The sequence below is a fragment of the Scyliorhinus torazame genome, chromosome 22, assembly GCF_047496885.1.
Source record: "Scyliorhinus torazame isolate Kashiwa2021f chromosome 22, sScyTor2.1, whole genome shotgun sequence".
NCBI classification, from domain to species: Eukaryota; Metazoa; Chordata; class Chondrichthyes; order Carcharhiniformes; family Scyliorhinidae; genus Scyliorhinus; species Scyliorhinus torazame.
The window spans coordinates 74,519,218-74,591,306 of NC_092728.1; the positions used below are offsets into that span (position 1 = coordinate 74,519,218).

General features: G+C 50.4%; 1 protein-coding gene across 2 annotated transcripts; it reads left to right on the forward strand.

The window, feature by feature from the left end:
• The first annotated feature begins 19,494 nt into the window (after positions 1-19,494).
• Positions 19,495-38,166, forward strand: LOC140398829 (probable G-protein coupled receptor 82). 2 transcript variants are annotated; one of them, XM_072487786.1, is made up of 2 exons: positions 19,495-19,798; positions 36,489-38,166. In XM_072487786.1, the coding sequence occupies exon 2, from the start codon at positions 36,512-36,514 to the stop codon at positions 37,562-37,564; it is 1,053 nt and encodes a 350-aa protein (XP_072343887.1). In that variant the 5' UTR covers positions 19,495-19,798; positions 36,489-36,511; the 3' UTR covers positions 37,565-38,166. The 2 variants fall into 2 exon arrangements, with proteins under 2 accessions (XP_072343887.1, XP_072343888.1); XM_072487787.1 differs by lacking the exon at positions 19,495-19,798 and adding an exon at positions 29,027-29,095.
• The last annotated feature ends 33,923 nt before the right edge of the window (positions 38,167-72,089 follow it).

Below are 72,089 nucleotides of genomic sequence, written 5' to 3' on the forward strand. Positions count from 1 at the left end.
TTCCCCCCCCTTCACCCCACATATTCACCCCACCACTTTGTCCCAAACGTTCTTTTTCTAGCCCGCTTATTCCAGTTTCTCCTCGACAATAAATGTCTACGCCTCTTCTGCCGTTTCGAAGTAATGGTGTTTCCCTTGATGTGTGACTCACAGTCTTGCCGGCTGCAGCATTCCAAATTTAACCTTCCTTTTGTGCAGCACCGCCTTGGCCCGATTAAAGCTTACCCTCCTTCTCGCCACCTCCGCACTCCAGTCTTGATATACGCGGATCACCGCGTTCTCCCACCTACTGCTCCGAGTTTTCTTTGCCCATCTGAGGACCATCTCTCTGTCCTTATATCGGAGAAATCTCACCACTATGGCTCGAGGAATTTCTCCAGCCCTCGGTCTTCGCGCCATAACTCGATAGGCTCCCTCCACCTCCAGCGGACCCGTCGGGGCCTCCGATCCCATTAACGAGTGCAGCATCGTGCTCACATATGCCCCGACGTCCGCCCCTTCTGCACCTTCAGGAAGACCAAGAATCCTTAAATTCTTCCTCCTCGCATTATTCTCCAGCACCTCCAGCCTTTCCACACACCTTTTGTGTTGTGCCTCGTGCATCTCTGTTTTCACCACCAGGCCCTGTATGTCGTCCTCATTCTCAGCAGCCTTTGCTTTCACGACCCGAAGCTCCTGTTCCTGGGTCTTTTGCTCCTCCTTTAGCCCCTCAATCGCCTGTAATATCGGGACCAACAGCTCCTTCTTCATCTCCTTTTTAAGTTCTTCCACGCAACGCCGCAGGAACTCTTGTTGGTTAGGGCCCCATATTAAACTGCCACCTTCCAACGCCATCTTGCTTTGTGCTTGCCTTCCTTGCCGCTGCTCTAGAGGATCCACCGCAATCCGGCCACTTTCCTCTCCTTTTTCCATCCGTGTCCAGGGGGGATTCCCTTCTGGTTTACCGCACAGTGTTTTTAGCCGTTAAAATTGCCGTTGGGGCTCCTATTAAGAGCCCAAAAGTCCGTTCCACCGGGAGCTGCCGAAACGTGCGACTTAGCTGGTCATCGCCGCACCCGGAAGTCGGCTCCTGGATTACTAATCTAGTTATGGAATAATTACAGCACCATACCTGTTCAGCTGAGGTCTCCAAAGGACTACTTCAGGGCTCTATCGGACCATTTTTTGATAATCAGTACACATGGGAGTCTTATTTCAAAGTTCAGAGTTTCCAGTAATTACTTTTTTAAACCACTGTTTAAATTAAATATTGAAATGTTTAGATACATGCAGGTTCGAGATTTTGCCAGAAAGGAGACACAGAGCTTCCCGGTGGAGCCGGCCTCCACATTGCTGGAGGAGGTGTTGACGACAAGGGGACTGGAGAAGGGGGTAGTGTCGGCGGTTTACGGAGCTGTTTTGGAAGAGGAGAAGGCACCACTGGAAGGGATCAAAGCAAAGTGGGAGGAAGAGTTCGGAGAGGATATGGAGGAGGGGTTTTGGGGTGAGGTGCTCCGGAGAGTGAATGCCTCGTGAATGCGCGAGGTTGGGGCTGATACAGCTGAAGGTGGTATATAGAGCGCACCTCACAAGGGCGAGGATGAGCCGATTCTTTGAAGCAGTAGAAGATGTGTGTGAATGTTGCGGGGGGGGGCGCCCGCTAATCACGTTCATATGTTTTGGTCCTTTCCAAAGCTAGAGGATTACTGGAAGGAGGTTTTTAGGGTAATTTCTAAAGTGGTGCACGTAAAACTGGACCCGAGCCCCCGGGAGGCCATATTCGGGGTGTCGGACCAGCCAGGGTTGGAAACGGGTGCTGAGGCAGATGTTGTAGTCTTCGCCTCGTTGATCGCCCGAAGGCGGATCCTGATAGGTTGGAGAGCAACCTCTCCACGCTGTGCCCTGGCGTGGCAGAGGACCTGTTGGAATTCTTGACTCTTGAGAAGGTTAAGTTTGAACTGAGGGGAAGGGTGGAGGGGTTCTACAATTCATGGGCATGACTCATTATGCACTTTCAAGAACTGGATAACATTGAACATTAGTTGGGGCGTGTGGGTGGGAGGGTTGGGGGGACGGGGGCTGTGTGTGTTAATGGCGACTATGGATTGGATTAGATTGGATTGGATTTGTTTATTGTCACGTGTACCGAGGTACAGTGAAAAGTATTTTTCTACAAGCAGCTCAACAATCATTAAATACATGGGAAGAAAAGGGAAGAAAAGAATGGGTGATCCCAAATTCCTTTTTGTCATTTGTTTATGTGAACATGCGGGCTAATGTTTGGGGTTTGGTGGGAGGATGGGATCATTGTTATTGATATGGGGATTGACATATTTGTTACTGATTATTGTTTATTGTTGGTGGGTGTAAATTTGGGAGAAAATGTGAAAAAGGAGAATAAAAATATTTTTTAAAAAAATTAAATATTGAAAATTTCCCTTTTTGAGTAATGTGGTTTCTGTCAGTGGTTCTTGCTGTAAGAACCCTGCGATGAATTGAAGTTTTGACAGTCACATCTTTTGATCACATACATTAACCTATGATTTGTTATTTTATCTCTCTAACTTCACATCCCTATCTTAGAAACATTTCAATAACTCTACACATTCTGTGTGCACTTCTCACAATGTCAAAAGTGTGCAATCATTGATTCACCTTTCCTTGTTTAATATTCCTATCTACGGTGTCTCTGTCAAATATTCTCAATGAAGATTGTGGGGTGGAATCCCCTGTGTATTTACATATTTCCATCACATAAACATAGCACAAAGCATATATCCGGGGCACGATTCAGAAAGTAACGGTGTCGGGATGAGGCCGTTGAATCTTGCGTTGAGGCCTGCATTGAGATTCATGATGATCGTGAGCATCACAACCTGGATTTTGTTCTTGTTGGGAAAGATTCAAGTGTGCATATTTAACTGAGCCATTAAGCTCATTTAAATATCCACTTATCTGAGGCCTGGGATTCACCAGCCTCACCAGCGAGGCATAAGCTAGGTTCTGTTTGGTACTGGTTCACAAAGCTGTGAACCAGTTGTGATGGCACTGTCTCGCTGGGGAGTTCTGCCCTCGGGGGTCCGGGGACAGAGCAGGGTGGTACCTAGGCACTCCGTGGCACTGGGGCATTGCCAGCCGGGCACCCTGGCAGCGCTCCCCTTGCCCTGCCAGGGTGCCTTGGTGGCATTGCCAGGCTAGCAAGGGCACTGCAAAGGTGCCAGGCTGACTGTGCCATGGTGCCAAGGTGCCAGGGTCCACTTGCCAGGGGTCAGGACGACCTTGCCCATAAGAGGTGGGGCAAGGGGGGGGCTCGAGGACCCCGGAAGAGGTAAGTTGGGTTAAGTGGAGGGGAGGGGAGGTCTAAAGATCAGGCCTGCCTTTAAAAATGGCACCCTGATCCGCAAGTAATCTTCCTGCTCACCAGTGCGGGAAATGACTTAAAGAGCGGTCTCGATGGGGATTTCCTCAGCAAGGCCAAAAGAAACGGTGAAGTGCCGTTGAATAGCAGGGTCGTTCTCGGTGTCGCAGGTGCCGAGGAACACTCCACTAAACGTGCCGTTCAGCAGACTCTAACAGATTAAAACCCATCACATTCCTGCCTCTCTGCAGTTGTGAAGAACTGTCAGTCAGTAAAACAAGGCAACATCTGATTCACAGAAAGTAACGGCGGGTTTGGTATCGTGTGAAGAGGATGAACAAATTATCAGCAGTGGTGTGTGACAGATCATCTAGGGAGCTAGAGAAATCTCTCCCGCTCTTACCACCTGCCACAGGCATGCGTCAGAGGGAGTCACAAGTTGCTGATCAACCTGTTTGGCTGCATCATAAGCCTGGTGTTTGAGTCCTGTGGTGGGATATGAATCTGGAGTGCCTGACTCAGAGGCAGGGACACTACCCACTGCACCATGTAACCTCAGTGATATCACTACTGAAAGGTTAGACCGAGCAGGCAAGGTTAAACAGCTCAGAGCTCTTTAGAGATGGAGAGGTGATCTGATAAAGATCTTTAAGATTATGAAAGGGTTTGATCGAGTGGAGAAGATGTTTCCAGCTGTCAGTAAAACCAAAACTAAGGCCGAGATTTACTGACCACCCCGCCGCGTATTTTTTGACCTGAACAGGTGCCGGAATGTGGCAACTATGGGCTTTTCACAGCATCTTCATTGCAGTGTTAATGTAAGCCTACTTGTGAGAATAAAGATTATTATATGTCGCTGCCGGTGTTTCCTTTTCAATGTTTGTGTAATATTTTTCGTCTCTGTCAACAATCTAGGGGCATAGTAAACGTTTTTTTCCCCCCCGCCATCCTCCTGGATCTGCAGGCAGCACAGTGGTTAGCACTGCAGTCTCACAGCGTCGGGAGCCGGGTTCAATTCCGACCCTGGGTGACGGTGTGGAGTTTGCATGTTCTCCCCCTGTCTGCGTGTGTTTCTTCCGGGCATTCCCATTTTCCCCCACAAGTCCAAAGATGTGTCGGTTGAATGGATTGGCCATGCTAAATTGTCCCTTGGTGTCCAAAAAGGTTTAGGTGGGGTTGCAGAGATCAGGCGGGCTGTGGGCCTGGGTGGGCTGCTCCTTCGACAGGTCGGTACAGACTCGATGGGCCGAATGTCTTCCAGAATTCTGAACTGTACGAATTCTATGATTCTATTCTATGATTCTATTCTATGATTCTATTCTTAAAACAGCCCCGTCGATTAAAGAAAAATCTTTCCACTTTCACTTCTTTCTCTGCCATCCAATCTCATCCAGGAGACTGATGATGGACTTGGTACAAGCATTACGTTGCGAAGAAGACATATAGCCCACTTTACCTTCTTTTTTAGCCACAGAATGGAGGTTGGATTTGAAGGTTGCCGTAACTTACATTCAGAGGTGTAAAGTAACTTTCCCCATAACAGTGTTATATTGCTCTACACATCTGTTTCTACCTTCACCAATGTTGACTTTTACTCGGTGATATACTTTACCTGACTCAGATAGCTCTGCTCATGCTTTTTAACAGGAAGTAAAAGAAATCAAAGAAAAGCAGAGGGAGTATCAGTTTTCTTTCCCTTGGCAAAACATTAGGGGTTCGCTGGAAAGTAATTAAATGAGAAATGGACGAGATTATTGGCCCCGGTGTCGTCAGCCAGGACGGAGGCGAGACCCCGGAGGTGGATTTCCTGGGGAAAACAAATAGGCGGTCATGAGGGGTCTCGATCGTGGCTATTCATTAGTGACCTAATGGAGTGGAGCGTGTCGGGGAGGACCTCCTGCCAGCGGGAAACTGGGAGACTTCTAGACCGTAGGGCCAGAAGGACGGCCTTCCATACCGTCGCGTTCTCCCTCTCCACCTGTACGTTTCCCCGGGGGTTGTAGCTGGTAGTCCTGCTCGAAGCAATGCCTTTACCGAGCAGGTACTGACGCAGCTCGTCGCTCATAAACGAGGAGCCCCGGTCACTGTGCACGTAAGTGAGGAAACCGAACAGGGTGAAGACACTATGCAGGGCTTTAATGACAGTGACCGCGGTCATGTCGGGGCAGGGGATTGCAAAGGGCAAACGGGAGTACTCGTCAACGACGTTAAGAAAATACACGTTGCGGTCAGTGGAGGGAAGGGACCCTTTGAAATCGATGCTGAGGCGCTCAAAGGGGCGGGATGCCTTCACCAGTTGGCCTTATCTGGTCGATAGAAGTTCGGCTTACACTCCACGCAGATTTGGCAGTCCCTGGTCATGGTCCTGACATCCTCGGTGGAGTAGGGCAGGTTGCGGGCCTTGATGAAGTGGAGAAGCCGGGTGACCCCCGGGTGACAGAGGTAATTGTGGATGGCCCGGAGTCGGTCATCTTGCACGTTGGCGCATGTGCCGCGGGACAGGGCATCTGGGGGCTCATTGAGCTTCCCAGGACGATATACTATATCGTAGTTAGAGGTGGAGAGTTCGATCCTCCACCTTAAGATCTTATCATTCTTGATCTTGCCCCGCTGTGTATTGTTGAACATAAAGGCTACCGTTGGTCGGTGACGAGGGTGTACCTCCACCAGCCAGGTAGTGCCTCCAATGCTGCACAGCTTCCACAATGGCTTGAGCTTCTTTTTCGACTGAGGAGTGTCGAATCTCGGAGGCGTTGAGGGTACGGGAGAAAATTGCTACATGCCTGCCTGCCTGGTTAAGGGTAGCGGCGAGGGCGACCTCTGACGCGTCGCTTTCCACCTGGAAGGGGACGGACTCATCCACCGCGTACATCGCGGCTTTGGCGATATCAGCCTTGATGCGGCTGAAGGCCAGGCGGGCCTCAGTCATCAGGGGAAGATGGTGGCTTTGATAAGTGGGCAGGCTTTGTCCGCATAGTTGGGGACCCACTGGGCATAATATGAAAAGAACCCGAGGAATCTTTTCAGGGCCTTGGGGCAGTGGGGGAGGGGGCACATGCGGTCGGGGTCGGACCCTAGGACTCCGTTTTCCACGACATAGCCGGGAATGGCCAGTCGGGTTGTGCGGAAAACACATTTCTCCTTGTTATAGGTGAGATTGAGGGCTTGGGCGGTTTGGAGAAACTTCTGAAGGTTGGTGCCGTGGTCCTGCTGATCATGGCCGCAGATGGTGATGTTGTCCAAGTACGGAAATGTGGCCCGCAGCCCGTACTGGTCCACCATTCGGTCCGTCGTTCTTTGGAAGACCGAGACCCCGTTGGTGACACCAAAGGGGACCTGGAGGAAGTGGAAGAGGCAGCCGTCTGCCTCAAAGGCCGTGTAATGGCGGTCTTCCGGGCGGATTGGAAGCTGGTGGTATGCGGACTTCAGATCTATCGTGGAGAACACCCGGTAGTGTGCAATCTGATTCACCATGTCCGCTATCCGGGGAAGGGGGTACGCATTGAGTTGCGTGTACTGGTTTATGGTTTGGCTGTAGTCTACAACCATCCGGTTCTTTTCCCCGGCCGTGACGACCATCACTTGGGCTCTCCAGTGGCTATTACTGGCCTCGATGATTCCCTCCCTGGAGAGCCATTGGACCTCTGACTTGATAAAAGTCCTGTCCTGGCCACTGTACCGCCAGCTCCCGGTGGCGACGGGTTTACAGTCAGCGGTGAGGTTCACGAAGAGGGGGGGGGGGAGGGGGGGGGTGACCTTAAGGGTCGCGAGGCTACATACGGTGAGAGTGGGTAGGGGCCCACCAAACCTCAGGGTCAGGCTCCTGATGTTGCACTGGAAGTCCAGTCCCAACAGGAGAGGGGCGCAGAGATCAGGGGGGACATATAGTTTAAAATTGGCGTACTCGGCACCCTGTATCGCGAGGTTCGCGACACAGTATCCACGGATCTGCACTGAATTCAATCTGGAAGCAAGGGAGATTGTTTGGAATGCGGGGGAAATTTGGAGAGAACAGCGCCTTACCGTGTCTGGATGTACGAAGCTCTCCGTGCTCCCAGAGGCAAACAGGCAGGGCGTTTCGTGCCCATTGACCCAGACGGTCATCATCGAGTTCCTGAGGTGCTTGGGCCGTGACTGGTCGAGGGTGACAGCACCGAGCTGCGGGTAGCCGGCTTGGTCGGAGGTGGTGGGGTGGTCCCAAGATGGTATCCCCCATTGGTCGCACGTGTCGGGCGGCATTGCAGATGGCGGCCAAGCTGGCGGCCCCCGTCGGACGCATGTGTCAGGCGGCGTTGAAGATGGCGGCCAAGATGGCGGCCCCCATGAGTCGCAAGTGTCGGGTAGGGTTAAAGATGGCTGCCCCCATGGCCAGCACGAGGCAGATGACGCGTCCGAAGGGGGCGGCGCCGACAGGCACGCAGCCACGCTGCAGGGTCTGCGGGCCTGTGAGTCTGAAAGTCGGGCCTGTGATTTAGGAGCTTTGGATCTGGCCAGGCAGACTTTGGCAAAGTGTCCTTTCTTGCCGCAGTCGCTACAGGTCGTGTTCCGGGCCGGGCAAAGCTGCCTGAGGTGCTGGTTCTGGCCGCAGAAATTGCAGGGCAGCCCCCCGTGTTGGGCGGGCAGCCACGTGGCATAGGCCTGGGTCACCCTCTGGTCGGGTGTCCATGAGGGGATCGCGTAGTCGGAGGGGAAAGCATTGAGACTCTGAAAAGCTACTTCTAAGGAGGTGGATAGTTTTACCGCCTCTTCTAGGACGAGGGCGCCCTTTTCGAACAAGCGCTGTCTGACGTAGTTGGATCAGACTCCAGCTACATAGGTGTCCCGGATGGCGAGTTCCATATGCTGTGAGGCCGTGACGTCCTTGTCGTTGCAGTTTCGAGCGAGTACTTTCAGATCGCGTTGGTATTCCTCCAGCGATTCCCCGGGGCGTTGACGACGAGTGGTGAGGAGATGCTGCATGAACACTTTGTTCACCGGCCTCACGTACTGCCTTTTCAGGATCGCGACCGCGTCTGCATACGTGGTCACTTCCTCGATCTGCACGGAGATTCTGTGGCTCACCCGGGCGTGGAGGAGACTCAGTTTCTGTTCCTCGGTGACGGTGGGCGAGGAGGAGGTGGCGAGGTAGGTCTCAAAACAGTGGAGCCAGTGCAAAAAAATTCCTTTGGCTTCAGCTGCCTGTGGGTCGAGTTCCAGTTGATCAGGTTTGAGGGCTGCTTCCATCGCGATATTGTAGCTGATTAAATTGATGCGACCATTCACACGAGACGGAGAGTTGAAGAGAACAGTAGTTTTAATCAGCTAGAACTGTGCCTGCCTGCGACTGCTCTGTACTGAGTGCCGCCTACAGGCTGCAGATCTATATACCTCCCCTGAGGGTGCGGAGCCCACAAGGGCAGCAACATAATACAATGTAATGTAATGTAATGCAATGGTGAATGGTAGCAGTAATACATTCACCACATTGGCAACAACAGGGATTTGAGTTCAGCAACTTCATTCAGTGAGTTAGGGGTGGGATTGAAAGACACTTTGGTTTTAAAGATCTGGGGCGTCATTCTCCGACCCCCCGCCGGGTCAGAGAATGGCCGTTGGCCGCCGTGAATCCCGCCCCCGCCGAAGTCTCCGGTACCGGAGATTGGGCGGGGGCGGGAATCAGGCCGCGCCGGTTGGCGGGAGCCCCCACTCAATTCTCCGGCCCGGATGGGCCGAAGTCCCGCCCAGAAATTGCCTGTCCCGCCGGCGTAAATCAAAGCTGGTATTTACCGGCGGGACCAGGCGGCGTGGGCGGGCTCCGGGGTCCTGGGGGGGGCGCGGGGCGATCTGACCCCGGGGGTGCCCCCACGGTGGCCTGGCCCGCGATCAGGACCCACCGATCCGCGGGCGGGCCTGTGCCGTGGGGGCACTCTTTCCCTTCCGCCTCCACCACGGCCTCCACCATGGCGGAGGCGGAAGAGACTCTCCCCACTGCGCATGCGCGGGAAACTGTCGGCGGCCGCTGACGCTCCCGCGCATGCGCCGCATTTCCGCGCCAGCTGGCGGGGCAACAAACGCCATTTCCGCCAGCTGGCGGGGCAACAAACGCCATTTCCGCCAGCTGGCGGGGCGGAAATCCCTCCGGCGTCGGCCTAGCCCCTCAATGTTGGGGCTCGGCCCCCGAAGATGCGGCACCTTTGGGCCGGCGCGATGCCCGTCTGATTGGCGCCGTTTTTGGCGCCAGTCGGCGGATATCGCGCCGTTGGGGGAGAATTTCACCCCAGATATGAATAAAAGGTCAGCGCTTTCAGCCGCTTTCTCAGATTACAAAAGGTTGCGGTGATCGGGTTGGGTGAAATGGAGTGGGAGAAGGCTCATGATGAACGTATACTCTGGTGCAGACCGATTGGTCTGAACGACCTGTTTCTATGCCCTGTATCCTAATTCATTCTCGGTAACGATGGCCTCACGTGTTTTCAGACAAAAGATGTGAAATCAAAATAGATTTTCGAAAGAGCTTCTTTTACTGAAAGGGCGATAGAAGCTTGGAATAATCTGCCAGGTTGGATAAGGGAGTCAAAAAAGGTCACTCTAAACGCAATTGAACTCTATAAGGAATGAACTTCGTTGGGCAGAATAGCATTTTCTCAGGCTTAACTTTTCTTGTATGTTCATATAAATCAAAGCTAAAGAAGTTAGGAATTATACATTTGTTAGTCAAATAAGTATTTTTCTAAATGCCCCAAGTTGTTTCCTTCCCATCAAATATTTGGCAACAAGCATCTTTGCAATGTATTTATAAAATTACATTCTGCTTCCACTAATATGTCTCTCCGGTGTAAGAAGCAGCAAGAATCTTGAAACACATGAAATGTTGCTGCTACTCACTAAGATTAAACCCCTTATGCTTCTCCGCCCCGAGAACTCGCCTGATAAATGTATTTCTAACATTTATAAAGAAATCCAATGTTCACACTGACAAAGTTCAAAAACTCTTCACTCAAACACTCCACCAGCATTTAAGAATAAGACTTTGGCTCAGATCTTCCAATGGCCAGATTATCAGCGACCAGACGTACGACCACAGATGAGCACCGAGACCCTGCGGAAGTCCTGACGTGGTGACCTCCATGGCATTTGCCCAGGATGTTTAACCTTCCGATGGCAATTTCCTTGCTCCCCAGGACTCTCTGCGAATATTAGAATCAGAGACTTTGAACAGTTCCGCTGTACTTATCTCAATAGTCACCCACATGTTAGACAAAGAAAACTAATCTAACCCCTGGGTATCTGAATCATTCAACCATTGTCACTGACCCCTCCCGACCAGATTTTCCCCATGATCCTGTTCCCCCTGATTCCTGATGCGACACAACTAGCCCATCAATCCGACTACCCCTCCCAACCATACTACCCCCACCTCCCAACCATACCTGACAACCCCCCCGCGACTATCCTCCCCTCCCACCGATTACCCCTTGATACGAACCCTCCCCTCGCAACCCGACCGGGCTAGATCCTGATCTGATTACCCCTCCAAATGCAATCCACCTTCTCCCCGACACACTAGCCACCCAACCCACTAACCCACCCCACCCGTTCACCAACTTTCAGACTCGGCCTTTCAACATACCATATGGCAGCTAGTTCCATAACAAGAATACTTGGCACGATCGAATGGCCACGTTGCGCCTGAAAAGCAGCTCACCGCGATGGGCGATAAAAGCCTGGAGAACCCGCTCTCAGGATCCACATGGCTCGCAATGCCTCGCAAGATCTAACGTGATCTCGCAAGACGACAATGTAAATCAGTGATGTGGGCAACATCACTTTTTGGCAAATCTGCAAATTAGACCAAGATAGCCAGCCTCACTTTAATATGTAGTTTCCTGAGGTATTGGGGGAGGGGTGGGGCACTGCCAGCTGGCAGGAGCACTGCAAGTGTGCCAGGTAGGCACTGCCAAGGTGCCAAGCTGGCAGTCTTTGCCTGATGATGATCAGGCCATGGGTGCCCTGCGTGGATGTTGGGGAGGGTGCAGGGGACCCATGGACCCTGCTGTAGTGCTTTGGGGCTTGCGGCAGTGCCGGGGACGGCTTCGGGGGCTCCAGAGATTGGGATGCCATTTAAAAATGGTGTCCCGATCTCTCGATAGACTGAGGAGTTCCAGTGAACGGAGTTCCTCAGTGCAGAAAACGGGGCTATGTGCGGCCTCGGCTGCGCGCTCCCCGCTGAAGCCTCCTAGCTAACCTGGGTACCATTTTATAGCATTGTGTTTCTTGGCGCTGTGAGCGCCGGGAACTACACGGCTCAATGTGCTCGCTGTGGGACTTTGTTCCCATTTAGTTAAATCCCGCCCACTGTCTTTCCTTGACTTTACTGCAATCCAACAGCATTCTCTAAGGACGTTGTGCTCGGCATTTCTGAGAAAACTGGCCTGAGACCCATCAAGAAATCATAGAGTCATATCATAGAATCCCTACAGTGCAGGAGGAGCCATTCAGCCCATCAGGTCTGCACTGACCCTCTGAAATTGTCCTGGCCAATATTTATCCTTCATCCACACCACAAAATCGGATTATTCATTCATTTTCCGATTGTTGTTTGTGGGGGCAAGCTGTGCACAGCTTGACTGCTGCATTTCCAACATTACAACAATAATAATTATAATAATAACAATATTTATTGTCACAAGTAGGCTTACATTAACACTGCAACGAAGTTACTGTGAAAATCCCCTAGTCGCCACCTTCCAGCGCCTGTTCGAGAGAGAATTCAGAATGTCCAATTCACCTAACAAGCACATTTTCCGGGACTTGTGGGAGGAAACCGGAGCACCCGGAGGAAACCCATGCTGACACGGGGAGAACGTGCAGACAGTGACCCAAGCGGGAATCGAACCTGGGACCGTGACTATCTTCAAAAGTGCTTCATTAGTTGCAAAATGCTTTGAAGTGTCCGGGGGTGATGTATGGAAATGCAAGCCGATTTTTATTTCTTGGTTTATCATATCTTCTCTTTCCAGATATTTTCAGCCTTGCAAATTTGTTCATTTAGAAATAAAATTTGCTTGTCTTGGAGAATATTTTCGGTTACAAAGGTAATACAGATGACACCAGAAACAATGTTTTTCAATTACCTCATCAAATTTATTTTCTTTAAATCAATTAACTTGTCTAGACTTCCTGCAAACCCACTCCTTCATATTGTGCGGAAAACATTACCTCAAATAAAGACTGATGAGGCAGTAAAGCACAGAAAAAGGAAATTGAAGAGATCATTCAAATGCACTCTCATCAATTTACATTTGAATTTCTGTCAGTATCTGTCAGTTTCTATTTCTCTCTTGGTACCATTAAAAAATATAGGTGTCAATTTTGTATTTCCTTGTTTTACCTGTGATGCTGCTTCAGTTACACTGTCCTTTATGTATTGCTTTCATGTTATCTGCAACATCCATTATATCGTGGTCTGAGCCTTTCGAATGGCTGGGGCTCGAGCGTTGATGAGCAGAATGTGAGACTTCTGTCCTCACATGGCGCTGCTTGGTGGGTAGCTCTCCTGCAGTGGCTGGAAAATGTACTACAGCAAGATGCCTGGGATGAAGTGTCAGGACATGGAGGCCAAGTAGGTGGTGGGGTTCCAGGGATGGGAGGGTAGGGGATACCTTGGGGCGAAGGCTCATGAGAGGGTTGATTGGGGTCACAGGGGATAGGTCGGGGTTGGGAGGGGGATGAAGTGGAGGCTTCCGGAGCTTCAGGGAGGGGGCTCCTGGTGGAGACGTTTGCCCGGCCCCACCTAATATTTAGGTTGTTACATTGTTCTATTCCCCTCCTGATTCAATAGCCTAAAAATTGAGTCTGGGCAGGAACTGCGTGGCCCAAAATGGCCACTTAAGTATGTTAACTGGAGCAAGGTTGGCTGCCACCCCCCCCCCCCCTCCGCCAAGGCCCATGTGTTGGAAAGTATATACGTAGGAGTGTTTAATAGCAGTTACCAGCTGACTTTGCAAAGTCGGATGCTCCAATTCTCCCCAGAGTCTATGTTTGCCGATATTTAGGCCAAACTGCCATCGACAATTAGTTGTTAATAAAAATTAAGTATAATTAGTGCGTCAACTCTTCAGCGCCAGTAAGTCAGAATGGGGGCCAACATTTAGATTATCCAATAGATCAGGCAGCTTCAGTGATGAGAGATTGTTCAGGTTGATGGCCTTTCAACAGAAACAGAAGATGACATTTGATAGTTTGGCTCACCACCCCCTCTCATATTTTCCAGTTTCGACCTGTAAAGTTAACTTTTTTTCCCCCTCTCCAAAGATGCTGCCGGACTTGCTGGCTGCTTCCTGCATTTTCTGGTTTGATTTCCGATTTCCAACATCAGCAATATTTTGCTTCTGATCTAAAAATATCATTTGGATTAACCTCCTTGACAATGTCAGATTCCCTTTTGAACCATTTTCAGTACCAATTCAGTTTGGGCAGCACGGTAGCATTGTGGATAGCACAATTGCTTCACAGCTCCAGGGTCCCAGGTTCGATTCCGGCTTGGGTCACTGTCTGTGCAGAGTCTGCACATCCTCCCCGTGTGCGCGTGGGTTACCTCCGGGTGCTCCGGTTTCCTCCCACAGTCCAAAGATGTGCAGGTTAGGTGGATTGGCCATGATAAATTGCCCTTAGTGTCCAAAATTGCCCTTAGTGTTGGGTGGGGTTACTGGGTTATGGGGATAGGGTGGAGGTGTTGACCTTGGGTAGGGTGCTCTTTCCAAGAGCCGGTGCAGACTCGATGGGCCGAATGGCCTCCTTCTGCACTGTAAACTCTATGATAATCTATGATAATGATGGTGGCTCTCCCCACTGTCACCTCTGAGATGTCATCACGAAGCATCCCAAGATCTTTCTCATACTTAGTTTGAATCGCCAGTGGACTTATTCATGGTCGCAGCCAAGCAAGCAGATATTTTTTGAGGACTCTGGCTGGAGATGAAAAAGGGCATAAAGACCAGAAAGCTGATCCAACTTTACTGACCTTTTAATATCCCAGCTGCACACTGCCTTATAAAAATGATTTATACACTCATCAATAAACGGTTTTGTTCAAATTCACCCTTAGAAGCTCTTTTTGCTGCACTTCATAGCTTCTGAGTATACAAAATGAAAGATTTCCTGTGATGTAGCGGGTGCCGTTAGGATATGCAGTTTTATTTTTGGCAATAGGGTTGTCCAGTATATGCAGTTTTATTGTTGGGAATAGGGTTGTCCGACTCTAGTTCCTTTGAGCTCCTCAGATAGCAAGTGTGGGTAATCGAAAATGCATTCCAGTGGTCGAATTTATTGGGTTTGGCAGGCATCAAACTGTTGATGGTCCTACCAAGCCATGCTGATTTAGCATGTATTAAAGTTGGTGTGGACTTCTTTGTTAAATAGTCAATGCAAAGAGATGTGTTGATACTGCTGATTTTAATGTTGGGAGATTAAGGCCAGACCTGATTCTGATGCACATTGAGCATGAGGCCAATGGGGTGATCCACCTGATGAATGCTTACTGGAAACCCTCGCTCCCTAAGATTCTAAAAGTGTATACCTTCAGTGTGCCCTTCAGGATGTAAAGCACAGCATTGACAAAGGGTCTTCAGTATTGTGCTGTGTTGCAGGACGAAGAGAACAGCCAATGTTCAGTCAGTGTTTTTACAGCTAAACCCTGTGATCTTTCTATATAGAATCATAGAATGCCTACAGTGCGGAAGGAGGCAATCGAGTCTGCACTGACCCTTCGAAAGACCACCCTACCTAGGCCCAATCGTTCACCCTTTCCCTGTAACCCCACTGTAGCACAATCGATCACTCACGAGACGAGATGAGAAGGAGTCAATCGATGGCTTTATTACGCAGACTTGTTGCCGGGAGGACTTCCTGCCAGCGGGAGACTGGGAGATTTCTGGACCGTAGGGCCAGCAGGACGGTCTTCCAGACCGTTCCGTTCTCCCTCTCTACCTGTCCGTTACCCCGGGGGTTGTAACTGGTCATCCTGCTCGAGGCAATGCCTTTGCTGAGCAGGAATTGACGCAGTTCGTCGCTCATGAAGGAGGACCCCTATCGCTATGTATGCAGGCGGGGAAACTGAACAGTGTAAAGATGGTGCAGAGGGCTTTAATGACCGTGGCCGCGGTCATGTCGGGGCAGGGGATGGCGAATGGGAACCGGGAGTACTCATCAACTACGTTCAGGAAGTACGTGTTGTGGTTGGTGGAGGGGAGGGGGCCTTTGAAGTCCAGACTGAGGCACTCAAAGGGACGGGAAGCCTTTATCAGGTGCGATTTATCTGGCCTGTAGAAGTGCGGCTTGCACTCTGCGTAGATTTGGCAGTTCCTGGTGGCTGTTCTGACCTCCTCGATGGAGTAGGGCAGGTTGCGGGTCTTCACGAAGTGATAGAACCGAGTGACCCCCGGGTGGAAGAGGTCCTCGTGGAGGGCTCGGAGGCGGTGCCGCGGGACAGGGCATCGGAAGGCTCGTTCAGCTTTCCGGGACGATACAAGATCTCATAGTTATAGGTGGAGAGTTCGATCCTCCACCGCAAGATCTTGTCGTTCTTGATCTTGCCCCGCTGTGCATTATCGAACATGAAGGCAACCGACCGTTGGTCAGTGAGGAGAGTGAATCTCCTGCCGGCCAGGTAATGCCTCCAATGTTGCACATCTTCCACTATGGCCTGGGCCTCCTTTTCCACTGAGGAGTGGCGGATATCTGAGGCGTGGAGGGTGAGTGAGAAAAAGGCCATGGGTCTGCCCGCTTGGTTGAGGGTGGCCGCCAGAGCTACGTCGGACGCGTCGCTCTCGACTTGGAAGGGGAGGGACTCGTCGATGGCATGCATCGTGGCCTTTGCGATATCCGCTTTGATGCGGCTGAAGGCCTGGCGGGCCTCTGTCGACAGGGGAAAGACAATGGACAGAATTAGCGGACGGACCTTGTCTGCCTAGTTGGGGACCCACTGGGCGTAATAAGAGAAAAAGCCCAGGCAGCGTTTCAGGGCCTTGGAGAAGTGAGGGAGTGGGAACTCCATAAGGGGGCGCATGCGTTCAGGGTCTGAGCCTATAACTCCATTTCGCACTACGTAGCCGAGGATGGCTAGACGGTCGGTGCTAAACTTGCATTTCTCCCTGTTGCATGTGAGATTCAGGGCGTTTGCGGTCTAGAGGAATTTGCGGAGGTTGGCGTCGTGGTCCTGCTGATCGTGGCCGCAGATGGTGACGTTATCGAGGTACGGAAACGTGGCCCGCAAACCGTACTGGTCAACCATTCGGTCCATCTCCCATTGGAAGACCGAGACTCCATTAGTGACGCCGAATGGAACCCTTAAAAAGTGGTAGAGCCGCCCATCTGCTTCAAAACCAGTGTATTTGCGGTCGCTCAGGCGGATGGGGAGCTGGTGATAGGCGGACTTAAGGTCCACCGTGGAAAAGACCTTGTACTGTGCAATCCGATTGACCATGTCGGATATGCGGGGGAGAGGGTACGCATCCAGTCGCGTGTACCTATTGATGGTTTGACTATAGTCTATGACCATCCTCTGCTTCTTCCCGGTCTTTACAACTACCACCTGAGCTCTCCAGGGACTATTGCTGGCCTGGATTATGCCTTCCCTCAGCAGCCGCTGGACTTCTGACCGGATAAAGGTTCGGTCCTGGGCGCTGTACTGTCTGCTCCTAGTGGCGACGGGTTTGTAATCCGGGGTGAGGTTCGCAAACAGGGAAGGTGGGTCGACCTTGGGGGTCGTGAGGCCGCAGATAGTGAGTGGGGGTATAGGGCCGCCGAATTGAAACGTTAAACTCTGGAGGTTGCACTGAAAATCCAACCCCAGGAGTGTGGCAGCACAGAGGTGGGGGAGGACGTAAAGCTGGTAGTTCTTGAACTCCCTCCCCTGCACAGTGAGGTTCGCTATGCAGAACCCGTTGATCTCTACAGAATGGGATCCTGCTGCCAGGAAAACCTTTTGATTACTCGGGTAGATCGGAAGGGAACAGCGTCTTACCGTATCGGGGTGTATAAAACTCTCCGTGCTCCCAGAGTTGATCAGGCAGGGCGTCCGTACCCGTTTATGAGTACCGTCATTGTTGCCGTTTGGAGCGTTCAGGGCCGCGACTGGTCCCGGGTCACCGAAGCCAGTCGCTGTTGCTGCATCGGGACGTTTTCCTCAGGCCCCGTGGGGCCGACCATCCCGGGGTCCTTAGCCGTCAGCCAAGATGACGGCGTCCACGGGTCGCACACGGTCGGGGGTGGACAAGATGGCGCCGCCCATTGATCGCACGTGGCCGGAGGAGCACAAAATGGCGGCGCCCATCCCTCCCGCATGGAGTCCGGGACCCAAGATGGCGGCGCCCGTTGGCCGCGCATGGATCGTTGGGGGGGTTGTGTTTGGGGTCCTGGTTCTCCCCCGGAGATTGCGTCGACCCCCCGGGCCTGGCACACTGCTACAAAGTGCCCGTTTTTGACGCACCCTTTACAGAGGCCTGAGCGGGCCGGGCAGCGCAGTCGGGGGTGTTTCGCTTGTCCACAAAAGTAGCAGCGGGGCCCACCCGGGTGATATGGCGCTCTGGCAGTACAGGCCTGCGGGGGGTGCCGGGGTTCAGTCGCGGCGGGGGTCCATGGTGCCCAAGGGGCTGCCGCGCGGTCGGGGGCGTAGGCATGGGCGTTCTGCGATGCCACATCGAGCGAGGCAGCGAGGGCCCGTGCCTCCTTGAGGACTAGTGAGTCTCTTTCCAGCAATCGCTGGCGAATTTGGGACGAAAGCATCCTGCCACGAAAGCATCCCGAATCAGTAGCTCCGTATGTTCATTAGCCGAAACCAGTGGGCAGGTGCAATTTCTCCCCAGTATTAACAGCGCACTGTAGAATTCGTCCAGCGATTCCCCGGGCATTTTCCGTCTCGTCGCGAGCTGGTGGCGTGCGCAGACCTGGTTGACGGGCGGAACGTAGATTCCTCTCAGCATGGTGAGCGCCGCCTGGAAATCGACTGTGTCCTCTATGAGAGTGTAAATTTCCGGGCTCACCCTGGAATGTAGGACCTACATTTTCTGGTCTTCTGTAGGTACACAGGTGGCTGTTCGGAGGTATCCTTCAAAACACGCTAACCAGTGTTTAAAAGTGGCCGCTGAGTTTGCCGCGTGGGGGCTGATTCGCAGACACTCCGGAGTGATCCGGAGCTTCATGTTCTTTAAAGTTTGCGTAATAAATTGTAGCACAATCAATCACTCACGAGATGAGATGAGAAGGAGTCAATCGATGGCTTTATTACGCAGTCTTGTTCCCCAGCAGCACAGTTACAGAATGCGGCTGCTGGGAGAACCCGGGCTCTTATACTCCGCCTTACTGGGTGGAGCCAGTAAGTGGCTGATCCAATCGGGACCCGGCATTTATCCACCAATAGCCTCTCGGCATCACAGGGTACCGTAATACCCCTATTGCATACCACCACACCCACCCAACCTTTACATACTAAGGGGCAATTTAACATTGCCAATCCACCTAGTTTGACTGTGGGAGGAAACCGGACAGCACCCGGAGGGAACCCATGCAGCCACAGGGAGAATGTAAACTCCACACAGACAGTGATCCGAGGTAGCAATCGACCGGGGGCCCCTGGTGCTGTGAGGCAGCAGTGCTAGCCACTGTGCCACCCAATTTGAGGACCAATTTGTTTCAGCTTCTATTTAGGTTTATGGCAATATTTAGGCTAAGAATTTATAGTTGGAGTTGACAGAAGGAATTGATCTGTAGGAGATGCATTCCAACAAGTAGAACTGGCCGATTCAAACACTTGTATGCTGCCTATATTTAAGAACATGCTGCAATGGTCAAATAATTCTAATTTGTATTTTTATTTGCACTTCTATCATAAACAAAAATGTTTTCACCTTTTGTCAGCACTGGAGTTAATCATTCATCTCCATGGTCCCCTTAAAAGGCAAATCCATACCAATATCACAAATCCAAAAGCAGTAGAAAGGCTGAGTACTTTGTGATGAGCGATTCATTTCCTGGATCCCTGAAATCTCCTACACCAAACACAAGGCCCAGGGGAGAAGTGTGATGCAATCGATATACAGCTCTTTCGGTGCTGGATGCAGCCACAACACTTTTCGCTGTCATCCAGAACAGAGGCTTTAATTGGCAGTGGAATCAATTTCTATTTTCTCCATCACTTTCACGCCTTGGCTGCGATTTATATTACCTTCAGCTCACCCATGTTACGGCAACAGTGCTTTCCTCTCCTGACAATGTCAAGACCGCCGATGTTATGGGAAGACGGTCACGTCTAAATTCCCTTCCAAGTCACAGGCTTCCCGGACTTGGAAATACATCGGCATTGCTCCCTTGCTGCTGGATCGCGGAATTCTCTGCCTGACGCTTTTGGAAGGGAGCACAATTGCCACAAAAATTGCAGTGCTTCAAGGAGAAGGCCCACTAGAATCACAGGACAACTCCATCTGGGTAAGAACTGTGGCTTTATCAGTCTTTTTAATGGCCCAATATCCCAAGAAAAAATATATATTCAAAAATGCCAGAAACACAAAAATGTGTTTCTGCCACGCAATTTCTTTTCCTTCAAGCACTTTCACAAGACCCTTGGCTCTGCCTTTGTTTTTTTGCTCTTTTTTTTTAACCCACCTCCTCCTCTGCCCTCTCGGGGGGTGGTTGCTATGTGCTGTAGGGTGTCTCTTTGTCCCAAATGAGTATTATTGTTGTTGCTGCTGCTGCTATTTCTCTCTGGGTTTCTGTTTATGTCTTATATAGTCAGTGCCTATTATTTTTTTTTGGCCTGCGTGCGTGTTTTCCCTCATGCCTTCCGTGACACTCCACAGCCACCCGGCAGGTCCTAGTGCACATTGCATGCCCTGGAAAAGGCTGAGTGCCAAGGTTGGCACTTTGAATTTGGATTTGTTTATTGCCACGTGTACCGAGGTACAATGGAAAGTATTTTTCTGCGAGCAGCTCAAACAGATCATTTAGTACATGAAAATAAAATAAAATAAATAGAAAGTACATAATAGGGCAACACAAGGTACACAATGTAAATACATAGACACCGACATCGGGTGAAGCATAGAGGAATGTAGTATTAATCAGATCAGTCCATAAGAGGGCCGTTAAGGAGTCGGGTAACAGCAGAGAAGAAGCTGTTTTTGAATCTGTTTGCACGTGTTCTCAGACTTTTGTATCTCCTGCCCGATGGAAGAAGCAGTGAAAGAAAACAAAACAGGACACTCATCAACAACCATTCTGACTTGCTTCTAGAGACGATGAGAACAAGAGGCTGCGGTGACAAAACTGTTTAAATAAAATTGCACGTGTACATAGCAACCCACCTGTGAGAGAGGGGCTGGCACTGGCAGGGTAGATTTGCCACGCAAAAAGATTTTTAAATGCTGAAAGCCTAAATGTGGAATCATTGGCATTTGCCCCAATTTAGTTACCACCTAAATTTGTGTAAATTCATGACACATATCTGTGCTTCTTATAACCAAACTAGCTTCCTGTTAGTTCACGCCTGTATTTTTCCAGTATTTCTTTCTTTAGTTTGTTGTGGTTTTGTGCGTGTAAATACAAATGTCATAATGATTTCAGTCTCCAACTTTATTTTTTTTAAAGTTTATCAGGTTATGGGGCAAAAGGGCGTATGGTCAGTTTGTTAGCACTTACATTTTGAGGTGACGCTTTCAATGTCATTGAGCTTCTGCAGCGAGTCGTTAATATGGAGAAGGGGACTGAATTACACAGAAAACTCAGTGCATGGAAAGAGAGAGGCAACGTGCCAGAAATTACCGGAGTGCCACGGCTTCTGACAAATACTGTGGAGTTTTTCATCTCACCCTTTCAGATTGTACTATTTTTGTACCTTAGCTTGCTGGCGGTGAGTACTGATAATACTGTAGCCAGCTCATCAGTTCATCTACGAGTGTTGTGTAGCATGCTCTAGCTCCTTAACCAGTTAACGTTTAGGATAGAACACAAACTAATCCATGATAGAGAAACAAATAGGGTGAATAAGCCTCAGGTTAGATACGGAAAGTGGAACGGAGAGCTTTTTAAAAGTTCTTTCACAGGAAATGGGCGTCACTGGCTAGGACAAGACGTATTGCCCAATGAAGGTAAGACATACTTAAATACTTAAATAAAAATCTGCCCATCACTGTTCAAGAGACCCTTGGTGGTGCACACTGAAGGGCAGTCCCTGATCAGTTAAGGTATCGGAACCGGTTTGTCAGAAAGCCAATGGCTATCTTAATGGTCACCCATTTCATGATGTGACTCTCATTGTACCTCTCCTTAGTTTTTTTTGGCAGGGCTCCCGATGGGTGTCATCATCCATGTCCTCAGAGGGTAGCCCTGGTCTCCAAGGAGCTGCCGTGCAGTCTCGTCGGAAGTGCAAACACCTTTGGTAGACTTGACTCGTGCAAGATGCAAGAGTCATGGCAGCTGCCAGGAGATCGTGTTTATGCATGTACGGTAAACCTAAGAGTGGCCACAAACAATCTGAACACTGAGGGAGTGGAATCCCTTCTGGTGGTGGACACTGCAGGATTACCTAATGGCAGTCAATGTTGCCCTGGTCATGCGGCAATGCAGCCACTGCAACAAAGGCATAAACCCTCTGTGGCGGACTAGCCTGATACAATGTCAAAGTGCACATATTGGCTGGCCTTGGCATATTTGGCGTCTGTGAATTGGAAGATGGACTCATGGACTGCAGATTCTGAGAATGTCCCCAACTGATGCCTGAAAGGAGCAGGAGGTGAAGCAATTCAGGACCACAGTGACCGTGACATCCACTGGCCATACATGCCCACCTGGCCCACTGTGTAGGAGGTCTTGTTCCAAGAGGTTGCTGGTGTCAGAAACTAGTTGTTGTGAGAGCTTGCACCTCCTGTTGTTGCTCAGGCATGTCAAGGAGGTTGATCCTCTGTATTTGGGGCCGTTATTGGCTCCTTTTAGCTGGAGCTCTGTGTCTTCCTCCTCCATCCTGTCGTGAAGGTAGCAGCTCCTGCTGGTATTGTTTTTGCTGCTGGTCCTTCTGTCCCTTTTCAGAGGTCATGTAATGGTTGCATAGGCTGCTCCCATTCTGCGGAAAAGGCAGAGAGCAGATAGGTTTATAGCAAGGTATGTAGACTAAGGGTAAGTCCAAATGACTTTCAAAAAACTGTTTCTGTCCTGTAAATATCAGGGAAAACCTGCAAGCCTTTACTGTAGCTGTGGCCACAGCAATTCTGTTTCTCGATCTACTTTATAGCATGTCAGTTTCATTCATCAATGACTTCCCTCTGCACCTTATGCACACATGTAGCTGGGGTAAAGTGTGTGTGCTACTTGTTCAAGCCTAAAGAGATTAAGATCACCACTTAATTGCTATTTAACATATTTAAATATCGGATCTGACACCTTCTAGAAGGTTTCCCATTTGCTTCTGAATACCCTCTGTTAAATGCAGAAGGGAGCGGGAATATGTCAGATTCCCTACACAAAGGGTGGGATTTTCCAGCCCTACCTACAGCTGGGATCGTCTGGTCCCGCAGGAAGATTTTTCACTGGGCTGCAGAATGTCGTGCGGCAGGTCTCACCATGACAAGGCTGGAGAATTCCGGCCAATGTCATCTTTTGGGGCTGTGAAGCTCTACCTGCACCTGTGTCTGACTGCCCCCACCCAATCCCGCCCCCCCCCCCCCCCCCACCCCCCACCCCCCATCCCCTCCCACTGCCCCCTTGGCAGAAAGCCTAGACACAGTCTCAAAATTAGAGCCAGGAATGACATTTTGAGACAGTCCTACAGAACATTTACACTTGGAATATTGTGTCCAGTTCTGGTCGCCTTATTAAAGGAAGAATGTGGATGCTTTGGAGTGGGTAGAGAGGAGATTTACCAGGATGCTGCCTGGACTGGAGGGCATGTCTTATGAAGAAAGATTGAGGGAGCTAGGGCTTTTCTCACTGGAGCGAAGAAGGCAAAGAGGTGATTTGATAGAGGTGTACAAGGTAACGAGAGGCATGGATAGAGTGGATAGCCAGAGACTTTTCCCCAGGGAGGAAATGGCTGTCGCCAGGAGACATAATTTTAAGGTGATTGGAGGAAGGTATAGGGGAGATGTCAGAGTAGGTTCTTTATACAGAGAGTGGTGGGTGTGTGGAATGCACTGCCAGCAGAGGTGGTGGAATCAGAGTAATTAGGGACATTTAAACAACTCTTAGACAGGCACATGGACAGCAGTAAATTGAAGGGGTGTAGGTTAGGTTGATCTCAGATTAGGGTAAATGGTTGGCACAAAATCGTGGGCTGAAGGGCCTGTACTGTGCTGTACTGTTCTATGTTCTATAACAAGAGAGATGAAAGTTTGGAACTCTCTTCTGCAAATGGCAATGATGTGAAATCAATTGCTCCTTTTAAAATCTGATTTGATTCGATGTTTGTTCACTCAAAGTATCAAGGGCAATGGTCAAGGATCATATGGCACATTTGGTCTTGGATCTGCCATGCTCTCATTGCATGATGGTACAGGCACAGGGCTAATTGGCCCAATCGTGTTTAGTCTTTCTTTTTTTTAAAACATTTTTTAAATTCTCCTCCTTTTTCACATTTTCTCCCACATTTAACAATAAACAATAATCAGTAAGATATGTCAGTCCCCATAATAACAACGATCCCATCTGCCCACCGACCCCCAAACTTCAACCCGCATGTTTACATAAACAAATGACAAAAAGGAATCAGGGATTACCCGTAGTCACCCTTAATCTTACACAGCTTCCCCCTCACCCCCCCTCCACCCCAGGTCTCTAGCTCCTCCCATCCACTGCCTCTTGTAAAACTCCTCCTCCCAACCTCGGTTCCTTTCCCCCAACTTTCCACCCCGGCTAGACCACTCGGACCCTGTTCTGCCAGGCTCCGATGGCCGCAGCCCCTCCCCCCACCTCACTTCCGTTCATTGGCCCGCTTAAACCGGCCAGCGTGGAGGCCCCCGCCCGGGTCCCTTTCCCCCTTGCCCTGCCCTAGGAAAGCCCAAAGATCCCCTTTTAGCACACAAACCCCACATATCCACCTACACCCCAAAGAACCCTCATTTCGAGCGAAAGTCCCGTCCCTTCCCTTGTCCAAATATATACCACATTGGCTCCTTTAATCTCTACACCCGCACGCAGTGATACAAAAAAGAAGAAAATACAGTCATGAGGTTACATCGGCACATGGCCATTCCTCAATTTGTCAGTTCTGCCACAGTCCTTCTGCTTTCACAAACTCCTCCGCTGCTTCTGCCATTCCAAAATAAAAGTCCCTGAGCTTGTAAGTCACCCTCAGCTTCGCTGGATATACAATGCCGCACCGCACCTTGCTAATGTACAGTGCCCTCTTCACCTGGTTGAAGGCAGCCCGCCTCCTTGCCAGCTCCACCGTAAAGTCCTGGTATACACGTATACCAGCTCCAGCCCACTGCACCACCCGCTTCTGCTTAGCCCAGCTCAGGACCTTCTCTTTCACACTGTACCTACGGAAGCACAGAGTCACTGCCCTTGGTGGCTCACTCGCCTTTGGTACAGGCCTCCACAACCGATGAGCCCGATCCAGTTCATATCGGGAGGGATCCTCCCCCTCCCCGAATAGTTTTGCCAACATCGCGGCAAAATACTCAGTCGGCTTCGGTCCTTCAACTCCTTCGGGCAGCCCCACAATCCTCAAATTCTGTCGCCTGGATCTGTTTTCCAGGTCTTCCATTTTTCCTCGCAGATCCTTGTTAGTATCCATCACCTTCCGCATCTCTTTCCCCATCGAGGCAAGTTGATCACCGTGCTGCAATAACGTCTCCTCCACTTCCTTCAGCGCCTCTCCTTGCTCTCGCACCTCCGCCACTGCGCTCGCCACCTCCTTCCTCACCGGGGAAACCGCCTCCTCCACCAGCACACTCAAAACCTCCCTCATCTCCTCCCTCACCGTCTCCGTGCATTTCGCAATCTGCGCCAACTGCTTTTCAAATTCCGCAGCCATCACCTTGGTTATTTCTTCAGCCGTAAGCAGTGCGGCCTTCCCTGGTGCTCCAGCCTCCGTTTTCCTTGGTGACCCCGCGGTGACCTTTCCACTCCCCGACGGACCTCCAGCTGTTTTTTTTTTGGCCGTTTTCTTGCTCACCCTCGACATTTTTCTTTGTTCTTTTTTTCCTCCTGTGTCTTCACTGTGCCTCCTCCGTGCCTTCTCCCTGCTTCTGCCGCCTCCGCGGACCCTGGGACCGGGCTTAAAGCCCCGAAAATGCCGTTGCCGAACGGGAGCCCTCCATTGTGCGGCCGCCTCCCGCCCGCCGCCACCGGAAGTCCGTGTTTAGTTTTTCTTGTGTAATAGCACACTAGAGTAAAGAAAGAAAGGCTTGCATTTATATTGTGACTTTCATGGCTTCAGGATATCCCAGAGAGTTTTACAGCTAATCGAGTACTTTTAGAAGTGGAGTGACTGCTAATGTAGGCAGCGTGACAGCCAATTTTCACACAACACGGGCTTAATTTCTTTCAAAGTATTCTCGACATTGAAGAACGAGACTTCTCGCAAATAATCTCGAATCAGGATCAGTTTTCCCTTTGTCGGTTTGACATCAGGAATTTGTTAGTCCCTTGGGTGGGGACATGGTCTTTGGCTGAATGGCGATGTTAACTTGCAGGTTCACGGGCAGCCATGTGGATTATACAAAGAATCCCTCCTTTAATGGCCGTTGCCCCTTGAAGAACAAAGATCATGACGATATCACCGGCGCAGAATTTCCTGGATGGCACCTATGAAGGTACTGTGCCCAGAGTTCATGCCGGTTTCTGCACTGATCTTACCGCTGAACCTAGGCCAAAATTCAAGAACAGTGCAAAGCAATGGGCATCCAGGAAAGCGCGGAACAAAATCTAATTTTCTTCTTAATTTTGCTTTTTTTCTTATTGACGGAATTAAAGTGGGAAAGTGCGATGCCATCCAATTTGAAGTTAGAAAAGACGCCAATCGGATGTTTGTAAAGTGGCAGGAATCCAGCTATTATAGATGAGCTTAATAATTTAAGGGTCCAAGTACAAGAATCACTGGAAGCCAGTCAACAGTAACAAAAGAAAAGACTAATGGAACATGCGCCTTTATGTCACGATGGCTGGAATATAAAGGAATGTTACAGCTGTAGCATGCTCTCTGCTCCTGCCTCATTTCCTCCTGGTGCAAAAATCCTTATCCACGCCTTTGTTATTAATGTGACTATTCCAATGCTTTCCTCGTGGCCGACCTCCCATTTTACACTCTCAGTAACATTCAACTCATTCAAAGTCCTGTTGCCCATTTCCTGGCTCGCATCAAATCCCGTTCACCCATTACCCACCCCTGCTCACTTAATTGTTCGGAAGCTCCTTGATCTGAAAAGTTCTTGTCCTTGGTTTCAAATCCCTCCTTGCCCTTCCTTGTCTTTGTAACCCCCTCCCTGCGACTCTCTGAGACTTCTGCCTTTCTCCAGTTCTGATCTCTGGGACAGCTGTGATTTTAATTACTTCACGTTGGCGACAGTGCTTTGAGCTACAAGTGTGGTGAAATCCCCTCTCTTCTACTTTGAGTACTTCTTCTACATTCTACCCCTTAAACCAAGCTTCTGGTCACCTGTCCTAGTATCTCCTCATGCGATTCAAGTGTCAATTTTTTTTCCGCTTCATTACGCTCCTGGGAAGACCCTTGGGAAACTTTGCTCAGTGAAAAGCCCTCTACAAATGCAAGCTGTTGTTGCAGTTAGATTCTAACTGGAGGACTATGCTCAGCTCTTGACACCACAACTCAGGAAGAATGTATTAACCTTTGAGGGGGTTCAGCACATATTTCCTGAAATTATTCTGGGGCTGGGAGAGTTTACTTTTGAGGGCCAGTTCCACAGACGAGGCATGTATTCTCTTGAACATGGAAGATTTAGTGGGTGATCTAGTCGTGGCACTAAGGATGGTTAAAGAATTTGATTTGGTGAATAGAGAGAAACTCTTTCCTCTGGCGGGAGAGTTTACAACTGGAGCATATGACCTTAAAATTAGACCTGGGTCATTTAGAGGGCGATGTTAGAAAGCAGGACTTCACTCAAAGGGTAATGGAATTCTCCCCTAAATCGGAATTGAAGCAGGTCAATTGAACATTTCAAACGTGATTTTTGTGAGGTAAAGATATTAAAGGTTACGGAATCGAGGTGGATACACACAGCTAAGATACATCTAAGCTACGATCGAAAGGGCTGGTGGAACAAGGGACTGAATGAGTAACTCCTGATCTTGTGTTGCTGTGGAAATTAGAATTTGAAGCCACCAAACCATAACTTTTTTACTTTAAGGAAATGCAATTGTGGAAAAATTTCTGGCGGAAATGTAAGCAATTCTGACTATTTGTTCAGTGGTATAAAAATCACAATCGAGTTCACAATAAGGTGCAAAGCAAAATATAATCAATGAAGAGAACAATATAAAACATCAGAAATGATGGGTTTAGGTCATGCAGTGGATGCAAGTTAGGTCTAAGTTCAGAAGACAGGAGACTTGGGTATTCTAAGGTCTTCTACTTGGCAGCCAAACTATTTAAAAAACCCAAGTGGCACTTCAGAAGCAGTGCAACTGACTGAGGAAAATTGAGTGCTGTGGTATATGGCATAAAACCATAAATCACTTACTTGCAAATTCCCTCACAGAAATGCTGGTGAAACTCTGCTCTTAAACTGCAGTTAGTTGTAGCTTTGAAACTTTCCCACACCTTCTGGCTATATAATGAGCCAAAGTTTGCACGAATCATAGAATTCCTACAGTGCAGAAGGAGATCATTTGGCCAATCGAGTCTGCTCCAACCCTCTGAAACAGCAGCCTATCAAAGCCCACGTGCCCACCCTCATCCCAGAAACCAGCAACTCCATCTACCATTTCTTGGACACCAAGGGGCAATTTAGAATGGTCAATCCACCTAACCTGCACATCGTTGGACTGTGGGAGGAAACCGGAGCATCCAGAGGAAATACGGGGAGAATGTGCAAACCCCACACAGACAGTGACCCAAGACCGGAGTTGAACCCGCCGCTGTGAGGCAGCAGTGTTAACCACTGCGCCACCGTGCCGTCCATTTAAGTTGTGCAAATCGTTATTTTTATCTTGAACCTGTGTAGGCTATCACCTCATTTGTCACGAATTGATGCGAAGTGGCTGATTTTTTATTTGCTCATCGCTGTAAATGTTGCTGGACCCAGTGATACAGCTCCTAAACCACAGATACCATAATGTGGGCTTACAGTAAACTGCTTCATTCTCTGTATCTGTAAGTCGAGTGATTTGCAGGAAGACTCCTGATGGTCGTCATTGCCCCTGATAGGCTACTTAGGCTTTGCGCATTTTTAATAATGCATTTAGAATATAACCATTGAGTTTGGAAATTGCCAAACTGGAGATTCTTTCAGTTCTCTAGTTTTACGACAAGTGCTGGTTTTATTTAATTGCGTATTGTTCAAAAAGTTCAAAAACCTAAAATTCCACTCTGAAATTCTACGAAGTAATATTTCATCTCAGTATCAAAGAAATTACTGGGTGATATATGACAACCAGAATGAGCCGGATGCTCTGGTTTAAGCCCAATATGCATTAATTTTTGACAGTACGTCATTAGCCCGTAACAATTTCTTTCATGCAGGAGATGCTAACATAGGCACAATCTGCTACTAGCTTTATTTGCATTGGTGCCTGTGGAGTTCAAATGTTTTAAGCCTGGAGAGTTCATATCAGGTATGCTTTATTCTGCTATTTTGAATTTTACAGAGAATAGTAGTGTAGCTTCAGCAATTTATTAGCAGCGGGTGACTACTGAGTGTGAGAATGTTTCAATTTTTGTTGTTGATGTTATTGCTTTGGGGCTATTTTTGATTCAGTCAGAGACGTGGCTACTTATTTTTTAACTGTATCTTGGTTGAGTGTTAGCTATTTGCAGTGTTTGGGTCGTTATTATTGACTTTAAAGACTGCCAGTGTTGAGATCTCATTTAAAAAGCATCGACAAAAGGTTATTACAAAAGAAAAAAGAGCAGACATGAGAAGGGGAGGCAAAAAACAAAACAAATTCAGAGAAGATTCTTACTGTTTAGAATAAGATGGTTTTAGTTCTCTTCCACCATTTCCACTCCCTGAGCTCCATAAGGAAGCACATATGTCAGCTGATTAATAATCTTTATTAGTGTCACAAGTAGGCTTACACTAACACTGCAATGAAGTTACTGTGAAAATCCACCGTGAAGAATTGCATAGCAGGGAATGTCCAGGCCTCCCAGAATCACTCGAAGGAAACACAGAGGTAGTTGGAATGGAGATTTTTCAGATCGGGCAACTCTAATCACCATCCTGGGTTTGGGGGCAATGTGTGTGTGTGTGTGTATTGGCTGCTTACTGCTGGAGCCTGTGCTTGACTGCAGCTGAGTAGCCTCCGCAGAATTTGAGAGCTCAAAGTAGGGCTTTCATTGCCGAGAGGAAATAAACCCAAACTTTAAGTACAGTCTACTTCTGCGAAGAGGAGAGTTTCATATTGAAAGCCCCCCCCCCTCCCCCCCACTATGTTGTAAGAACTCTGGGAAATTCCTACGTCAGGCTTTAACAAAAACTGACTTAAATGTGATGATCGACTACAAGATTCACGGAACCTTATACGGAACTATATCCTTAATCCTGCTTGCAATACACCCTGAGTAATGCCAGCTAAGTGGTGACATGATGGGAAACTGTGGTTTAAACTTTTATTCGTCATATGTTTTGTTGGCCCGGGGGGGTGGGGGGGGGGGTGTGAATGGAACATAACGGTCAAAATTCAGTGAAGGAAAAGAGCCATCCTGACCCGGTCTGACCTACATCTGACTCCCGACCCCTCAGCGATGCGGCTGACTCTTAACAGCCCCCCACCCTCTGAAATGGCCTAGCAAGTCTCTCAGTTCAAGGGCAATTAGGGATGGGCAACAAATGCTGGCCCGGCCAGAGACGCCAACACCCCAAGAACGAATAATAAAAAAAGTAATCTTTAGCCATCTAGTAGTGAGACCAAAGTGTTTCCCTTGCTTTGGGCAGGCACTAGCATTGGAATATTTATGAGATGCTAAGTGTCAGAGGGAAATCCAGAGATCATGAGACATTGGTCTGGCTGGGTGGGCAGATGGTTCAACTTTGGTAATCGGGCCGTTCAAATATTACTGAGGTAATTGACTGAATCGGTCTCCATGGGCTATTCTATGCAAGGAAAGTATGAGGGGAGATTGTGCAAGCAAAGAGATTGTAGAGGTTATTACATGTCACATTGGCTGACGCAACAGTACCTAGGACAAGACCAGGGAATAGTTATAAGACCATAAAACCATAAGACATACGAGCCACTCGGCCCATCGAATGGAATGCTCCACCATTCAATCATGGCTGACATTTTCCTCATCCCTATTCTTCTGCCTTCTCCCCATAACCCCTAATCCCCTTAATGATCAAAAACCTATCTATCTCTGTCTTAAAGACACTCAGTGATTTGGCCTCCACAGTCTTCTGCAGGAAAGAGTTCCACAGATTCACCACCCTCTGGCTGAAGAAATTCCTCCTCATCTCGGTTTTAAAGAGTCGTCCCTTTAGTCTGAGATTACGTGAAGATTGTACCTCTGCCCAGGTTGTGATGATAATGCACTTTTGTTGTAATGCTACTCATAGAATCATAGAATTTACAGTGCAGAAGGAGGCCATTCAGCCCATCGAGTCTGCACCGGTCCTTGGAAAAAACACCCCACACCTCCACCCCATCCCTGTAACCCAGTAACCCCACCTAACCTTTTTGGACACTAAGGGCAATTTAACATGGCCAATCCACCAAACCTGCACATCTTTGGACTGTGGGAGGAAACCAGAGCATCCGGAGGAAACCCACGTAGACACGGAGAGAACGTGCAGACTCCGCACAGATAGTGACCCAAGCCGGGAATTGAACCCGGGATCCTGGAGCTGTGAAGCAACAGTGCTAACCACTGTGCTACCGTGCCGTCCTCAAGTGAAGGACATTAGCTTATGCCAGGCTTGTTCAAAATAAAATATAATCGTTGTCACCAATAATGGTCATCACTTCGAATCATTTTGGAGCTTTGGAAAGATGTGCAGGTTAGGTGGATTTGCCATATTAAGTTGTCCCTTCTTGTCCAGAGGTGTGAGGTTAGGTGGGATTACAGGGATAGGACAAGGGGAGTGGACCTAGGTGGTACTCTTTTGCTGGGTCGGTGCAGACTAAATGGGCTGAATGGCCTCCTTCTGAACTGTTGGGGTTCTATGGATTCTGTGGGTTATTTGGCTCTGTTACCCTAAATTCCAACAGTATGCCCAGTTAGTTGGATTTCCTTCTTTACTTTTAAAATGTAATGTTCTGTAATTATTTTCCCTATAATATTTAGAGCTAGCTGTTCTGAAGTGCAATTTCGGTTTGACGTCAAGTGTCATTTATGCAGTCGTCCTTTTATTTTTTGACATGGTTCTTTGTTCTGAGTACTATCTCACTCACCCACTCCTTGCACCCATTGTCACCATCACACACCCACTCTCAAGTCAGGTGTAGTACAGCCAGACACAGAATCAAGTTCCCTCAACCCTACCCCAACAGTGCAGGAGACAAAAGGGGCTGGATTCTCCGTTTTTGACATTATGTCCCCACGCCGTCATGAAAACTGGGGTCTTTTATGCCAGGAAAACTGCCATCAAAAGGCCACAGATTCACAGCCTTGCAGTGGGCTAGCAGGCAGCTGTCGAGGAGCTCCCAGCTGCAGCTGCCGTTATGTCCCACCGCACTTCCGGGTCAGAGGCTGCACATGCGTACGGCGGCGGCATCCAGTGGCCACGCCGTACTCCATGGCAGACTCAGACGTAGACCTGGACCACGGATAGAGTGCCCATGATCGGCCGCTCGCCCGACACGGACCACCCGCGCAAAAAAGCCCCAGTCCCGAATGAGGCCAGCCCCCTGCCCTCCCATCAGCCTGCCCACAACTATGGCGGCCGCTAACCGAATCCGCAGCCGCCAGGCGAGGTTCCCATACGGCTGGGACCAGGTTAGATCCATGCCGTCGGCAATTCTGCCGGTCGGGGACGGAGAATAGTGGGGAGGGCTTCTGGAAATGGCCTCAGGCAGTGGATACTCATCACAGCGTACTCCTCGACTACACCGCTTTACAGGGGGGGGGCGGAGAATCGCCGAAGTGGTATCAGTCCTGATTTCTTACCTGAAACTGGATTCTCCGCCGCGTTGCCGAATGCGATTTCGGCGTCGGGGTGCGGAGAATCCAGCCCAAGATAGTTTGAATCAATTATATTTCTTGACTCGATTTGATTTTGGTTTCAAAGGAACCTGGATGTTTCGATTTATTTTTCAATCTTGTTATTGAGCATTTAACTTAACGATTTCACAAATATCTGGAATTTCATTTAAAATTCAGTAATACAAAGTTTGAATTGTTTGAAGCGAGGGGAAAGCTACTAGCATCAGATGCCTGGCCTCGCCTGCTTTTACTTGGAATAAGGCATATTGCTTTCTCAGTGCCCAGTGCTGAGTCTGAAATGTGTGAAATTGGTCGAAATATTCCGCATTTTAGGCGGAAGTGAAACAGTTTCGGTTTCACACATCAATGTGAAAAGTTTAATGTAACTCAGACTTAGTCATCCAAATTAAATGTAGACAACTGACGTGGCGGCCAAGTCGCTGTGTGACTTTAAGACAGAGATAGATAGGTTCTTGATTAATAAGGGGATCAAGGGTTATGGGGAGAAATGGGGATGAGAAACATATCAGCCATGATTAGCGGGCCGAATGGCCTAATTCTGCTCCTATGTCTTATGGTCATATCCCGAGGAGAGAACCTTGCTCCTTCTGCACTATCTTGGAAAACTGGGAGCCCTGGAAAAATTAATGGAATCTTTTTGAATATTTACAAATAAAACCAACTCTTTAATCTTAAAATGTGGCACTGGGGAGGTGGTGCATAATGGATTTGTCAATAAACTAGCAATCCAGTAGACCCAGGGTACCGCCTGGGGACCTGAGCTCAAATTAGATGACGGAATTTGAATACAATAAAAAAAATATCTGGAATTAAAAGTCTAATGATGACCATGTAACCTTTGTTGTAAAACCCCATCTGGTTCACTAATGTCCTTTAGGGAAGGAAATCTGCTGTCCTTACCTTACATGTGACTGTAAATCCACAGCAATGTGGTTGAAATGGATACACAAGTCACTCAGTTCAAGGGCAATTAGGGCTGGGGAATAATTTTTTTAAATTATCTGAGTACCAGGCAGGATGTATTTTTGCAGATGAATGTTTTCCTCCGCTGGAGAGAAACACAGAAATAGCAGTATAGCTAGGGTCTTCTAGCTACACACCACTTTGAACTGCCAACAGTCTGAAACTAGTTCTATAAATCCATAGATAAAAGCAAATTACCTGGAGTCTGAAACAAAAACAAAAAATACTGGACAATCTCAACAGGTCTGGCAGCATCTGTGCTGAGAGAAGGGAGCTAATGTTTTGGGTCTGGATGACAAAGAGTCATCCAGATTTGTAACGCTAGCTCCCTTCTCTCCATAAGTGCATGATGGGTTAAAATTTATCACATTGCTATTCTTTCAAAAATGGGCTGATGAACACTATACATTGTTTGAAGGAGTGGCTGAGAAGCAATAGAGCACACATTGTTGTTGATAGTATGTTCAGTAATATTGTTCAGATGTACAGATGAAGGGAATTCTTTAATTACGTACTTTGAGCAGGTATAAATAGGAGCCTCCCCTCGGGAACTGCAACTCCACAATTTGAGCTGTCCCATGGAAATTCTCTCTGTGCCTTTCCATTCGACGCAGAGGGGTTTCCTGTACAGCCTGCTGCTGCACACCCTTCACTTTCTTGCCTTCCTCCATCAACAGGACACGCCTTGGCGGACTGCTCTACCATCTGGCAGTGGGGGAGGTCCCCAGTTTCTTTCCATTGAGGTGCTGGCGTGGAGGGTGTTGCATGCAGCAGTGCAATGCAATCGTAGATTAAGGTGGTTGACAGACCCCCAGGTCGCATGCAATTTCTGCACTCAAGGGGAGTCCACGTTCCATGTTTATGTAGATAGCTCTAGGTGGCAGCCTCATTTTAGTTATTTGAAGGTGCTTCCTCTGCTTGAGTTTCAGCCCCACGCACCTATCTTCGGTCACCTAGTCCTGAAGAGAGCAGAGAATGAGGACGACCTCCTCGTACGCCTGCTCCCGGGCCTGGCCAAGTTGGCCATTAACTGGCCCGGGCAGCGGGCAGTTGAAGGGATCGTCCAACCCGACTGTTTGCCCGTCTACCGCAGCTACGTTCATGGTCAGGTGGGAGCACACTGTGTTCACCAGTACGTCTCAGGCCTTCCGTGACTGGTGGGCAGGCACCACAGGGGCTGGGGTGCATCACCGCCCCCCCCCCCCCTCCCCCACCGAGAATGATATTTTAATTAGTTAAGTTTCCTTTGACGTTTTATTTTAGTTACAATGCCCAACCAGGGACTCACGTCTGTGATTTACTTTGTTTAATTTATTGATCATTGGTTTTACTAAAAGATGCAAAGAGGTGTCAGCTGTGTCACTGGGTGTCAGTGGAGAGACATGGGACTGAAATAAAGGTCAATAAACTCTCTCAGTAAAGGAAAGCTCTGCGTCTTGGTTTTGACTTCGCCAGCCTCTTGGATTCTATTAACAACTATACTTTCTCAGCTGGTTTAATCTAGATTGGCCTTGTAGCCTTTTGTATGAATCAGTTTCTCTTTCCGTACACTCACAGATTGTATGGTGAAATCAGCGAAAGAGTCATGGTTTGAATTTGTACATTGCCCAGATGCTGTTAACTTACCCAGGACCAATTTAGCATCTGCGGCAAATATCTCGTCACCCTTGCGTGTTCCGCAGGATGGTATGTTTGGATCTCGATTCACCTTTAGCACTTCAGTGACAGGTTTAAAGCATATGCTCTCCATTCGTCTCTGGGTGCTATCTATCTAGTGGCTACAGATACGTCATCAGTCTTTGACAGCCAAAGCCCAGTCTGAGGTGGCCGCGTTTCAGGATTTGGGACCACCAAAAAAAAAACACATTATGGACGGACCAGGAATTGGAGGAAACTGAACTAGGTGCAGGAAAATGAGTAGAAATAACGCATGCAACTGAAACTGTGCTAATAAAAGTTATGTATGATTTGAAATAGATTTTAGGAACAGAGAAAGTTCACTTGGCCCAACAAACCACAACTTCCGATGTCTGAAGACCAATCCATGGGGTACCACATTGGCACCTTTACAGCTTGTAAAGCCTCCATTGGTGTTAACCCATTTTCTGTGTTCCCATCACTTGATCTCAATGGTTAATCTCCAATGATGTTTGAAAAAAGTTTCCCAATTGGGCATTGCATCAAGTACATTCAATACAACCCTCTCCTTTCTGGAACTACAATGACTGGCCCTTTGTTAAATTACGATTTTCCCCAGGTTTTCCTTGCGAGGTTCCTGAACGTGACTTTAAAAATCTTTTCACCTTCACTTTTTAATGGTGTTTCTATTTGAAAACGTTTGGCTTTGACTTAAAATGATTTCTTGTGTGCCAAATTGATTTAGGCACAAGTAACCTTGGGTGTCAGCCTTCGGCCGAGTGGGTGACACACTCATCTCCAAGACAGAGGTTTGCAGCTTCAAGTCTCACTCTAAAGATTTGAGGCACATAATTGAGGGGTTGATCTGATTCCTAAGATTTGCATAAAACTAGGCCACCAGACTGCGGGGAGGGAAATTCAATAACTTAGTAATAATCTCATGGAAGAGTCCTCCGGCAACTGGAGCTCTTGTAAGAACTCCACCAATATTTTTGTGCAGTCTCTCCCCGCGATGCACGAGTGTCTTTAAACGAGGAGCATCATATTACATACAAACGTACGCATTAGGGGCAGGAGGAGGCCGCTCGGCCCCTCGAGCCTGCTCTGCCATTCAATAAGATCATGGCTGATAGGGTTGTAACCTCAACCGCACATTCCTGCCCACCCCCGAAAACCTTCCACCTCCTTGCTTTCCCTTTGAATTTCCACTTTTGTTATTAAATTATGTCGTTTCTATTTCAGGACACTGACGGAGGCAGCAGATCATGAATCTCACCTCAAAGGAACATATAACATGTAACTATACAGCCGGCCAGCTGGAGAAGGTGTTCCTTCCGGTCTTGTATTCTTTCATTATTTTCATTGGATTGCCGGCCAACTGCCTGACCTTGTCACTATTTGCACAGCAATCTTTTAAGAAACATGGAGTCCTTATTTACCTGGTGAACCTGTCAGTGGCTGATCTGATCAATTGCCTGATCCTTCCATTCAGATTAGCTCTGCTTATTAAAGGCGATGTCTTGGATGAAAACTCTGGGACATGTATGGCTGTAACAGCGATCATTAACGTAGGGTTTTATTCTACACTAGCATGCCGGACGCTTTGCATTATCTCCATAAGCATTAGTCGGTACGTGATAATTGTAAGGTACCACAACAGCAAATTGAATGCATTTTGTGAACCAGCTTTTGCAAAATATGCCTGTGTTGCATTCTGGAGTGTGGGGATTCTAATTGTGTCACTGCCTTTAATTCACATGTTAAGGCTAATGAACACATCTGAATCTTTGTGCTACAGTGTCAAGGTTTACAAGGACTCGCAGGCCACGCCCATTTTGTTTGTAGCCATTTCAATTGTGTTCTTTATGATTTTAATGATGTTTGTTGTTTTCTATATCTTTATCATGTTGTATTTGCTGAAGGTGAATAGAAGCAGTACAGTCCAACGAAACCAGGACCTTCACATTCGAACGCAGTTCATAATCTTTGCTGCCATAACTGCCTTCATTGCTTGTCATTTACCATATTACAGTTATCAGCTCACATCAAGTATTTATCGAATCTCCAGCAATGGTTGCCAGCAGCTGGAGAAAATGCAAAAGGCAAAAGTCATATTACTGTGGCTGGTTTCATTAAACAGTTGCTTAGACCCTATTCTGTATTATGCAATTCCTAAATGTTCTTCGAAAGTTAAATTTAACCTTGACCAGCAAAGCATTGCAGACAAATCTCCAGAAATTGTTTCTGCAACTTATCGTAACAATCTTGTGATAAAATGCAATATCTACCAAATGGGAATATTTACGTCTGATTTTTAAAATGAAAGCATTTCCTCCAGCGCTTTGCAATAGTCAACCGGTGGCATTTGCGGTACTTTTAGACCCAATTGTCTGCCTAGAATAGCAGGCGACCTTCGATCTGATCTGGACATCTGCAATGGTCAGTGAAGCAGGATGAGACAGTGCTGCACAACTGCTGATCCTGCCAGTCACGCAACGCACTGCAGACCCACAGTGGACTTGGTATGTTGAGTCACTGTTGCAGCCCTGGTTGGGAGATGGAACAGGTGGTTGCAGTTCCTATTTCCGCTTGCTAAATCAGTAGCCTGTTCGATTACTGGCATTCAATTGTGAGAGCAAAGAATTGGTTTTGGCAGGATGTTAGCTGTGTTTATTTTAATCTATGCCGAGTGCAACTTTGGATTCCTCTAATGCTGTCGTGGTTATATTTCACAATTGTTGAGGTTGCAGGGCTTTTTTTTTTCTGCCTCAAGTTTACGGACATTTGGAGCCAGGTTTGCTACCTGATGCTTCAAAAGAGTTTTTTTCATACTCAGAAGTGACCTGTTTTGTAAATGCAATGTTTTGTTGTGGCCTTGTAGTAATGATGGTGCATTTTATTTTATGATGAATAAAAAACTTTGCAGCAAAGGAGTTCAATTATAATGGTTTCAATTATATGAATTTCTTTTTTATAGTAGATCTAAATATGTTTTTAAAAAATAATTGCAAATGGCCTTTAATGCTTCATTGATAAGCACGCATGCGCTATAGTGTGTATTGTGCACATGTGTATTGTGTCAAATGAGCCTATAGACCACACAAAAGTCAGGCAATCATACCTCTCCTCTTCGGTTTAACTCCTTGATGACAATAAAACAAAACTTGGGCAACCAAAACTTGGGTCTAGGTGTAAAGGCAGAGCAATGCGAAGAAAGGGCATGAGTATGGGTCAGAGCAGGATGAGGTTGCATCACGACAATTCATGGATGAATATACGTCAGCCTTCTTGCTGAAAGGGCAGTGGTGGAAACGGCTCACCAGACGCAAGTTCTGATTGTGCTTCACGGGATCCGAATGAACCCACCTTTGAAAAAACTGGTTCCTGAGGCATAAGTGTGTTGGGAATTCTTGACTAGGAACTTCAGCATATGTCACTATTTTTTGTGCGATTTTTATTTTACGGAACTTACAGACACTTGGGAAGACCATCACCTGCAAATTTCCCTGAAAATTACATATCCTCCTGAATTGGTATCACTGTACCGCCACTGTCAATGGGTCAAAATCGTGGAATTCGTCCTCTGATGGAAATGTGGGTGCTACACCACATGGACTGCAGTGGCTCAAGAACGCGATTCTCCGGCCAACGATGGGCCAAGAAGCTGCCTGTTTAAGGCCGGTCCTGCTGGCGTAAATTAGACCTGGTACTTACCGGCGGGGCCTGGTTCTGTGGGCGTCCGGGGTCCTCGGGGGGGGGGTCGTGGGGGGATCTGGCCCTGGTGGGTGCACCCACGGTGGCCTGGCTCGCGATCGGGGCCCACCGATCTGCGGGTGGGCCTGTGCCGTGGGGACACCCATTCCCTCCGCACCGGCTGCTGTGGACCTCTGCCATGGCCGGTGCAGAGACGAACCCCCCTACGCATGCGCTGGGATGACGCCAGAACACGCTGACGCTCCCGCGCATGTGCCAACTCGCGCCGGCCAGCGGAGGCCCTTCGGCGCCGGTTGGTGCGGCACCAAGCCCCTTCCTCGTCGGTTGGTGCGGCGCCAACCCCGTCAGCGCCGGCCTAGCCCCTGAAGGGGCGGAGGATTCCGCACCTTCCGGGCGGCCCAACGCCAGAGTGGTTCACGCCACTCCTCGCCGCTGGGACCGCCCGCCCCGCGGGTAGTGGAGAATCACGCCCGTGGTGTTTCACAATGGAAAAATCGGCGCCACCCCGCCACCGATTCCGCTACTGTTAATGGGTTAGCATCGGTGCCTTGTAAAACATCAGCGGAAAGCACTACAAATGGTGGGTGAATCGCCGGGTCCGTGCTGGACATGTACAGGGCTGACAAGCTGCAGCCGTGCGTATGCCTATACCCCCCGCACACGCATCGATTTCACCCAGAAAGATGGCGCCGGTTATGCTGAACCGTGCACCCGTCCACCCTGACCCCACAGCCGACCTCATGGACACCCGCCACTACTCGCCACCCCCCCCCCCCCCCCCCCCCGCCACCCCCCATTCCGAGGCCTGACAGAAACCCCCCAGCCAACGGCACGGCTCTCGGTGGATTATGTCGGTGCTGGACAACGTCCGCATGCCCTCTCTCTCCGCACCCGCCACGCCAGACTCATGACCGCTGAGACCATACGTGGCCCACGCCGTCGGGAACTCGGTCCATCGGAGGTGGAGCATTCCCGGTAATGATATTCAAACGGGGTTACGACTGTGCGTGGCGCACGTCTCGGTGACGCCGATTTGGAGGAAGTGGAGCATCGTGACCAGGCATCAAACTGGCGCCTGCCACCACTTAGTTACCGGAAGCCATTTTCCACCCGATCGCCGTTCCCGAATTTGGCGTCAGGCAACGGAGAATCCTGCCCGTGCACTCTGGTTTTGATCCTTCCACCAACGGAAACAATTTCTCCCTATTTACTTTGTTCAGGCCCCTCTGTCAAGTCCCCTCAGAACCTTCTCTTTTCCAAGGAGAATAGTCCCAACGGGGCGGCTGAGGCGGGAAAACAGGCGTGAAGCTCGCTGGCTCCGCAGCCGGTTTCCTTGCCAGATAATCTAGCACATGCCACGCCCAGGCGGTCAGGCAGGACCGGAAAAATCTGGCAGCCGGGAATCACGAGATCGGGATGCCCTTTCTTCCAATAGAAAATACAGGAATCCCCCCCCCCCCCAAAAAGCTATGTTCCTCTTCCCGCAGGGGCCATGCGGTGCTGTGAAATCGACGAAGCGGGGAGGGCGGGGGGGGGGGGGGGGGTGGGGGGAGGATCACAATATAAGGGGACAATACGGCGGAAAAGCCCTTTAATTAGATTATAATTTATTTAAATGAGGTTCCCGATCTTTCTGGGTAAGAACGGCGTCACATCACTGGCAGGAGGCGGGGAGAGTAGCAAAACGAGATCTCACAGGCGAGATTCCCATTTTCCGAGTCTCGCGATATTTTGCGTCCACATCGCTGTTTGCACTCGCAGCAAAGTGGGGGTTGGGGGGGGGGGGGTGGGGGGGGGGGGGCGGTTGCAAAAATATTGTCATTGCTGCCAATCTTTCTATGTTGCTGAAGTTCCTCAGCCCCTGGAACCATTTTAGTGAACCGCTTCTGTACTATTCCTTATGCCTTCACAATGCCATCTAATGTGTGGTGCCCTGAACTGGACGCAATATTCCGGGTGAGGCTAAATCTGTGTTTTAAACAAGGTTTAAATTTTTCACCCTCTGACTTTCTTTACAATGTCCAGGGTGTGGTTTTATTAACCGCTCTGTCAACCCATTCTACCACCTCCAATGATTTATGCACACCTACACCTGGGCACGCTTGAACCATAGAATCATAGAATTTACAGTGCAGGAGGAGGCCATTTGGCTCATCGAGTCTGCACCGGCCCTTGGAAAGAGCACCCTACCCAAGCCCACGCTTCCACCCTATCCCCACAACCCAGCAACCCCACCTAACCTTTTGGACCCTAAGGGGCAATTTAGCATGCTCAGTCCACCTAACCTGCACATCTTTGGACTGTGGTAGGAAACCGGAGTGAAGTGTTGGGTACTCTGATACACAGACGAACCAACACGGTTGCGAATGGTACAACACAGTTTTATTTCAATGAACTATTAACATATACAACTCTGGTATCAGCACATGGTGAACCTCTGAGTGGCTGGCAATGAGGTCTGTGCCTTGAGCCCTCTACTGCTCAAGTGCCCAGGAAGTGTCGTGTTCCCTGCTTTGTACTGTGTATGCTCTTGTCCGTGATTGGTTGTCGTGTTTTGTGTGTTGATTGGTCCATTGATCTGTCCATCATTATGTGTGTATGTATGTGCTGTGATGTTCACCTGAATATCATGACATCCCCCCTTTTTTACAGGATTATGTCCCTACGTGTTTATAAATAGAGATGTGTACTGAGTGTAGCTAAATGTGTGTGTGTGCAATATTTACAGCATGTACATGGGGCATATATACAAGGGGCGATGTCGGGTGTGACATAACAACGAGGTTGTACCATAAACAAAGAACGGGGAAATGTTGAACTATAAAACAAATTCCTGTAACAATAAGAACATAAACATATTAACAAAGTAGTTGCATGAGTTCAATGTATAAACAGTCTCATAAGTCCAGTCTAGTAGGTGGGTGACGAATTCGGGTTGACCGTCAGGGTGGCACACCATTCGTCACCCGGATTGATTGTGTTAACCCGGTTCCCATCAATGACCGCAACACGGAAGGCGCCTCGGTCATCTGTGTCACCGGTCTGGATGTCGTCTGGGCAAGATTCGTAATGGGGAGCTGAATGGTCCGCACGTCCCTGCGAGGTTGTTGGAGTTGTGGAAGATTGACAGGTTGAGCTGCTCGACAGTAAGCAGCGTAGTGGCCCACCTTGCCACAGCGTAGGCATTGTCGGGTTCTTGCGGGACATTGCCGCTTTAAATGTGCAGCTCCACAGTTGCCGCACGTCGTGACATCATGACGTTCGTTGCGCCACTGCGCGTGCGCAGTTCGGTCTTGCGTCGGGCGCGCCTGCGCATCACGTCCCTCAGTGTTGCCGTAGGTTTTGGCGCGCACAAGCACGGGAGTACCCGAAAAGCGCGCGAAATGGCCGACGTCGTTCGGGCCGTGAGGAACTCGATCGCCTGGACCCGTTTGGCCTCGTGGGGCACCTGGCTCATCGATCCGGCCGCATAGGACCCCCGCCGCGCCGATTCCGTCACCTGAAATTGTGCATAGCGGCTAGTCGCGTTTTCGTGCAGGACACAGGCTTCGATTGCGGAGGCTAAGGTGAGGCCTTTTATTTTTAAAAGCTGCTGGCGTAGGGTGCCCGAGGCGACCCCAAAAACGATCTGGCCCCGAATCATGGAGTCTGAGGTGGTGTCGTAACCGCAGGACTGCGCGAGGTTGTGGAGATGGGTAAGGAATGATTGAAAGAGCTCATCCTGACCTTGCAGGTGCTGCTGGAAGACATATCTCTCGAAGCTTTCGTTGACCTCGACGTTGAAGTGTTGGTCGAGCTTGAGAAGGACCGTCTTGTATTTGGATTTGTCCTCGCCTTCCGCGAACACCAGGGAGTTGTAGACATGAATGGCGTGCTGCCCTGCAGTGGTGAAGAGGATGGCGATCTTTCTGGTGTCCGAAGCGCTCTCTCTTTCGTTGGCTTCCAGAAAGAGCTGGAAGCGCTGCTTGAACAATTTCCAATTTACGCCGAGGTTCCCAGCGACTTGCAGCGGCTGCGGTGTGTTGACGGTGTCCATGGCAGATGGCAGATTTGTGGGTAGGTGTCAAATCACTCCTGGTATCATGAAGTGTTGGGTACTCTGACACACAGACGAACCAACACGGTTGCGAATGGTACAACGCAGTTTTATTTCAATGAACTATTAACATAGTAAACTCTGGTATTCAGCACATGGTGAACCTCTGACTGGCTGGCAATGAGATCTGTGCCCTGAGCCCTCTCCTGCTCGAGCGCCCAGGAAGTGTTGTGTTCCCTGCTTTGTACTGTGCATGCTCTTGCCCGTGATTGGCTGTCGTGTTTTGTGTGTTGATTGGTCCGTTGATCTGTCCATCATTATGTGTGTATGTATGTGCTGTGATGTTCACCTGAATATCATGACATGGAGCACCCAGAAGAAACGCAGGCAGACAGGGGGAGAAAGTGCAAACTTCACACAGTCACTCGAGGCCGAAACAAACCTAAAGGATCTTCTAAATGCAAAATTGAAGATAACAAACAATTTTTCCCACCATGTTTAGTTTGTTTCGGTCAGGCACAGAAAGTAAGTCACAGCGATTAATGTTAATAATGAGATTACTTAGTTATAATTTTCGATCAGCATGCTATGGTAATGTAATGGATACTCTATTTCAGATTCTCTGCACCACTGTCCCAAAGATATGACAAAATTTAGAGATAGGTTTAATTGTGACAATCATCAGACTAATTTTTTTCCAGTCAATGATGCATCAATGACATTCTGTATATGACCCTACAGTGATCTCCATGTTGAGAATTTCATTTGCCATGAGCAAGGTTTCCCTCTGATTGGCTCAACATAGCTGTATAGTGTGGACAAGAATTGCAGGCAGTTGGCTACTGTCCACCATACCACAGAAAGTGTATCAACCAGGCTTCTCTAGTAAAAAGACATTGAAAAATCCGATTTAATGGACATTATTAATCTTTCAAAATTAAAATTTGAACTACTTTTTTAAAAGTACAGTACGGTGAGGTGGTGGTATTGTCACTGGACAAGTAATCCAGACTCCCCGAGGGACCCGGGTTCGAATCCAACCACGGCAGATGGTGAAATTTGAATTTTTTACAAATTCTCTAATTACAAGATGACCATGAAACCATTGTTGATTGTCGTAAAAAGCCATCTGGTTTGCTTTAGGGGAGGAAATCAGCCATTCTCACCTGGTCTGGCCTATATATATTTTGATTTGTTCATGGGATGTGGGCATCACTGGAGGTGCCAGCATTTATTGCCCCTCCGTGTAGGTTTGGAGTCACATGTAGGCCAGACCAGTTAAGGACAACAGAGTTCCTTCCCTAAAGGACATTAGTGAACCAGGTGGGTTTTTATGACAATTGATTCATGGTCACCTTTTTTTAGACTTTTAAGCTGATTTTTTATTGAATTCAAATTTCACCATCTGCCATGGCAGGATTCGAACCTGGGTCCCCAGAGCATGACTCTGGGTCGCTGGATTGCTAGTCCAGCGATAGTACCACTATGCCACTGCCTCCCCTGTGACTCCAGATCTGCAGCAATGTGGTTAAGTCGTAAAAGGCCACTCAGTTCGAGGGCAATCAGGGATGGGCAATAAATGCTGGCCTCGCCTGCAACACCCACACCCCATGAAAGAATAAAGGAAAACATTTTTTGATCAGGTAAATCATTAACAAAATGAAATTTTAAAAGTCTAATAAATCACATTAAAAAGTCATGATTTTACTCTTTAGCAAGACATGTGAGATACTAGAAGGTTTCATGTTAATAAAACAATCCATTTTAAAAGCTCTTGCCTAGCATGGCCCTCCTCGTTAACTATTCACCCTTAAAGATCTAAGCTTGATCCCCTCCTGTTTCTCATTTACATGTTTCCCCTCAGTAACATCATTTGAAATCACAAGGTAATTTTCCCTAATTACCCAGACGTGATCCAAGTCTCTCACCTCACTACCTCTCAAACCCATCCAACTGTCTTTGATATGTCAGACTGCTTGCCGAAATCCATTTTCGGATGAGCAGAAATTTCTTCCAATTCAGTGTGTATTAGATAACCCATAATCATTCTCAGTAGCCTCTGTCACAAAGCTCTGCTCCCCGGATACCAACTCCATCTCACTCTCTTGTCCGGGGCTATGTCAGACTGTTTGCATCCTTGGCCTGGGATTTGACCAATACTTTAACAACCAATAAATTAATATTAATGTGTAGGTACAATTGTTATGGAGGCAAAAAGAGCAGTTAACCAGTGCATAGTGAAGTCCCAGATTTGGATGCTGTTCCACCTGCATAACATTGTCTCTCTCTCTCTCTCTCCCTTCCTCAGCTCCACCTTACTGAAACCTTCATTCATGATTCTCGTACCTCTAGACTTGATTATTCTAAAGCATTACTGATGGGCCTCCCAACTTGCACCTTCCATAAACATGAAACTGTGTCCGAAATCGCATCATTGCCCCAGTCCCCATATCAACCCTGTGCTCGCTGACCTGCATTGGCTCCAAGTCTGGCAATGCCTTGATTTTAAAATTCTCATTCTTCTTTTCAAATCCCCCAGTGGCCTTGTCCCTTCCTTTTTTTAAAATTAATTTTGAGCACCCAATTATATTTTCTTCCAATTAAGGAGCAATTTAGCGTAGCCAATCCACCTAATCTGCACATCTTTGGGTTGTGGGGGTGAAACCCACGCAGACACGGGGAGAATGTGCAAACTCCACACGGACAGTGACCCGGGGGCGGGATCAAACCCGGGTCCTCGGTTCCGTACGCAGCATTGCTAACCACTGCCTTGTCCCTTCCTATCTCTATTCTTCTCCAACCCCATCTCCGAGATATCTCCACATAGTAGCTGAGTGGTTAGCATTGTTGCTTCACAGCGCCAGGGTCCCAGGTTCAATTCCCGGCTTGGAGCACTGTCTGTGCGGACGGAGTCTGCACGTTCTCCCCTTGTCTGCATGGGTTTCCTCCGGGTGCTCCGGTTTCGACCCACAATCCCGAAGGACGTGCTTGTTAGGTGAATTGGACATTCTGTATTCTCCCTCAGGCGCCGGAATGTGGTGCCTCGGGGCTTTTCACAGTAACTTCATTGCAGTGTTAATGTAAGCCTACCTGCGACACTAATAAAGATTATTATTGTTTCTCCAATTCTGGGGCAGGATTCTCCGCAATCGGCGCGATGTCCGCCGACCGGCGCCAAGAATCAGTCCGGCATCGCGCAGCCCCAAAGGTGCGGAATCCTCCGCATCTTGAGGGGCCGAGCCCTAACTTTGATGGGCACCCCCCCGGGGCCAGATCGTCCCGCGCCCCCCCCCCAGGAGCCCAGAGCCCGCCCGCGCTGCCTTGTCCCGCCGGTAAGAGAGGTGGTTTGATTCTCGCCGGCGGGACAGGCATTCCAGCAGCGGGACTTCGGCCCATCGCGGGCCGGAGAATTGCCGGGGGGGGGGGCCGGCCAATCGGCGTGGCGCGATTCCCACCCCCGCCGAATATCCGATGCCGGAGAATTCGGCAACCAGCGGGGGGCGGGATTCACGCCAGCCCCCGGCGATTCTCCGACCCGGTGGGGGGGTCGGAGAATTCCGCCCCTGGTCTTTTTTATGTCGAATCATAGAATAGAATTTACAGTGCAGAACGAGGCCATTCAGCCTAGTCTGCACCAGCCCTTGGAAAGAGCACCCTACCCAAGATCACGCCCCACCCCGTCCCCGTAACCCAGCAACCCCACCCAAACGTTTTGTTTTGGACACTAAGGGCAATTTATCATGGCCAATCCACCTAACCTGCACATCTTTGGACTGTGGGAGGAAACCAGGGGCGTCATTCTCCGACCCCCCGCCGGGTCGGAGAATGGCTGTAGGCCGCCGTGAATCCCGCCCCCGCCCCCGCCGAAGTCTCCGGTACCGGAGATTGGGCGGGGGCGGGAATCGGGCCGCGCCGGTTGGCGGGACCCCCCGCTGGATTCTCCGGCCCGAATGGGCCGAAGACCCGCCCAGAAATTGCCTGTCCCGCCGTCGTAAATCAAACCTGTTATTTACCGGCGGGACCAGGCGACGTGGGCGGACTCTGGGGTCCTGGGGGGGGCGCGGGGCGATCTGACCCCGGGGGGTGCCCCCACGGTGGCCTGGCCCGCGATCGGGGCCCACCGATCCGCAGGCGGGCCTGTGCCGTGGGGGCACTCTTTCCCTTCCGTCTCCGCCACGGCCTCCACCATGGCGGATCGGAAGAGATTCTCCCCACTGCGCATGCGCGGGAAACTGACAGCGGCCGCTGCTGCTCCCGCGCATGCGCCGAGAAACTTCCAGCGGCCGCTGACGCTCCCGCGCATGCGCTGCATTTCCGCGCCAGCTGGAGGGGCAACAAACGCCATTTCCGCCAGCTGGCGGGGCGGAAATCCCTCCGCCGTCGGCCTAGCCCCTCAATGTTGGGGCTAGGCTGCCAAAGATGCGGAGAATTCCGCACCTTTGGGCCGGCGCGATGCCCGTCTGATTGGCGCCGTGTTTGGCGCCAGTCGGCGGACATCGCGCCGTTGGGGGAGAATTTCGCCCTCGAGCACCCGGAGGAAACCCCCACAGTATGTTGTTGAATAGAGCTGCATGCCTAGATTGTACCTTTTGCTGAGCATTGGTAAATAGTTCTAATAATTAAAAAAAGACTTACAGTTAATGCACAAAAGACAACAAAGACTTCATCAAACCTACCAAGATTTAACCAGCACTCTACCACATAGCAGAAGCTTGTGAACAAAAATCCCAAAACCTCGCTAAAATGCAGAGACAAACCGAAATGCTGGAAGACTGACAAAAAATTCAAAAAGGCATTCTGACCTGAAAAGAAGCACCAGAAGCAGAGGTGCAGTGACAAAAGCACCGGGGGGGGGGGGGGGGGGGGGGGGGGGAATTCCAAAGAAAGGCTCGGAAGCTTAAGGCAGAAATGTAAAATTACTTACTGCAGCAGAAGACTTCATTGCATCTCCTCTGGAAGTCCAGCTTCAAATCTCAGAGTGCCAAGTCAGCAAGGTGAGCTAATTATTTTAATACTCCAGGCTACAGGAAGTCCTGACAAATCTTTAAATAATTCAATGTCAGAAATGCAATTTGAAAAAAAAATCTGTCTCTAAAACCCGATCCACAAGTTGCCGCATGCCCGTGCTTGCTCCGAAATGGAGAATATAATTAATTAAATATTTTGGGAACATTGTGACTGTCCAACTCAGTAAAAGACAATCGGAGCTAAAATCCAATGGACTCACAAGTCAAAAAAGTAAACCACAGAACAAGAGACGTTTGCAGGCAGCCAATCCAGGCATCGTTTGTTAAATGTTTTCTAAAAAGCTGAGTGCCATTGTTGCAGATTCCTCAAAGCCGTAAAGTGTGGGAAACCCCTTTGCCTTTGAGTGGAGTTCAGCCACCTCTTCGAGCAGAACATACACTTTTAACATTTTGAACATGGATCAGAATTATACACTTCCAAATCAATTCGGACTAATCCAAGGCCAAGACAGATCACAAAATAGGGTACGTTGGAGGAAATATTTCTTAAGGAACAGCATCAGTTCAGGTTAAAATGAAAAGTCAGACGAAGAGCCGGTGAATATGCTGCTTTACGCGGAAGGCCCAATTGTGGACGACATTTAACCTCAAAATCTGAAGTGGTATTAAAATCATTTGACACCGATTTTAATCTAAGAGGAAATAAAATAGTTGAAAGAGCTAAACTCAGTAAGATAATCTGACAAGTCAGGAGAATCTGTTGATTCATTCATTGATGATCTGTATATGATGGCAGACGATTATCAGTACAGAGACTGAAAATTGGAACTCATCAGGGACAGAATTATGGTAAGAGCAGTAGGTGGCACACTCTCTGACTTCCTGCAAGCAAAGAGAGATCTAATCCTGGAAAAGGCAATACAGATAATTAGACAGTCAGAGTTCTGGGAGCAGGGTAGGACCATTCTAAGGTGAAAGAATAAATTGTATTGCAGAAGCCAATCCCCAGTCCAAATGGTTAAGAAAGAAAGACACGGGGACACTCCTGTCAAGCAATTTCAGCCCAATGCTTTCAGTTCAACAGGATTGGACACAACAGCAAACTGCACAGGGCAAAAACTCAGAAACACGTAGGCCCAAAGATCATCCACAAGGTTGAGGCTGCATGACTGGAAGATGCAAAGAGATACTTCTTGGGTGAGGTCAACTACTTGGTTTCTCATTTTGGGACATGGACATTTCAGTTAATGTTTTTTTTAAAGAAATTTTAAATTTGACGTAGGAATCATTGCAACATTCCCTTTTTAAAATAACTTTAGAGCACCCATGGTGCACTAAATTTAGAGCACCTATCAATTACGACGAGACGAGAGTAGAGAGTAATCGAGGCTTTATTAAGCAGAGATGTGATGCCTCCTGCAGCTGCTGCCGAAATGGCTGCAGCTCGGTGAGCACACACATTTATACTCCGCCTACTGGGCAGAGCCAGCAGGCAGGGATCTACCCCCGTACCTGTAGTACAGGAGCCTTACCGTTTAACCTCTCATATACGTATTATACAAACAGTGGTGACCACCACATTCACCCCCTGTTAAAAAAGAGTCCAGCGGGGGTGGTGGAAAACTATTTACATGATATGTGAGCATTTTTAAAGAGTACAGTTTGGCAAAAGTTCACAAATTTAGTCGGTCGGCTGCCTTGATCCTCCGTTATGAGCATCGCAGTCCCGGTGGTGATGCAGGCGCCTGCTTGGTCAACTGTGACTCCGGGAGCGTGTAGTCCTCATCCTCATCCCTGGGTGGAACCAATGGGAGGACGGATCGTCCTGGAGCGGAGGCTGTGGTGAGGTGCGCTGGGGGGAGGGTGGGTGGCGCCGGGGCAATTGGAGGGGGGGATGGGGAACTAGCTGGTGCCAGGTCCCTGAGGGAGACTGTGTCTTGGCGGCCGTCGGGTTGCGCCACGTAGGCGTACTGCGGGTTTGCATGCAGCAGATGTACCATTTCGACCAACGGGTCCGCCTTGTGGAGCTGCACGTGCTTGCGGAGGAGGACGGGTCTAGGAGCTGCCAGCCACGTTGGGAGCAAAACCCCAGAGGTGGACTTCCTAGGGAAGGCAAGGAGACGTTCTTGGGGGGTTTCATTAGTCGCAGTGCAAAGTAGCGATCGGATGGAGTGGAGGGCGTCGGGGAGGACTTCCTGCCAGCGGGAGACCGGGAGATTTTTAGACCATAGGGCCAGCAGGACGGCTTTCCAGACCATCCCGTTCTCCCTCTCCACCTGCCCGTTTCCCTGGGGGTTGTAGCTGGTCATCCTGCTCGAGGCAATGCCCTTGCTGAGCAGGAACTGACGCAGCTCATCACTCATAAAGGAGGATCCCCGGTCGCTGTGGATGTAAGCAGGGAAACCGAACGGAGTGAAGATGCTATTGAGGGCTTTGATGACTGTGGGAGACATCATATCAGGGCAGGGAATGGCGAAGGGGAATCTGGAGTATTCATCGACCACGTTCAGGAAGTACGTGTTTCGGTCGGAGGAGGGGAGGGGCCCTTTGAAATCCATGTAGAGGCGTTCAAAGGGACGGGAGGCCTTCACCAGGTGTGCTCGGTCTGGCCGGTAGAAGTGCGGTTTGCACTCCACGCAGACCTGGCAGTTTTTGGTGACCATCCTGACTTCTGCAATGGAGTAGGGTAGGTTGCGAGCCTTTATGAAGTGAAAGAACCGGATGACCCCTGGGTGACAGAGACCATCGTGTAGGGCCCGGAGTCGGTCCACTTGTGCGCTGGCACATGTACCTCGGGATAGGGCATCGGGGGGGCTCGTTGAGCTTACCGGGGCGATACAAAATCTCATAATCGTAGGTGGAGAGCTTGACCCTCCACCTCAAGATTTTATCATTCATGATCTTGCCCTGCTGTGAATTATTGAACATGAAGGCAACCAACCGTTGATCAGTGAGAAGAGTGAATCTCCTGCCGGCCAGGTAATGCCTCCAATGCCGCACAGCTTCAACGATGGCTTGGGCCTCCTTTTTAACAGAGGAGTGCTGAATTTCGGAGGCATGTTGGGTGCGGGAAAAGAATGCCACGGGCCTTCCTGCCTGGTTGAGGGTGGCGGCCAGAGCGACGTCTGATGCATCGCTCTCGACTTGAAAGGGGAGGGTCTCGTCGACCGCGTGCATCGCGGCCTTGGCGCTGTTGGCCTTGATATGGTTGAAGGCCTGGTGGGCCTCAGCTACAGGGGCAAAACTGTGGAGTGGATGAGTGGGCGGGCCTTGTCCGCATAGTTAGGGACCCACTGGGCATAGTGTGAGAAGAACCCCAGGCATCGTTTGAGGGCCTTGGGGCAGTGGGGAGGGGGAGTTCCATGAGGGGGCGCATGCGATCGGGGTCGGGCCCTAGAACTCCATTTTGCACCACATAGCCAAGGATGGCTAAGCGGTTGGTACTGAACACGCACTTTTCCTTGTTATACGTGAGGTTCAGGAGTTTGGCGGTGTGGAGAAATTTGAAAATGTTAGCGTCATGGTCCTGCTGGTCATGGCCGCAGATGGTGACGTTATCGAGGTACGGGAAGGTGGCCCGCAGTCCGTACCGGTCAACTATTTGGTCCATCTCCTGTTGGAAGACCGAGACCCATTAGTGACGCTGAAGGGAACCCTAAGGAAGTGATAAAGACGGCCATCTGCTTCGAACGCAGTGTATTGGCGGTCCGCCTTTCGGTTGGGGAGCTGGTGGTTGGCAGATTTCAGGTCCACTGTAGAGAAGACCCGGTACTGTGCAATCTGATTGACCATATGAGATATGCGTGGGAGGGGGTACGCATCGAGCTGCGTGTACCGATTGATGATCTGACTGTAGTCAATGACCATCCTGTGTATCACCCCAGTCTTTACAACTACCACTTGGGTTCTCCAGGGGCTGTTGCTAGCGTCGATGACCCCATCCCACAGTAGCCGCTGGACCTCCGACCTGATGAAGGTCCTGTCCTGGACACTGTACCGTCTGCTCCTGGTGGCGACGGGCTTGCAATCCGGGGTGAGGTTTGCAAACAGGGAGGGTGGGTCGACCTTAAGGGTCGTGAGGCCGCATACGGTGAGGGGTAGTAGGGGTCCGCCGAATTTTAGAGTTAGACTTTGGAGGTTGCACTGGAAGTCCCGGCCGAGTAGCAAGGCAGCGCAGAGGTTGGGGAGGACATAGAGCTGGAAGTTGCTGAACTCTACACCCTGGACGGTGAGGGTGGCGATGCAGTACCCCCGGATCTCCACGGAGTGGGATCCGGAGGCCAGGGAGATTCTTTGGGTTACGGGGTGTACCACGAGGGAGCAGCGCCTTACTGTAGCGGGGTGGATGAAGCTTTCCGTGCTCCCGGAGTCAAGAAGTCAAGGTGTCTTGTGGCCATCAACTTTCACCGTCGTTGTCGCGGTTGCGAGGTTGTGTTGCCGGGACTGGTCGAGCGTGATGGAGGCGAGCTGCGGCTGGTGTTGGTGGGCCTCAGGCTGGTCGGCGGCGGTTACGGGCGATGAGCAGCCAGGTGAGGTGCCCGATAAGCAGGGGTCCTGAGGCACCGTCCAAAATGGCACCGAAGATGGCGGTGCCCACGGGGCGCACGTGGCGGGCGGCGTTAAAGATGGCAGCGCCCACTGGCCGCACGAGGTCTGATGGGGGGAAGATGGCGGCACCCACGGTCCGCACGTGTTCTGCTGGGAGGAAGATGGCGGCACCCACGGGCCGCACGTGGTGGGTGCAGGAACAATGGGCCTGGATACAGCGGCGATCGACCGGGCCTGGCACACCGCAGCGAAATGCCCCTTCGTCCTGCAGATTACACTCCGCGACGGGCAGCGCTGCCGGGGGTGCTTTGTCTGCCCACAGAAATAGCACTTGGGCCCCCCGGGGTTTGCTGGCTGCCGCGCGGCGCAGGCTTGGGGTTGGCTGGGGGCGGCCGCTTGTGGGGCCCACGATGTCCATGAGGAGGGCGCCGTGCGGCCGGGGGTGTATGTTGTGCGGTCGGGGACGTACACTTGTACATTACGGGAGGCTACCGTTAGTGAGGTCGCGCGTTTCTTGGTTGCCGCGAGGTCGAGCGTACCCCCTTCTGAGAGGCGCTGGCGGATGTATGCCGACCCTATGCCCGTAACAAAAGCGTCCCTGATTAGGAGTTCAGCTTGTTCAATGGCCGAAACTGCCTGGCAATCGCAGTTCCTCGCCAGGGCGTGCAGGGCACGCCAGAAATCGTCCAATGACTCACTGGGGAGTTGTTGCCACGTGGGCAGGAGGTGCCTGGCGTAGAGTTTGTTGACCGGCCGGATGTAGTTCAACCGTGTGTACAGGATCTGGAGTTTCTGTGCTTCTGAGGGTTGTTCTGTCGCTGCTCCGATGTAGGCTTCAAAGCAAGCTAGCCAGTGGTCGAAGGCCGACATGGCGTTGTCTGCTTTGAGGGTGCAGCTGCAGGCAATCTGGCTTGATTGCCGCAGCGCCCTTTGCAAGGCCTGCGGCATGAAGGGGCACTTCGCCGCAGTGTGCCAGGCCCGCTCAGTCGCCGCGATCGCCCGACCCCCTCCGCGTATGGACTGTGGGCGCTGCCATCTTCCCTTGTACAGAGATCGCTGTACAATCTCTGCTTAATAAATTGATGCACACTGGCGAGACGAGAGTAGAGAGTAATCAAGGCTTTATTAAGCAGAGATGTGTTGCCTCCTGCAGCTGCTGAAGAAATGGCTGAGCACACACATTTATACTCCGCCTACTGGGCGGAGCCAGCAGGCAGGGATCTACCCCCGTACCTGTAGTACAGGAGCCTTACCGTATTACCTCTCATATACGTATTATACAAACAGTGGTGACTACCACAACCCAATTCATTTTTTCCAATTAAGGGGCAATTTAGTGTGGCCAATCCACCTACCCTGCACATCTTTGTGTTGTGAGGGGCGAAACCCATGCAAACACGGGGAGAGTGTGCAAACTCCACACGGACAGTGACCCAGAGTCGGGATCGAACCTGGGACCTCGGCGCCGTGAGGCAGCAGTGCTAACCACTGTGCCACCGTGCTGCCCTCATCGCAACATTCCTGTTGGACAAAGGACCATGGCTGGTGACCCAGCAGCCAATGCTGCCCACCAAAACCGCCTATGGAGCAGGAGGTTTCTAGTGAAAGGCATCCTGCAGGCGACACTGAGATATAAGAACAACCAGCTTTGATCATCCATGCGCAGCAAAGCCTGTATTGAACTTAACCTGTTATGGAAGATTGACCAGGTCGGCCAGCAAGAGTCTGGTTCCAAGTACGATTGTGAGTTCTTATAACTCTATACAGGACTGGGGTGACTGCTGAACCACTGAGGGAAAATGCTAAACCCATGTGCCTATACACATCACATAAGATTCCACACCCACTCACGAAGCTGGACGAGATGACAAACACGGGAGCCATCTCCCCGGTCACTGACTGCATGGTGTTCCGGGATGGTGCCTGATCTAAATCTAATTAGGTCCATCGCGTCCGTGCTGACCTGACACAGCTCATTAAATCTGTAGCCAGCGAAGTACAACCCATGTCTTCAGTAGACGAAAATCTGACTAAACCCTCGAAGAGCACGGCATTTTCAAAACTGAATGCAAACAGTGGCTTTTGGCAACTACTTCTTGATGAAGAGTCCAGGCTGCTGACAACATTTATGGCCCCCTTTCAACACTTTAACTGCCTGTCGTCTGGAATCACATCGGCACCAGAAATATCCCAACATATGCTGTCGGCCATTTTGCCGGGCCTTCAAAGGGCCATTTTCCACATGGGCGATGTATTGGTTGAAGGTGCAGCGGTGGATGAAAAGGAGAAGAGACTTCGAGTGACTGCAGGAAGCAGGGATTGTGATAATCACCACTGTTGTATATATTAGGAGATGTGTGGTAAGGCCCTGTACTGCAGGTACGGGGTAGTCCCTGCCTGCTGGCTCTGCCCACGGACCTCGCAGAAACCAAAAAGCTGGTGCTATCGATGACAATCGCCTCGCGCAATATCCAATCCTACACCCCCGGCCGCGCGGCCCACTCCTCCTACGCATCGTGGACTCCGCAGACGGCCGCCCCACCGGGGACCCCACTCAGCCAATCCCACGCCTGTGCCACGCGCCAGCCAGCCAACCCCGTGGGCCTCAGATGTTACTTCTGTGGGCAGCAAAAACACCCCCGCCAATGCTGCCCGGCCGCAGCGCCCTTTGCAAGGCCTGCGGCATGAAGGGGCACTTCGCCGCAGTGTGCCAGGCCCGCTCAGTCGCCGCGATCGCCCGACCCCCTCCGCGTATGGACTGTGGGCGCTGCCATCTTCCCCTCCTTGGACCACGCGCGGCCAGTGGGCGCCGCCATCTTCCCCTCCTCGGACCACGTGCGGCCCATGGGCGGCACCATCTTTTTCAACCCCCGCTACGTGCGGCCCGTGGGTGCTGCCATTTTGTCCACCTAAGTATCTCCAGGCGCCGCCATCTTGTCTTCCCCACAGCACATGGGCGCCACCATCGTACCAGGACTCGTGCCCCCTGGGCACCCCATCGTCCGACACCAGCGACGACCAGCCGCAACTCGGCTCGGTTACGATTGACCAGTCTCGCCCGCACAATCTAGCCACTGCCTCGACAAGCGTGAAGATCGATGGGCACAAGATCTCCTGTCTGCTGGACTCCGGGAGCACTGAAAGCTTCATTCATCCCAATACGGTAAGGCGTTGCTCCCTCGCGGTACACCCCGCCAATCAGAGAACCTCCCTGGCCTCCGGGTCCCACTCCATGGCGATCTGGGGGTACTGTATAGCCATGCTCACGATCCAGGGCATAGAATTCAGCGGCTTCCGCCTCTACATCCTCCCAACCTCTGCGCTGCCCTGCTACTCGGCCTGGACTTCCAGTGTAACCTCCAGAGCCTAATATTGCAATGTGGCGGCCCCTACCACCCCTTACTGTATGCGGCCTCGCGACCCTAAAGGTCGACCTACCTTCCCTATTCGCAAACCTAATCCCGGATTGCAAGCCCGTCGCCACCAGGAGCAGACGGTACAGCGCCCAGGACAGGACCTTCATCAGGTCTGAGTTCCAGCGGCTGCTTCAGGAAGGCATCATTGAGGCCAGCAACAGCCCCTGGAGAGCCCAAGTGGTAGTGGTGAAAACTGGGGAGAAACACCGAATGGTTGTGGACTACAGCCAGACCATCAACCGGTACACGCAGCTCGACGCGTACCCCCTCCCACGCATATCTGATATGGTCAATCAGATTGCACAGTACCGGGTCTTCTCAACTATAGACCTAAAATCCACCTACCACCAGCTCCCCATCCGCAAGGCGGACCGCCCATACACTGCCTTCGAGGCAGATGGCCTCCTTTACCATTTTCTTAGGGTTCCCTTCGGCGTCACCAACGGGGTCTCGGTCTTCCAAAGGGAGATGGACCGAATGGTCGACCGGTACGGGCTGCGGGCCACTTTCCCGTACCTGGACAACGTCACCATCTGCGGCCACAATCAGCAGGACCATGATGCCAACCTTGCCAAATTTCTCCACACCGCCACTCTCCTCAACCTCACCTATAACAAGGAGAAGTGCGTATTCAGCACGAATCGCTTAGCCATCCTCGGCTATGTGGTCCAGAACGGAGTTCTGGGGCCTGCTCCCGAACTCATGCGGCCCCTCATGGAACTCCCCCTTCTCCACTGCCCCAAGGCCCTCAAACGCTGCTTGTGGTTCTTTTCTTACTACGCCCAGTGGGTCCCAAACTAGGCGGACAAGGCTCGCCCACTCATCCAGTCCACTCTTTTCCGCCTGACAGCCGAAGCTCAACAGGCCTTCAACCGTATTAGGACCGACATCGCCAAGGCCGTGATGCACGCAGTCGACGAGACGTTACCCTTTCAAGTCGAGAGCGATGCATCAGACGTCGCTCTGGCCGCCACCCTCAACCAGGCAGGCAGACCTGTGGCATTCTTTTCCCGCACCCAACATGCCTCCGAAATTCAGCATTCCTCTGTTGAAAAGGAGGCCCAAGCCATCGTTGGTGCTGTGCGGCATTGGAGGCATTACCTGGCTGGCAGGAGATTCACTCTCCTCACTGACCAATGGTCGGTAGCTTTCATGTTTAACAACACACAGTGGGGCAAGATCAAAAATTATAAAATCTTGTGGTGGAGGGTCGAGCTCTCCACCTACAATTACGAGATTTTGTATCGCCCCGGTAAGCTCAACGAGCCCCCCGATGCCCTATCCTGAGGTACATGTGCCAGCGCACAGGTGGACCATCTCCGGACGGTCAACCTTTGTCACCCGGGAGTCATATGGTTGTACCACTTCATCAAGGCCCGCAATCTGCCCTACTCCGTCGAGGAAGTACGGGCAATCACCAGAGACTGTCAGGTCTGTGTGGAGTGCAAACCGCCCTTCTACCAGTCGGACCGCGCGTGCCTGGTGAAAGCCTCCCGCCCCCTTGAACGCCTCAGCGTGGATTTCAAAGGGCCCCTCCCCTCCACTGACCATAACACGTATTTCCTCAGTGTGGTCAATGAGTACTCCAGATTCCCCTTCGCCATCCCATGCCGGGCCCGACATGACGTCTGCCACCGTCATCAAAGCCCTCAACACCATCTTCGCTCTGTTCGGCTTCCCTGCCTACATCCACAGTGACAGGGATCCTCATTCATGAGCGGTGAGCTGCGTCAGTTCCTGCTCAGCAGGGGTATCGCCACCAGCAGGACGACCAGCTATAACCCCCGGGGAAACGGGCAGGTAGAGAGGGAGAACAGGACGGTCTGGAGGGCCGTCCAGCTGGCCCTACGGTCCAGAAATCTCCCGGCCTCCCGCTGGCAGGAGATCCACCCCGACGCACTGCACTCCATTCGGTCGCTCCTTTGCACTGCGACTAACGACACACCCCATGAACGTCTCTTCGCCTTCCCCAGGAAGTCCCCATCCAGTGTGTCGCTCCCGACTTGGCTCGCAGTTCCAGGACCCGTACTCCTCCGTAAGCAAGTACGACTCTACAAGGCGGACCCGTTGGTTGAAAGGGTGCAGTTACTCCACACTGAACCCCAGTACGCCTACGTAGTGTACACCGACGGCCACCAGGATACAGTCTCCCTCAAAGACCTGGCACCAGCAGGTTCCCCACACACACACCCCTCCGGCCCGGTGCCACCCAGCGGCAACCCCCACGGGACCATCAGTCCTCCCCCTGCCCACGCCCGAGGATGAGGAGGATTTCGGCACGCTCCCGGAGGCACCGAGGACCAGATCGGCATCGGAATCGCCGCCACCACTGCGTCGCTCCCAACATCAGATCAAGGCCCCGGACCGGCTAAACCTGCAATTGGTTTGGGATTGTTAAAGCACCATGTACTGGACTTCAACATTTTTTTTGCCTCTGTATATTAAAACTTGTTCTCCGCCACCCCCGTCGGACTCAATTTTAACAGGGGGTGAATGTGGTAATCACCACTGTTGTATATATTAGGAGATGTGTGGTAAGGCCCTATACTACAGGTACGGGGGTAGTCCCTGCCTGCTGGTTCCGCCCAGTAGGCGGAGTATAAATATGTGTGCTCCCCATACAGCAGCCATTTCGCCAGCTGCTGCAGGAGGCCACACATCTTAGTGTAATAAAGCCTCAGTTGTATTCAACTCTCGTCTTTGTGCAATTGATCGTGCATCAGGGATGATGCATGAATGACACATTCGAGTTTTCTAAATCATCGATTTGGGTGGCACGGTAGCACAATGGTTAGCACACTTGCTTCACAGCTCCAGGGTCCCAGGTTAGATACCCGGTTTGGGTCACTGTCTGTGCGGAATTTGCACTTTCTCCCCGTGTCTGCGTGGGCTTCGTCTAGGTGCTCCGGTTTCCTCCCACAGTCCAAAGACGTGCAGATTAGGTGGATTGGCCTTGCTAAATTGCCCTCAGTGTCCAAAAGGTTTAGGTGGGGTTAGGGCGATGCTGCTCTTCACTGACACTCAGGCCCACTATACCCCAGCTCTTCCCACTACCTGAGCAGTGGATGCTTCATCCACATGCCTGGGAGCTATTCTGTTTCAGGAACAACTGGATGGAAGCCGCCGACCGGGGTACAGTGCGTCCAGACGGCTGTCAGACGTGGAGACTGTCATGATATTCAAACACACACATCATGATAGACACACCAACAGACAAATCAGAACACACAACACCACAACCAATGACAGAAAGATATAAAAGCACAGACACGACCCCCGGTGGTCAGTATTAGCTGCAGAGGAGGACCAGGACAGATCTGTTACCAAACACACTCAGGGAGACAGCACGTGCAGAGTATCCAGAACGAACTGTATTATAAGAGTTAAAATAAAATAGAGTTGTACCACATACAACTGTGTTGGCTCATCTGTGCACCAGAGCACCCAACACCACATGGTACAGGAGTGGATCGATACCTGCCGGCATACCTCAGTGTACACAGACAACCAGCAGTGCCCAGGCAAAATGATAGAGCTCCCGGTTCCGCAGCCGCTCCAGTGCCACGGCGACCTCCGCGAAAACTGGCGGCGATTCCGGCAATGGTTCGAATTGTTCCTGGTGGCAGCTGAACTCCAAGACCTGGATGATAGCGAAAAAATTGAATTTCTCCTCACCATCGCCGGTGCAAGGGCAAGAGAAATATTCACAAGGTTCAGGTTCTTCAGGAGGCAGCAAAGGTACGATTACCAGGCAGTCCTGGACAAATTCTCCAAGTACTGTGAAGAAAACGCAATCCAATCGGCAAGTAAAGGTAAGAAAAGCGGCAGTACTCACCTCGTGGCTGGGATCCCGGAGCCCGAATTCCCAGAGGCCGAAATCCCGGGCCTGAGAGAGGGCTGGGTCGAGGTCGGCGGCCATCTTGCTAAAGGTATCACGCTAGCACAGTTGCGCGAGCAGTGCGCAGAACCGGAAGTTTCGTTTGCGCATGCGCGCGATGCTGCGCATGCGCAGTCAAGAAAACGGCCATCGGTAAAGGAACATCGATCTGAGCATGCGCAGTCGCTTCCTACGTGCTACATACCGAGCGTCAGGATGTCAGAGGCCCCAGACTGCACCAATTTAAAGGGGAAATGTCCCAAATCCAATTTAAAAGGGAAACGTCCCAAATCAAAAAAAAAAAAATCTGTTAAAGCTGTAAAACAACCTTCCCTCACCTGGAATGACAGCACATTGCCGCAAATTGACCCAGGAGATGAATTTGACCTCCGAAGAACCCTCCGACAAGCAGTTACCTACGCACAAGCCGATGATTCCGACCTCGAATACTTCGATGACGATCTTTACAGTGTTTCCGGACCTCGCGAGCCCAATGATAGCTCCGTGGTCCTATACGACTATGACTCGGACGAACCTTTCATGTTGCACATTGGCGGCCCCCACATTGAATCCGACGCAGATGCGGATTCATTTTTCGGATTTGAGGATCTTCAATCCAGCAGATATGACGTTCCAACTTATCAGTACCAGATGATGCTGCAGCCTGACATTAACAGACAGGGAGCGGTGCAAGCACACGGAGAGCGCCCTGCTGCCACACAGAGCGTAGTCCACGTCCCGCTCAACGTTCCCGACTCTATGAAAGAAGACATGCAAGACTCCAGAGCGCAGTCTTCGCATGAACCAGAAGTGACTCCAGTGTCACAAGCTTCCACAGCAAGCTCGTGGACAGACTCCACAATTGCAGAAATGCAAGACTCCAGAGCGCAGTCCTTGCACGGACAAGAGTGACTCCAGTGTCACAAGCCTCCACAGAGAGCTCGTGGACAGCCTCCACGATAGAAGCAACGCAAGACTCCAGAGCGCAGTCCTTGCACGAACAAGAAGTGACTCCAGTGTCACAAGCCTCCACAGAGAGCTCGTGGACAGCCTCCACGATAGAAGCAACGCAAGACTCCAATGTGCAGTCCTTGCAGGAACAAGACCATGAGGGTCTAGCAACCTCTCCTGACCAACCAGCGGCAGACGATGCAAGTCTACCATGCTCCACTACACAGCAGCATGACCATGACGGTCTCTCATGCTACAATGAAGGGCACAGCGCTGAAGACTGTTCAAGCCCAACTGAAGACAAGCCAAAGGAATCGCCTCGTCCAAGCCCGAAGAAAAAAGGTTTATGCGCTGACCTTCAGGATCATTATAGCCGAACAGAGATTAATAATGCTGCACGGCCACAGAAGGATGCTGAGGATTTGCTAACGAAATTAATTGAATGTTTAACTTGCAAGGAGCAGACTGAGAATTGCCAGTGTTTTAGTACGGATCGAAAAAATGGACAAGACATTGATCCTCAGGTAATGGAAATAACACAACCCGAATCATACCTACAGCAGGGACAAATGTCTCCCTTCAACACAACGCCGCAAAATCCCAACTTCGGAGACCAGCAGTTAGTCAGTAATGACTCTTCAAACCTTGAGGGGAACATTAATTGCATTGAACCTATACACACTCCACTGATAAATGAGCAGAACATTGGAGCAAGAATCCTGAGGACACCGACATCGAGTAGCCAGATAACGAATTTAAAACCCACAGCAGTTTCAAGTGAACCAAGTGTGCTTTCCACTAATGGTGAAGATGCAGATAAGGTCGACCCGATTATCCATTGTACCACACTAACCCCAGTGATTAAGCAGTTATGTATGGGGAGTATAATGTGGGCAATTGAGAACAGTAAAAGAGAGACTGTGACCATGCCAGTCCCAGCAAAATCAGACCCAGAGACCATGAAGGCATGTACATTAGACAAAGATACATATGAGGTACCTGAGAAGAAAAGTGAAACGGAATGTTCTTTGGAAAATAGTACAATGTCGATAGAAACATTGGATCCTATATTCGAGACCATACATATGGGAGAATTTGGGGGTAATAAACAAGGTTCTGCAATGTCTGGGGGAAGATTTAAAATTCCAAAGAAGAAAAGCCCAAATGAAGGACAACGGCAAGACAATGACAGTCCACCGACATGGTGTGCACCACCAGATGAAAACTCTGACAATTTACCCAACCCTAGTGACCAGCAAGCTGCTAATGAGGATCTATCCACGGGATGTGAGACGAGTGACGACAGCATCCCACTTCCCATGCAAAAGGTGCAAGGTGACAGACCTCGCCTAGTGCGTACCGAGGCACTCGACGATCACGGTGGGACCACTGATGACTGCGGTGGCGGCGCACCGCTTCCACCCTCGATGGCTCGACCCTCTCCACTGGTTGGTGCATTCCTGCATGTTCCGACTCCAGAAGTGCAGCTTCAGGGAATCTCGGCTGCCTCCAGTGAACCTGTTGGGACTCCGGACAGGGGGCATCGACGGAAGGCAGACCGGACTCCAGATGGGGAGCAGTCAAGCGCCGACTCTGATTCGCGCACGCCAGACCTTGCTCCGGACGGGCGGTGTCGCGGCCTCGGTGATGGCACGCTCAGGGTGACGGCGGATGCCACGGCGACAGGGAATGGATCGCGTGGCAGTCCCACTGGGTCGGCAGTGGCAACCAGCACCGGCGGTCCAAGATGGACACACCAATTCGCGCCATCGCCAGACGTTGATGCGAGCAACAATTCTCTCTCCAAGGCGACATGCTTCGACGTTTCTCTGCGGAGTCGCCCTTCCGGCACAGCAGGTGGCCGGAACCAGCGTGCACGGTCTCGGCCAACTTCCACATCTGGCACAGTCATCGCCTTGCATGATATTAGTGATGGTGCTACTTCGATGGCAACGACCCATCGGCTACAAGATGCCGTCCACCACAAACATAAAAAGAAAAAAGACTCCACTTTGTTCCTGTCATGCAGGGCGGATGGATTGGTGCGTAGGCGCAATCAGCGAGCTTTGCGCCGCCTTCCACGCTCGCAACCGAACCGTACGCACACGCCGGATCCTCCACTGGTTCCCAAGGATGACTTCGTGGAGATGCCACGGATCATGCCCCTTCCATCGCCACCAGAACCAAACCACAGCCAAGGCACCACTAACAAAGATGTTGACTGTTATATTTGCACGAATGAAAAAACCAAGCACTGCACGAAGTACAACAAATGGTAAAGTAGAGACTTCGGCAACAGCATCACCTCCAACAGTCCAAGGTGAACCAGTGTGACCTCAAATCTCCACAGCTGAACCGGCTTGAGGACCAGCCCATTCTTGAGGCGGTCACCCATTAGACTGGACTTATAACGCTGTTCATACGTTCAAAAAGTCAAACACTTCTGTATTATAACCTGTTGTTGTTTATTGTTCCAGATATCGTCTGACCGGACCAATGTTCAAGTTTTTTTTTTCTCTCGCATCCAAGTTTTGTTATGGTACAACCTTGTTAGTGTGACGCACCCGACATCGCCCCATGTAACTAGTTACGTCATAAACACACGCTGTACACAACACACACACACACTCTTAGATGCACTCACGACACAATTATATTTATAACCACGTAGGCACATATCTTTGTAAAAAGGGGGGATGTCATGATATACAAACACACACATCATGATAGACACACCAACAGACAAATCAGAACACACAACACCACAACCAATGACAGAAAGATATAAAAGCACAGACACGACCCCCGGTGGTCAGTATTAGCTGCAGAGGAGGACCAGGACAGATCTGTTACCAAACACACTCAGGGAGACAGCACGTGCAGAGTATCCAGAACGAACTGTATTATAAGAGTTAAAATAAAATAGAGTTGTACCACATACAACTGTGTTGGCTCATCTGTGCACCAGAGCACCCAACACCACAGAGACGAGGTACGCCACCAGAGGAAATGAAACCCTTCCGGTCACGTGAGCTTGAGAGAGGTTTTCAGACTGTACCATCGGCCTCAAAAGTTACAATCGAAACGGACCACAAGCCACTAGTTCTTATTGGACACGAGGGAGCTGCTAAAGTCTACAAAGGCTGTCAATCCTACCGAGATTTAACCAACGCCCCGCGTCCCCGGTTTCTGTCACTCTGCCATTGCCAGACATTCGTTCAGCCGTCAACGCCCCACATTCTGGGAATCCCTCCCTAAACTTCTCAATCACTCTCCCTCTTTCTTCCCAACTAAGCTGCTCCATAAAACCTACTCAGCTGTTGAAGTTTTTGAACGCCTGTCTTTACATTGTCTCGTGTGGTTTGGTGTCAGGTTTTGCATGCTTTTCTACCCTGAGGTGCCTGTGTAACAATGCTACAGAAATGCAAGTTATGTTGGTGTACATACGGCTGTGCCCCTTCGAGGATTGGTGTCACCTCAGCCACTAGTTGAATTATTTTGCCTTTCATTTTACCCGCCAATTTGCTCTTCTGCCCACTTCAACAACAACCTCTTTTTATTTATAGAACATTACAACGCAGTACAGGCCCTTTGGCCCTCGATGTTGCGTCGACCTGTGAAACCACTCTAAAGCCCATCTACACTATTCCATTATCATCCATATGTTTATCCAATGATCATTTAAATGCCCTTAATGTTGGCGAGTCCACTACTGTTGCAGGCAGGGCATTCCACGCCCTTACTATTCTCTGAGTAAAGAACCTACCTCTGACATCTGTCCTATATCTATCTCCCCTCAATTTAAAGCTATGTCCCCTCGTGCTAGCCATCACCATCCGAGGAAAAAGGCTCTCGTTGTCCACCCTATCTAATCCCCTGATCATCTTGTATGCCTCTATTAAGTCACCTCTTAACCTTCTTCTCTCTAACAAAAACAGCCTCAAGTCCCTCAGCCTTTCCTCATAAGATCTTCCCTCCATACCAGGCAACATCCTGGTAAACCTCCTCTGCACCCTTCCCAATGCTTCCACATCCTTCCTATAATGCGGTGACCAGAACTTCACGCAATACTCCAAATGCGGCTGCACCAGAGTTTTGTACAGCTGCAACATGACCTCATGGCTCTGAAACTCAATCCCTCTACCAATAAAAGCTAACACACCGTACGCCTTCTTAACAACCCTATCAACCTGGGTGGCAACTTTCAGGGGTCTATGTACATGGACACCGAGATCTCTCTGCTCATCCACACTACCAAGAATCTTACCATTAGCCCAGCACTCTGTATTCCTGTTACCCCTTCCAAAATGAATCACCTCATACTTTTCTGCATTAAACTTCATTTGCCACCTCTCAGCCCAGCTCTGCAGCTTATCTATGTCCCTCTGTAACCTGCAACATCCTTCTGCACTGTCCACAACTCCACCGATTTTAGTGTCATCCGCAAATTTACTCACCCATCCTTCTACGCCCTTCTCCAGGTCATTTATAAAAGTTACAAACAGCAGTGGCCCTAAAACAGATCCTTGTGGTACACCACTAGTAACTGAACTCCAGGCTGAACATTTCCCATCAACCACCACCCTCTGTCTTCTTCCAGCTAGCCAATTTCTGATCCAAACCACTAAATCACCCTCAATCCCATGCCTCCGTATTTTCTGCAATAGCCTACCCTGGGGAACCTTCTCAAACGTTTTACTGAAATCCATATACCCCAGATCAACTGCTTTACCCTCATCCACCTGTTTGGTGGTCACCTTCTCAAAGAACTCAATAAGGTTTGTGAGGCACAACCTATCCTTCACAAAACCGTGTTGACTATCCCTAATCAAATTATTCCTTTCTAGATGATTATAAACCCTATCTCTTATAATCCTTTCCAAGATTTTGCCCACAACAGAAGTAATGCTCACTGGTCTATAGTTACCGGGTTGCACCTTTAACCTAATAAAGCATCACATGGTACTTCTCTGGGCAGTTGCCAAACAATATTTGACGCTGAGTCATGTAGGTCAGTTGACCAAAAGCTTGGCCAAAGAGGCAGGTTTTTAAGTAGTGTCTTAAAGGATGAAAACAAAGTGGAGAGGGTTCAGGGGAATTCCAGAGTTTGGGCCTTGGCAGCTAAAGGTACAGCCAGAGGAGTTCACTCCAACACAGTGAGATTGTGTCTGCTTAATGAGACATACAAACTACAAGTCGTCATGTGAGGACATCTACTGTTCATTTGCTGTTACAACCATGAGGCCTGATGCATCTTTTTTTAATTGTTCGCAAGAAGTTGGCATCGCTGGCTAAGTCAGTATTTATTTCCCATCTCTAATTGGCCTTGAGAAGGTAGTGGCGAGCTGCCTTCATGAACCGCTGCAGTCCATATGGTGTAGGTACCACCGCAGTGCTGTTAGGAATGGAGTTCCAGGATTTTGACCCAGAGACAATGGGGGGACGGCCGATACATTTCCAAGTCAGGATGGTGAGTGGCGATTTCGGGACTTCCGGTGACGGTAATGTGCTGAGGAGTCGCACATCAGGTGGCTCTCCTCCCACGAACCAGAAAATAGGCTCTTTCACCCGAAATAATCCGCAAAAACGAAGGAAAAAAACATCCCCACACCTCAACCAGCAGCCACGCGAAGGGAAATGGCGAAATAACAGCCACTCCGGAGGCCGTGTGGAAAATAGAGCTGGGAAAAGCCAGGAGAAACAATTGGCTGAGCCGACAGACGCACGAGGCAGCGAAAACCGGGCCTTGCCAGAACGAGAAGGACCGACCCGCCGCACAAGGAGCACCCCCCCCCCCCCCCCCCCCCCCCACACCAGGGGATAGGTGGAGGATGTTTCTCTCAAGGGAACTGAGAGAACGCAGAGAAGAGATGGAAACCGACATTCAAGCTGCGGTCAGGGGAACGGTCCCAGCAGCTCTGGCGACCACGCAGGTGGCCCGAGCAAGGCGGAGAGGCGACTGGAAGCTCAGGAGAGCACCATGAAAGAGCTGGAGAAGGCCGCAACAGACCAGGGTGACCAGGTTGCCGCCCTGGAAAAAGAGGTAGCAAGGTCGGTCGCGACGCAGGGGAGTCTGAAGGGAAAATCGAGCGAGGCGCCAAAACCTGCGGATTGTGGGCCTGCCAGAGAGGATCGTCGGTAGGAACCCCACGGATGATGTGGCTCAATTGCTGGGCAATTTGATGGGAAGAGATAGCTTCCCCAACCCACCAGAAATAGACAGAGTCCACCGGTCACTTCGCCCAAAGTCCAGAGCCGGGGAACAGCCGAGGGCGATAATCACTAAAATGCATCGGTACCAAGACCATGAAAGAATCCTACGCTGGGCCAGGCAGACAAAGTACTGTAACTAGGAAGGTCAACAGGTCAGGATCTACCAGCACATTAGGGCTGACCTGACCAACCACCGGGCAGAATTCAACAGGGCAAAGGCTGCCATATAAGGTTTGGGCTGCTGTACCCAGCCAAACTCTGGGTCACATTCCAAGGCAGGGTCGACTTTTTCATGGCCCCTGTGGACGTGGACAAGTTTGTCCTGGAAAACGGGCTGGAGAAGCGGAGAAGAAATCATCTGGAGAAACTTTATTTGCCAACTGTTAACCAACTCGATGAACACTTTGCGTGGGACTGCACGGCCACGTTCTGGGGACAAGAGGTGAAATAGATGAAGGAAAGAGTGAGAGCAGCAAAGCGCAGGAAAGGGTGAGGGGAACGGCAGGTAAGGAGCTCAGAGGATGGGCGACGAGAGGACACAGAACCAACCCTGGGAGGGGGCCACCACTCTACCGGGGAAGCTAGCACCGGGAAGCGTGCAGGATAGAGAGGTTGCGGCGCATCTCCCGCAAGGGGGGTGGGGGGGGGGGGTGGTGGTTGCAGACACAGCAGCAGGGGAACAACTAGGGGAAGAAACAGAGGGAAGGGAGTGGGGAGACAGCTATAGGGAGTGGGGGGCGGAATACGGGGAGGGGAGAAAATACCAGAAGGGGGACATAGGAACAAAGATAGCAAGGGCATTTGGCCGGCTGCATTAGGCCACACGTGGCAACTTGGAACACAAAAGCACCACAAAGCAAGCACTTTGGAGAGTCCCTGAACTAAAGGGAAACCCTGGGGTGCAATGGCTCACCCACATGGCGTACACATAATTGGCAGACATGTTGGGTGCCCCCTGGACAAAGGGAACCCCCAGAGTGCAGGGACTCACCCACATAGCGGACACATAGTTGGCGGCCATGTTGGGTGCCCCCTGGACAAAGGGGAACCCGGAGTGCAGGGGCCTGATCTCATGGTGAGATGGGTGACTGCGGCCATCTTGGACGGCCCCCTACAAAAGGAAACCACGGAATACAGGGGCGCATCCACCACGTAAGTATGTTCGATCCCACAGGAGCGGGGTGACAACAAAACCCCATCAGGATAGTCACCTGGAACATCAGGGGGCTTAATGGCCCAGTGAAAAGATCCAGAGTCTTTGTCCACTTGAAAAGTTTGAAAGCCGACATCGTCTTTCTCCAAGAGACTCACCTGAGGGAAAAGGACCGACTGCGGGTTAGGAAGGGCTGGGTGGGACCGACCTACCATTCCTGCTACGAACCAAGGGCCAGGGGAGAGGCCATACTGTTAAATAAGAGGACGATGTTTACCGCGACGAGGACGGTTAAGCACCCAGGGGGACAGTATGTCATGGTCAGCGGTGTCCTGGACTCCGTTGGCTTGTGCTGAAATTGCGAAACTCGGTTGCGCGGAGAATCGGTTCCGAGGCTGAAATCGTGGCGGCCGCCGATTTCACGTCAAATCACAATCCTCCGTCGCCTCGTCAGCGGCAAGAATGCATTCCGGAACGCCCAAATAGTACATGCGGTTGGCATATCATTAGCGGGCCTGACCCGGTATTCTCCGGGGCCGCCGCGATTCTCCACCTGCGATGGGCTGAATCAGGGAGAGACAGGGATACAGAAAGTATCCAACATCGCCATAGTTTGCTGACAGCTGTGCTGCTGGCCGGAGGGCTTCTGCCAGGGCCGAGCGGAGTAGCAGAGTAGGCCAGGAGGTGTGGGTGGACGGGCACGGAGCACCATTGCCGCAGCCTACAAGGCAACCATGCAGCTGCGCATGCAGCTGACTGCCCACTGTGAACTTAGGGACACAGGTCCCTATGGGTGTGGGTATGGGTGTCGCCCGAAGGCATCCCCCTAGGTGCCCTCTGGCCCCAGCCGTCCCATCAATGGGATGGACATGCTCCAGGGCCATCAGAGCCTGCTTGTTGGCCGGGATGAGTGTGTGTGGGGATTGTAATGTGATAATGCAACTGCAGCTTTACAGCCTCCCGAGTGTCAATCGCAGATCCGGCGATTCCCGAACCGTTTTTCATTGGAATCGTTTGTGTTCCACGTGGCGCCTGTTGCTAGCCCCTCCACAGCCGCTCAATCGGCCCAGGTTTGGCACCAGTTTTGCTGTCGTGGAACTCCACGAATCAACACTCAGGAACGGAGAATCCAGCCAAGTCTTAAAAAGCTGGTCATTCGTGAAAAACTTCACATTTATGCCCTGAGGACTTGAAATTAAAGTTGTGTTCACCTAATAGGGTCATAAATGGCAGAGGAGTCTGAGACAATTGCTATTGATACTTCACCAAGCAGCCATCAATCTAGCTACTTAGCTACATCTAGTGGCAGAGTCAGGAACTACAGCAGGGTTGGCCCAGTTAACTTTTGGAAATAATAGTGAGGCTATCAGTGCTCACTGTTAATAAACAGCAAATCAGACAGCACCATTTCTGGTGACTGCACCTGCCCAGTTACATGTGGAAATGAGAAGTTGTTGTCCGAATCGCTGTGCCCCTCCAAAAACTTTGCTAATCTTTTAAAATAATTTTAATAATCTTTATGCTCACAAGTAGGCTTACATTAACACTGCAATTAAGTTACCGTGAAAAGGCCCTAGTCGCTCACTCTGGCGCCTGTTAGGGTACACGGAGGGATAATTCAGAATGTCCAATTCACCTAACAGCACGTCTTTCGGGACTTGTGGGAGGAAACCGGAGCACCCGGAGGAAACCCACACAGACACGGGGAGAATGTGCAGACTCCACACAGACAGTGACCCAAGCCGGGATTGGAACCTGGGACCCTGGCGCTGTGAAGCAACAGTGCTACCCATTGTGCTGCCATGCTGCCCGATCCAGTATTTCACCGAGAATCTCAAAAATTGGCAGAAAAAGTTAAGGCTTTGGGCATGAATTTTTAATGGTGTGATTAGTATTAGTTACTGCCAAGCGATCCCTTTGATGCTAAAAATGACTTTTACGAGCATGAAGTTGCATGCCTTCAGTTCTTGGCCAAATTTTGTAAGTGCATTTATTTTTTACTTTCTTTCTTTCTCCTTCATCTCTCGCTTAATCCCATCCTTCTCCCCTCTATATTCCATTTTCTGCACATGATTTGACATTAAGTAAACTATTTTAACTGACACTTATGCCGGAATTTCCCATTCTCTGACCAGATGGAAATGGAGGTGAGACAGGAAACGAAATGGCCACCGTGCAACATGGCCGGAAATCCCAACAGCTGTCGGGAATCAAGGTCAATGGAGGCAGGGTCAGAGACGACTTCAATCTTATGTGAGAAGATACAGTTCCAACCTGCACTGAAGAGGCTAAGCATTACAGAGCGGTCATACACCTGTCATGATATCCACATCAGCATATCATGGTGCAATCACACACACACTAATGGACAGGCAGTTGGACCAACCAGCACACGCATAACATCGCAGCCAATCACCAGTGAGAGCACACGCACTATAAAACAGGGAACACCACAGTTCCCGCTCATTCTACCAGGAGATAGCTCAGAGCACAGAGCTCACAGCGTGCCACTCAGACATAGACCATGTGCTGAGTGCCTCATCAAGATAGTGATAGGGCTGGGTCCACAGGTTAGCTGGTGAAGCACGTACCCAAGCCAGTAGTTAGTTGTTAACGTTGTTTAGACAATAAAACAGAGTTGTACCATCTACAGCCGTGTTGGATCATTTGTGCATCAGAACACCCAACACGACATGATACCAGTAGTGGACGTTAACCAGCGACTGTGAGACCTACCTGCACTCTTTCAGAAATCCGCCATCCTGCTCCATGGACAACATCAGCCCGCCGCAGCCGCTCCGAATCGCTGGTAATCTCGGCGTAAACTGGAAGCTGTTTAAACAGCGCTTCCAGCTCTTCCTAGAAGCCACAGACAGGTCGAATACATCGGACACCAGGAAGATCGCCCTCCTTCTCTCCACGGCGGGGTAACACGCCATCCACATCTACAACTCCCTGGCATTCGCGGAAGGCGAGGACAAAACAAAATATAAGACGGTGCTTCTGAAGTTCGAGGAACACTTCAGCGTGGAAGTCAATGAGAGCTTCGAGATGTACCTATTCCAGCAGCGCCTGCAGGGTAAGGATGAGCTTTTCCAATCTTACTTGACACACCTCCGTATCCTCGCGCAGTCCTGCGGCTATGGGGCCACCTCCGACTCCATAATACGGGATCAGATAGTTTTTGGGGTCACCTATGACACCCTACGCCAGCAGCTCCCTAAAACAAAGCGCCTCACCCTAGCGACTGCCATCAAGACCTGCGTCCTCCATGAGAACGCGACCAGCCGGCCGAAACGGCACGGCAGGGGTCCTACGAGGCGGAGCGGGTCCAGTCGATCGAGTTCCTCCCGGCCCGCGGCCCGGAAGAAGGCGGACATTTTGCGCACTTTCCGAGGCCTCCCGCGCTTGACGCAGAGGGACATGATGCGCAGGCGCGCTCTACGCAGGACCGCACCGCACATGCGCGCTGGCACAACGAACGCAATGAACGCCATGACGTCACGATGTGCGGCAACTGTGGCTCAGCCCACTTAAAGCGCCAATGTCCGGCCAAAACGTGACAATGCCTTCGATGTGGCAGGATGGGCCACTATGCTGCCTGCTGTCGAGCAGCTCCACCTGCCAACTCCCAACAATTCCTCCAGCCTCGCAGGGACGTGCGGGCGATTCAGCCCCCCTACACTGAGTCATATCCAGATAGTATGCAGACCAGCGATACTGAAGACAGGGAGCCCTTCCGTGTTGCGGTAATCCACAAGAACCGGATGTCCCCAAGTCGGAACCACCAGCCGCTGCCAGTGCACAGCATTGATCCGGGCGATGAGTGGCATGCCACCCTAACGGTCAACCAATCCCAGATCACATTTTGCCTGGACACTGGTGCCTCCGCCAATCTCCTTGCATGGTCAGCCTTCTACGCCTTGAAGGTCATACCACCGATTCTGCCATCCCACTGTCAGCTGGTT

Bases quoted from the DNA above. Each gene is read 5' to 3' on its own strand.
- LOC140398829 (XM_072487786.1), top strand. From the start codon at position 36,512: ATGAATCTCACCTCAAAGGAACATATAACATGTAACTATACAGCCGGC.